Here is a 60,948-nt window from a genome sequence, read left to right as displayed (position 1 = left end):
GACCCAGGACACAGAAGCAGCCCCTAGGAGGACCAGGACAGACCCAGGAGAGAACAGAGAAAAGGAAACAGATGAACCAGAAATAGACGAGCCAAGGACCCCAGGGGAAGTCTACAAACACATCAACACCGGGAAGAAGAACCAACGTTGGAGACTATTCCCAAAGAAAAGCATCCTCATCATAGGAGACTCAAACATGAGCCAACTTCCATCTCTGACACGACCAGATCTGCAAGTGGATTGCTACCCAGGAATGGGCTTCCAACATACGAAGGCCCTACTAGAGAGGATACCGAGCAACACCACTGTAGCCTATTGCATCCTGTCGGTTGGGATAAACGAGAGAGGCCACGCTCCAAAACAAGCGCAGAGGGCATTGAGAGAGGCCATCGCAGCAGCACAGAACGCATTCCCAACTGCAAGTATCCATGTCCCTTTAGTCAACTACTCAACTAATTTCTCAATAAAGGATAAGGATAACATGAGAGAGCTAAATCGCAATATTGTTACCTATAATTACCTCCCTAAATTGGATGACAGGGAGTTTAAAGTGGTTCCTGATAACGTACATTGGACAACAGAGACAGGCAAAGCAATGCTTGTAAATTGGCTTACTAGTTTAAACTTATAGACCCCATAAACCCAGAAAGGAGGGGGGGCAAGTCAAACATAATTAATCTGTCCCATTACTTCCAGCCAGATCAACACCAGACCGAACTGCTGGAAAAGGGACTTTCCTTTGTCCCGACACTGGATATCTATAAACAACAAACCAACAGGTTAAAGAAAGACCTTTCTCAGTATCACCGCAGATTGAAACTAGCTACACACTTTGGAATGGACCAAGGAACGGAGATACTGCCTTTTCGACCAAAATCAAGCTGGGAACCGCCTGAGAATTTAATCCCAAGCAGTCTTAAACGACTGATGCAGAAGGACATGAATACGGTAACACGCATACCAGGACACATTAAGGAAAAAGATAATCTCACAATAGAACAAACCAGGGCACTTAGGGAACTAATCAACAACAAACAAATCATTATCAAACCAGCAGACAAAGGCTCCTGCATAGTAATTATGGATAGACATCAATACCTTTTAGAAGGTGAGAGACAGCTCAACAATCAGGACCATTATAGGCAATTAGACCAACCCATTTACATGCAGACAGCTACGAAGGCCATAGCCATCATAAACAGTCTTAAGGACAAAAGGCACATAAACGCCAAACAACACCAATACTTAATAGGACAGGATAGCCCACGGGCTAGGATATTTTATCTTTTACCAAAAATACACAAAAGCCCGGATTCATGGACAATACCATATGAAATTCCACCCGGGAGACCAATTGTGTCGGACTGTGGCAGCGAGACGTATCAGACAGCAGAGTTTATTGAATATTTCCTGAACCCACTGTCGATAAAACACCCCAGTTTTATAAAAGACACTTACGATTTTGTGGACAAAATTAAAGCTATTAAAGTAGGAAAGGAGGCCCTTCTATTTTCAATAGATATAGACAGCCTCTACACAAACATTGAAACAGAATCAGGACTCCAAGCAGTCAGGGAAGTCTTTAGTAAATACCCAGACACAAGTCGACCAGAGGAGGAAATACTCCAATTACTAGACTTAAATCTAACCCAGAATGATTTTTCCTTTAACAACAAATTCTATTTACAAATCAAAGGCACGGCCATGGGAAAGAGATTTGCACCATCTTATGCAAACATTTACATGAGCATATGGGAACAGACCGCACTAGAAAAATGCAGACTTAAACCGACACATTACTATAGATTTCTAGATGATATATTTGGAATATGGGAACATAGCCAAGAAGAATTCCAGGAATTTATTGATGTTTTAAATAGCCATCATAGATCCATAACGATAAAATATGTGACACACACAGAAAGGATTGACTTTCTTGATGTAACAATCTTCAAGGGCCCAAACTTTAACACAAATGGGAAACTAGACTTAAAAGTATTCTTTAAAGAAACAGACACTCACGCCCTATTACACAAAACGTCATTCCACCCGACACACTCCTACACAGGAATAGTCAAATCACAACTACTAAGATTCCATAGGATTTGCACGCAAAGAAGTGATTTCAAAATAGCTTGTAAAACTCTATTTAATGCCCTCAGACTAAGAGGATACACTAGGACCTTCCTCCGGAAAGCCCAAAAAACCTTCTTAGAAATAAAAGTGCGAGATACAGGCCCCAAATTGGCCCTGATAACCAGTTATTCAACACAGAGCACACTAGCCAACAACAGAATAAAAAGGAATTTTGAGAACCGAACAGACGATCTTCTAAAAGATTATAAAATTATATCGGCCTACAGAAAAAATAAAAACCTTAAAGATTATCTAGTACACAGCAAGCTAAAAGAAATCAACACACCAGCACGCCAGGGACCAGAATACTTCAAACCCAAACAATTAGTAAAAAATAGAACCACAAAACGCGTCTTGGAGATTAAACAACAAATAACAGCCAGAACCAGCAACTGCATTTATTTAATCACATGTGAAAAATGTGGTTTACAATATGTCGGAGAGACAGGTAAAACAATAGGTACTAGGCTGGGACGACACAGATACAATATTAACAATGCCAAAAAGACAACCACAAGATTGGTGCAACATTTTATGGCGCACGGCATTGGAGCTCTAAAATGCGCTGGACTTCAACACAATCCTAACTGGACAGTAGGACAAAGACGTTTTAATGAAAAACAGTGGATTAAGAACCTCAACACGGATTTTCCTCGAGGCTTAAACATGCCTAAAATTAGATCTTGAACACTAAAAAACTTAAACTCAGGATTAAACTGGAGAAATCTAAAAGTGATTGGATCAGACTTCCTTCGGATACATGGCGAATGCATTTATTCCTTGCATTGTGCCTACACATGTCGCGACCTGCGGTCGCGACATGTGTAGGCACAGTGCACTGAAATCTTTTAATTCCCCCCCCCCCATCTCTCTCTCTCTCTCATTAGAGACACAGCACTACCCCTCTCTCTGTTTCTGGCGCCCCCTACTGGTATAAAGAAGTCACATACTCGTGCTCATTTACACAGGTAGGTACACAGGTACACAGGTACACGGACATTGCTGGTTGTAGGAGTGGTTGCACCACTCAAAAAAGATCTTACCATCTTCCATTCTGGAGTTATCTGCTTTTGTCTAAAAGTGGTGTTTTTGAACAGAAAGCTGAGATATTCACAGTTTTGTGTCACAGACATTGACAGGCAGATATAAATTTGAACACAAAGAATATCCTATACATACTATACACCGAATGAAAGCCCTGAATGTCTACTTTCATGAGGAAAAACAACACATTGATCCCATCTACCGTAATCAGTTTGCAACGCGTTGTCTAACACCCCTGTAACTCTGCCGTATATAAACCGTGTAGGAAAGTTCATTAGAACCGGGTCGATGTCCCCGAATCTGACCGCCTTCTGTCCATGAGTCAGGATTTGAACCGCGTAAAATCACATGTCCCGCATTCACGTGTGTTAAGTTATGTTTGAGTTGCCTAATTATGAATATCCAGACCTGGGCTGGAACACATTAAAAACCTAAACATTTCACCTGCAAACCCGCCTCCTGGTCCAGTCATTTAAGGATTTTTCTCACTGACAAACAGACCAACACACAATCCCCCTTGGTAAAGGTCAAGGTTAAATATGGTAGTTATATTTTCAACTGCATGTCAATCTCACATGTTGGTAGGGGTCAAGGTCTATTTTACACTTTCTCATCCAAGCAGGCAGCAGATATGGTCAGATATGAAAATAACATGGATTCACTTCGCCATTGATATTGTATCAGCAGCACTCAAAGTGGTTTCTGTGTATTTATAATTGGACTGAAAACAGTGGGAACCAGGGGATTTGCAGGAACATACCAGTACATGGACACTGCTCATCTCCATCCTATTGGCTGACCGTGGGTATAGATTGACTCCTTCATTCTTCTTACACTTCTCATACACACTTCTGAAATTATTCCTGCTTTATGTAAAAAAAAAGAAAAAATATATATAGGTTGTTGTTGTAATAATCAATTTAAATCGATTAGTTCAATTATTGCAGTCCTATGTCTGGCCACCAAACCCCCTGGACACAGAAACTGAACAAATGCCACCCACCCCCATTTACAATTAAGCTTGTATGCTTGTCTTGTACATAGGAGGTAATTGTCCCCATGAATAGACACATTTCATACCTGTTAGTTAAACAACCACATAAGTGCCTTTTGTTGTCATCATTTTGCGTGGTGTGGGTGATGAATGTTTGTCTGTGTGTGCACTGTGCATGCAGTGTGTGCATGTGGCTGTGTCTGTCCAAGCATACATGTGTACACGTGTGTGTGTGTGTGTCTGTGTGTGTGTGTGTGTGTGTGTGTGTGTGTGTGTGTGTGTGTGTGTGTGTGTGTGTGTGTGTGTGTGTGCGTTTACTGGTGTTGTCCTCATATAGGGTCTTGCTGTGAATGGGATTATCAGGCTAGTCATGGGATTAGCGCTTGATTCTTCTCCTGTAACCAGTGTCAGATTAACAGATCCCCATGCTTTAACAGACAGTCTGTAATGTAGACACAGAGCTGTTAGTGCTGCTATTACCTCACCCCCTGCCCAGCCTGACCCCCCAGATTGATGAAGCTGCTTATGGCCGATGTTGCCCAGGGCTGTGTTTAATTATGCTTTTATAATAGGTTAAATCTGGTCAATTACGTGCTTAAACTGTAAATCCAGTGATGAGGGACATCAGTGAAGACCAAATGGGGTTAGAAAAAGAATGATCAGGTTCAGTGTGAATGTTATTTGGATATAGTACTGTATGTACAGATGTTTGAGTTGCCCAAATAAAAACTGCAATATCCAGTTAGGTGGCGGCTGTAGCACTATTAGTATTAATATTATACACTGCAATTCTTTCACTGGGAATCTGGGATTGATTGATTGATTGATTGTATTTATCAGTATTGATTAACAGTATACACTGTATACTGTATTGAGTTGTGCACAACTCAATACAAAAACTGTTAACTGTGGTTTACACCATAAAGAATTACACTTGTTTACAATAGGGTCCACCAGTTTCAATTCATCAGAACATTTAGAGACGTACAAATATACACTTCTATATAACAAAAAACAGGAAATCATCATAAAAGCAGGTAAAAAGGGGGAAAAAGGGGAGGGCACTCATACTTTTACAGGGGCTAGTTTCGAATTGCAGCCATCCATACGTGCCCTTTGAGAGCGGTTTTGAAGGAGTCAAGGTATTCACATGTCTCAATGACTGTTGGTAGGGTGTTCCACATTTTGCGAAATTAATTTATCATAATTAGAGGCTTAGGCTAACTGCTGTAGATGTTTTACCATTCATAGATTGTATATTCCATCCTCATTATGTTCGCTGTAGATAGACTTTATATACAGTCCCACTGTGTAGATGGCTGGCAGACACACACGCACACGCAAGCGCACGCATGCACGCACGCACGTAGAGTTTGTGCTTGAAATGTACTGTAATTCTGCAAACTGTTAATAAAGATTTCAATCAATCAATCAAAAGACAGAGTATAGGATATATGTGCATATGATGAGACATTGATGTACAGTATATATTATATACATCAACCTTGCATCATAATCCCATATGCCCGTGTTACTGGTCGTGAGACTCGTGATACATTGTACATTGATACTATTCATATGCAAATTCCAGTCAGTCCAAGTGCAGGCCAGGCCAGACTTTAAGCCTCATATTTGGTACGCTGTATCTTATGTTCTACTTTTTACATTTCAATTTTTTGTTCTGTACATTTTGCTGCATCTTTGTCCTACTTCAGTGCTGTATGACAACTCAGAACTGAATTACCCTTGCGGGATCATTAAAGGTCTATCTATCGTTTTTATAAATACCATTATTGATATTCTCATTTCCTCTCAGTTTAGAGGGGATTTCTTTAAGGACATGCTTTCCCCAAGAATCAATTAATAATGTTTTACAGATAATTCGTAAGACTGTAAGTTTCAGGAGAACTTTTGGGGTCAAGGGAGCTGAAAAGAGCTCCCGTGAGACAGACAGTGGTTCCCAAACCTTTTTATGTCAAGGACCCCCAAATTGACACTAATTGACCCCCATTTGAAAATATATATGCCAGGGACCCCCATAAGAGAAGTTTTTACGGCTGTAGCAGTGATTCTCAACCCGTTTAATTTCAAGGACCCCCAGTTTGACATGCATTAGTCTACGGACCCCCATTTAATGGCAATTCTATCTCTGGGACCCCCAATTAATATTGTAAAATCAATGTTAATTCAACTCTGAGAGTGTGCAAATGTAACCACATTTTTTTTCCAAACTATCATTTAGCTGGGGACCCCCTGGAACTACCTCAAGGACTTTGGGAACCACTGGTATAGAGTTCTCAACATTGGGTCTGGGGCCCACCAGGGGTCCAAATCACGGGTTCATTCGTCCCTTTTGTACATAGTCAGTTAAAATAACTCTGAGGATCTTCAGTGTAGATTGCGGTCCCAAAGATAAACATCAAAAGGGGGTCACATGGTCTATTGCATATCAAACTGGGGAGTCTTTGAATTAAAAAAAGATTGAGAATCGGCCACACAAACACAAAAGTATACTGTATTATAGCTGGGACTTTAATCTGAATGGACAAATAAGACACAGACATGCAGAGCAATGAGAGACCCCCCAGGAGGGGGACAGACAGAGAGAGGTCATTTAGGGTTGAAGGAAGAGGGGAGGGTGGGGATGAAGAAGGGATTACGGTGGTCGATACCCCGGTCCCCTGTCCCAGACTGAGAGATGACACTAAATGACTCTTTAAATCACTTAATTCGCTCCCACCCCTTGTACTCCCAGTGTCCCCACTGGGGCCCCCCCCCCCCCCCCCCCCCAGTGTCCCCACCCCATGTTTTCCCAAACAATGGGTCTCCCCCCCTTTTTTTTCTTTTTACATTTCCTACAGAGAAAAAAAAAATCTCTTTTTTATCAGATTTGTCAGAAATGTAAAACTTTTTTTTTAAATAATTGAAGATATTTTTTTAAGAGGTTCGGGCACCCTTGGCTGCAATGCCAGACCGACAGCATGCACAGATTCAAATTCCCCAATCCCGACGACCTTTGCTGCGTGTCAATCCCCATCTCTCTCTCTATTTACTGTCCTATCAAGTATCAATAAAGGCATAAAAGCCCAAAAATAAAAAGAAAGAAATAGTGAAAATAGAAGATGTACGTATAGGCTATGAGCTGGTACATCTGCTAAATTCCCTATATGTTTGTGGATAATTCATAAAGTATTTTTGTTAGTTTGGGTCCCGGGTAGACACCTCATTTATCTTTTTGGTCTTTTGTGAGAGATGACACTAAATGACTCTCTCACACATACAGTATAATGTTTCTTTGTTACCCCCTCCTCCTCTCACACATACAGTATAATGTTTCTTTGTTACCCCCGCCTTCCCGAGTTGATGTCCAGGATTACATGGGATTATATTATATTATTCTACCTATGCAAATACATTCCCAGTATCTGTCTCTCTCTCACCCATGCTCGCTCGCTCACTCACACGCACGCACGCACGCACGCACGCACGCACGCACGCACGCACGCACGCACGCACACACACACACACACACACACACACACACACACACACACACACACACACACACACACACACACACTTTTTGATTATATGTGGCTTGCGGCAGCCCAAGCCATTTGCGGATGAAGGAGTTGGCTTTTGCCTCCATCCGGCTAACGGCTGATGAGGTGACTTCACACAGTTTGAGAGGCCACATCACCCTCGGGTACAAGGTGAAGTGATAGCACCACACCTTGTGCTTTCCGGGCAACTGGGTTGAGTCGATCTTCGACAGGCCTTCTGACAGCTGCTGAAGGAGGGTTTCCCCCACATCCTTGTCTTCCCAGGCTTCGGATACGAAGAGGATGGGGGAGATGGAGCATCCCATTGCAATCCCAACTTTCCAAACAAGAAGTGACCTTCTAGTATAGGGACGTACCCGGTGGAGGTGGGAGCTAGAGGCTTTGTTGGTAGCTCCACGTCACGCCTGCTCAAGGACATGGGGAAAGACTGAGCAAGGCCACTAAAGAACTCTCAGAGGAAGCAGAGAAAGCAAGTCACTGGCTCTGGCTGAGACGACGAGACAGGTCTTGGGGGGAACATCAAAATAAGTTGCACTGCAGGGGGTGTCAGGGAGGCCCTGTTCACTGCCCCGCCACCAGGAGATGTTCTGGATAAGGGGCCAAACATCCATGAATGAACTGAATGAACTGAGGCTCACAGTCATTCATCAAAGGACCTCTGACCTTTAGATCTCCCAATTATATGATTGTAGGAATTATATGATCCCCTCTATCCACTCCCAGGATTTTTGTAGCCTGGTTAACCACTTCCTCTTGAAATCGCATTTCCATTAATTTCCAGTAATTCCATTACATTGCATTAAGTCGTGTAAAGAACTCTCAATGGCCTCATTATTGAAGGTTTTGAGGATTCAGCCATACAGTATACAACGACTAAATTGAGAAAACTATTAAAAGCCTCTACTTATGATCTTTAGCTTTATTAACCATATTATAGTCTAGACTTGAATTACAACAGTAGTCGGACCAATTTTCTCCATCAAAAAATCGTAAACAATTATGCATGCTGGGTGGTTAAATTTCACTGAAAACAAAAAATATGTTTTTTTTGGGGAAGCACAGCTAGTGTGTGCGGAACAGCACTGCTTGGGATCTCAAGGTAGGCTCTGTATACATACAGAGAGACACAAACACAATTGTAATTGCATGGAGAGGGGGTTAGAATGAGCATATTTAAAGTCAGATAATGACTGTAATCACCCTGTGTACGGCTAAAGAGGCGTTCAAATGTACTGTGCTGTGAGCTAGCCCGTCACACTGTGAGCGTGCTGCATGCGGGGGAGGAGGTGGCCATTGTAACACGACGATGAGCACACATGCCACCTCTGCACACTGTACAACAACATGGCATGGAAAGGGGGCTACAGGGCCCTCATTTGGGGTTCTAGCACTAGAATTTTTTTCAGATGTCAAGATTTTCTGAGATGATAGAATGGTGATGGATGATGATGCTCATGGAAGGGGAACCTTCTGAAAGCTTCATGGGCAAAGATAATTAACTTCAAAATAATATACAAAAACAGTCAAAATGACCTCTCAGACCTTCTAGTGCTAGGGGATGGCAATTGTCCCTCGAGCTTTCACATTTAAGGGCTGTATTTTGTGTGTCTTACTCTTAAGTACCAGGTCTTATTACCTAACTTGAGTAAACTAAAGACCTGGAGGCGTGATCAATGCTCTTTGGCCACTCAGAATAGCCAAATGGCATTGATCACGCCTCCAGGTCTTTAGTTTACTCAAGTTAGGTAATAAGACCTGGTACTTAAGACACGCAAAATATTTAAGAGCCATCATCTTTCTGTGTACATATCCCACTGAGCATTTTTGTAGTCTAATAGACTAAATGGCAAAAAAAGGTCTAAAAACGGGGGTCAAAATAGTCTAAAACAACGTTTAATCTAATTAAACAACGTCGTTTCAACGTCTATAGACGGTCTACATTTATACCTTGATTAGCCTGGCTAATAGACTGCTAAAAAACTAGACTATTTTGACCCCATTTTTTTTAAAGCCGAAAATTGCTCAGTGGGATACGTTGCATTGGACTTCTCGCATCCATATATTTTCGTGCCTGCGTTTGCTCTCTACCCCCACACTCAGTCTCTCTCTCTCTCTCTCTCTCTCTCTCTCTCTCTCTCTTATGTGATCATGTTGCTTGGTAACAGCGTAAGAATGATCAAAAGGGCTGAAGCGATGTGTCTTCACAGCAGTAAAGAAAGAGGATGCTCATACACAGTACGCGCCACGGTATACACAGTCAATTATGGAAAGTACCTAAGTACGCTTACTCAATTATTGTATTTAAGTAGCTTACAATTTGAGGCACTTTTACTTTACTTCCATATTGTACTTTTTTACTCTACTACAATAATTTGACATGCTTTAGTTACTATAGTGACTTTGCAGATTCAGATTGTTAATACCAAATATGTAAAAAATAACCACATGCCTTATTTGATTACTGATTACTGCCAATATCTTTCTACTTTTGATGTTTGTTTGTTTTAGTAGCTCAAGAAAAGTCTACCAAAGCAAACAGTGAGAGAGGGCAGTGTGTTTCTGCAGGTGGACAAACCACCACACTATATGCCAGTGGCTGATAACTGCTGGTATAGAGGGAAATGATTGGTGTGTATACTATGTATATGTACTGTACGACTCCCATTGGCCAATTGTTGGAGACTGTCTGTAGCCTACATTACTTAACCTGAACAGCTCCCATTGGCTGTCAGGTATCTCCCAATGGCTAGCAACAGAACTGTTGTTGAACTGGGTAGCTCCTTAGAGTATATATTAATATATACTCTAAGGGTAGCTCCCAGTGGGTCAACAGGTTGAACTGGGAATCTCTTACTATACTATACTATAATATAATATAATATAATATAATATAATATAATATAATATAATATAATATAATATAATATAATATAATATAATAGTATATATTAGACCAAAAAAATGCTCAGTGGGCTCCCTATTTGAATGTTTGGCATGTTGGTGGCAGCAGAGAAAAGGTCAAGGTTTGACCTAAATTAATGGTAGCATAAGTAACATGAGTAAATGCTGTGTCTGTATGACGGTTCAGGAGAAGATACTAAATTAACACTGATGCTGATACACATTGTTTTTATGCTGATTTAAAAAATGGCCTGATGGTGGTGCTAGCGTGTCATGGGTTCACCAAAACCTAACATGTTTCTTGCTCTTTGGGGCAATCTGACAATTTGTTTTGATGTTATTGGTCACCAGGACTGACTCCAGGTAACTCATGACCTTTAAAGGTCACGTGAGGGTCACGGTATGGCTCAACGCAACACAAGTGCAGACATTTTATTGCGATACCTAATCAGATCGGTCCAACGCGATACAATATGGGCATTACTGATATATGATACGTATAAAAATATACATACCTACACATATGTTCACAGAGAGACAGAGAATAATAGCCTCCTAATTACAACTGCAGTATTTGATAAATATGTCCTTTTCTTGACTGGCAGTATTCCAACCCAGGTCTACATCATACTGTACATAAGTATGTAGGCTACGTATAAGTTTGTTGTTGGCTTTTTTACCTTGCAAAAATACTATATTCCACATGTGGCATGTGGGTTTTGAAATGTACTGTTACTTACAGGTGAGCTCAAGGAGTAATCTATAATGAGCCTTAATGATGATAATCAATATCAATAAACATATCAATCAATCAATCAATCAATCAAGTGTCTTGCTCAAGGACACTTCGACACTAACTCTGGGGGAGCCCGGGTTCAAACTAGCAACCTTGCGGTTACCATCCAGCCACTCTAACCCTGGGCCAGTCGCCATGTACAGTACAGTACAGTAGTTAGTTAGTTACTTTATCGACACAAATGTATAAAACATTGGGTCCAAACAATAATAAAAAACCCATGAATCAAAAACTTTAAAAAGGTACAATACATTAAAATATACAATACACAATACAGAAACCCTTTACAACAGGAGCTTTCTATTGCTCCACAAGTGACAGGCAGGCATGTAGCATATGCAAAGTCTCTCTGTTAGTGCCCACAAAGAGTGAGCTCAAATCAATACCCTCATGTCCATATTTCTCTCTGATATCTTGTGTGAGGGGACAAACCAGTATGTGCTGTTCGTTTTGTATACCAGTCTCACATTGGCAAAACCGCTGTTCAGGTGGTATGCGGCTCCATCTTCCCATTTCCACACGCAGTCTATGAGCGGACAACCGAAACCGTGTAAAGGTTATCCTCAAATAGTCCTCAATGTAAGGTGTACTGCTGGTGCTGGTATAGAGTGGGTGAACAGATAGATCTGGGTTGATGGCTTGGTATGTCTTATATCTTGTTCCCTCTTTGGATTGTAATTTATGAATCATGTCCCTTCGGTCACTCTCAATATGATCTCGTTTTTCCATTATCTCAGATAAATGAGAATACATGACTTGGTTCTCATTTTTCAGCAATTGAAGAACATACCACAAGGGGTCATCAAGCATGCCATTCCGCTGCTGTATGTTGGTGAAGAACCTGGCTTGCTTTTCTCTCACCAAAGCTTGCATTGAAGGCAGTCCTGCTTCTAACAGGCAGGTTAAATTAGGGGTAGTAACCCTCACCCCAAGTAGGGATTTCACTCCAGCCATGTAGAGAGTTTCAACAGACTTTAAGGGGATTTTCAACCAAGCCTCACACCCATACAATATAGCTGATGAGAAAGCAGCCTCAAAAACCTTACGTTTTACACAAAATGGAGCATCATAGTTGGTGGTCAGGAAGATAATTAGTTTGTTTAGGTGCTTTGTCTTCTCCTTTGCATGTAGGGCAAATGAGTTTCGGGCATTTCCATCAGCAGTGAAGATGGCTCCAAGATATGTATAACTGTCACAATGCTTCACTGTAAGGGAAGCAAGCTGAATAGGTTGCCTGTCTTCATCAGATCCCGATATAGCCATAAATTTGGTTTTACTTTCATTAACAAGCATGCCATATTCATCACAACATTCCTCCAGATATTTCAGTTTTTCAGTCAGCCTTTCCTTTGACGTTGCCAGGATGACAGTGTCATCCATTAGCATTAAAACATGGAGCCATTTTAGGAAACCATCGTCCCCACATTGTTTTAACTTTCTGAGCATGTCAACAAACATTACAAACAGGAAGCAGGATGTAGGGGATCCTTGCCTCACTCCAGTGGATGCTGTTATTGTGGTGGATCCCAGGCTCTTCAATACCTTGAACAGTTTTCCTCTCGGCACCCTGTCATAGGCTTTGGAAAAGTCTATAAAGGCAACATACAGTTTCAGCTTCTTTCTGACACAATGTTCAATTATAAGTCGAAGTGCCACAATGTGCTCTATGCAGCTTCTTCTAGGTTGAGCTCCAGCCTGCTCTCGGAATGGCTTATACCAGCACATCAGTCTGTTATTAAGCACATAGTCATATACTTTTGCATGTACAGTACATGTGTACTTTGACGTTAGAAGTTACTGTAGCTATTTTAACCCATACCTTGTGGGGCATTTGTGCTTTCTCAGGTCAACATGAGAAAGACATGGTAAATGAGTGAGTAGGCCTACTCTGTCTACATGTGATGCTGTGAAGGCATGGTTGCTAATGACAACCTGCTAGAAGATTATTCTCTGCAGACTGCTGTGATGATTGGTGGGTTAGTGTCTCCATCATTTGCAGGCAGTGGTTGCCCCCTACTGTTTGCAACTGCCAGCATCTCAATATGCAGATAAAGTGGCAGTTTAACCGGCTAAGCTAAGAAACAAATCCTTGTAATTTTGCATGACAGAGCACACAAACCCTATAGCGTATCTGTTCTGGGCATGTAATGTTAGGCTCCCGCAAAATAGCAGATCTATAAGCTCACAAAGCGTTGTGCCGTGACGCGTTGTGAGCTTGTATTGTAGATTGATGATTTTCGGCAAAGAGATTTGGTGTAGATGAAAAAGGAGGGGAACAAGTACAGACTCCTGGGCGATGTATTGTAATTATTACAAAGTACAGTATTCAATCAAGTCCAGTCTCGCTGAGATAGGCTGTTCTCATAACTTTTAACCCCCATGACTCTAGTGTACAAATGGACATTTGGTTCCATTTGTAGCCAACACTCTCAGAATTACAGACCTGTAAAGGTCCATTTGGAACTCTCACAACGAACCCAGAGGGTCCCTGGATCCCACTTTGAAAACCACTGAGCTAAATTATTCACTTGTCACACAAACAAATATATTCTTCTCGGACCCCTGGGGGGCTCCAAACAAACCAACCAACAGTGAATTCACAATTCATCATTGTTTTATTTGTACAGTGAGGGCTGTCATACATAATTTCTTATTAGAATTTTCTATAAAATATATCACCTTTCAGTCCATGAAAGCAAAACTAGATAGAAATGATCAAGTTTCATTCAAGCAAACTTGTTTTCAAGTGTCGCCCAAGGCAATCAAACTGTATCATCAGTCAAAAAATGCATTGGCAGATTTAGAAACATTCTAATAAAGACTGTTTACACATATTTGTGCCCCTCCCTTGGCTAGTGCAGCCACAATGCTCAAGCACAGGGAATCCATCTGCGTCATAGAGCACGGTGGTGACAATCACACAACAATTATTATGTTTTTTTTAACCATTCAGACAGCTGCAAAATAGTTCCGGGTTTCATTTAACGTTACAAGTGAGAGAAAAGCAAAGACGGGAAACAGTGATGGCCGTAAGAGTGAGTGAGAGACATAGAAGCAGCACATCAAAGATGTTATGATTGATCTTGTGCTGCTGGTTCCTTCCTTGTCTTCGGTCTGTCTCCATGGTCAACTGGTTGCTCCGGTTCTTACACAGCTTTCTCCCTTTTTGCCCTTTTGATGAAGTGCACCACAGTTGTCATGACAACCCCCCAGCTGGACCAAGGCAGATAAACCCCTCGCTATCAAACCAGCTCGCCGTTTCCGGGCGCTGAGTGGATGCTGTCTGGAGAATGCACACACATTCACTCATTACTTGTATCAAATAGTACAAAAGAATGGGCTCTATGCACGGAAGCCATATTTGGCATGAAATAATGTTGCTTTCTTCACAGGTATTGCCATTTATACTAATTCAGATCGTGTTTGATTCTGGTCAAATAGTCAGAGCTGCTATACACACTAAATGGAACACAGCCTCAATTAGTATCATTGCTAACACTTGTGAAATAAGTAACATTAACCTACCGGTATTTTATGCCAATATGGCTGCCATGCATAGTTGTAGGTCAGCAGACCCAGCTATAGCTACCTGCAATACTTAAAATGTATTATTATGGTTCCTTTGTGCAAGTTTGTGGTAACTTGCTGAAACGTCAAAGTACCTATAAAGCAGTAATAAATAATCATGTATTTTGAGTTTGTCACACCACAGATTCATGTGTCGTTAACCACTTAACTAAAATTTGGTTTCAAAACTGGGAACTTGTGATCCCTGTAAAGATATAGGAATACCTCATCACAAACAACACAAACAACACAAACAGTATATACAAAGAGACAAGTACCAGACAAATCCAGTGATTTGTTTCTGTTCTGGGGCAGTCTAGGTTTTTTCACGGGGGGTTTGCGATTTGGGGGCCTCTCAAGGTTATTAGGGCTGTCCCTGTCTGTGCCTGAGACAAATAAGGACAGGAAACGACATACATTGTCATTAACAATCGGATACAGATGCTTAACGCACAGATTAATGAGCATTCACACAAACACAAACACAAGTACAACCAAGATGAATACATTCTAACAGCACTGGTAACTACAGTACCCATAGATATATATATATATATATATATACCTAATTGGAGCAATATTATGTGTCATCGTGGCTGCCATATGATTCCTAATACATGTGTGCCCCATTTATATCTATTGAAACAGGAGCTCTCTTCCCAATTCAAATCATAACTCGCTGAATTCTCACCGTCATTTCCCCACGGTTTAATTTGTTAGAAATGTTATAAATGTAATGAATGATATACTGTCTGCACACTGGAAATACTGAAAAAGCTCTGCTGTATTTTACACAATAAAATACAACAGAGCCTTTTCAGTATTTCCAGTGTGCAGTTTCAACTTCCTTTAGTAACAGGAGTCAGGAGACATGACACAATTTGTACCTGAATCACAAGACATCGTCTTTCTGTTCCTCTGTGGTTTAGCTGGAGCCTGTGGCCTCATTCCTTCATCTCCTGCACATCATATGTCACATGTCAGCTCCTACAGTATGTCACGTGTGTCACATATCATACCGTATGTCACATGTGTACATTGTTAAGCTCAAGTCTATTGTCTCACACAAAGAGTTAGAAATTATTATTCATGCCTTTTTATCCTCTCTATTGCAATTCACTTTTCACCTGCCTCAGTAAAGCATCCATAGACCGCCTCCAATTAATCCAAGATGCTGCTGCCAGACTGTTAACCAGGTCCAGCCGTAGGTGTCACATTACTCCAGTCCTTGCCTCCTTGCATTGGCTGAATTCCTGTTGTTTTTAGGGTTCGTATAGAGCTCTGCATGGTCAATAAATTATAACTGACCTGCTAGAGTGGCATGTGTCGAGCAGGACCCTAAGGTCAGCCCACACACTATGGAATGCCCTTTCACTGTTCCTGAGCTGCAGTGTCTGTGGGCGTTTTTAAGATCCACTTAAAAATGATTCTGTTTAGAAATGCATTCTTCTTTGTAATATGTCCGCAGATTTTGTTTCTATTCTACAGTTTTTGCTAATTTGCTATTTGTTATTTTTTTACTTGTCGTATTTTTATTGTATGTAAAGCAATTTCCGTGTGCTATATAAATACAAATGTACTTACTTACTTATGTCATATGTGTGTCATCATGTCATATAAAATACAGTTGATATTCAATTAAAGTAATAGAGTGCACTTCTCAGAGATTCTACATATCCAGACAAACTTTAACCACGTAAACCTGGTTGACTGGAGTCACCGGAGTCCCTCTGGGCTCTATACTAGTAAACCTGGTTGATAAAGTAGTTATGAAAATCTCATTAATTAATATGATAATGAGACTTCAAATGTTCCTTTTTAAAGCTATGCAGTGTTTGTATTAATTATTCACATTAAGCTTGTGCATAACTAATTTGATATCGCTGAGCGTTAGACCTTCCAAGTGATCTGAAATTGCCTCCTCTGTTAACCACTTGACCCCTATATACTTTGGGGTCATTGAGGGGTTACAGGGGGTTCCCAGAAAAATTGCAACAAGAGCTGATCTACAAGCTCACAAGATATTGCAATGTGACGGATACGGTATATCTTGTAGATCTGCTATTTCCGGTATTTTTTTAATAAAAATAAAACAAAAACATTTTATTTTCTATTTTTACTTTGGGGAAATTGTGGAAAGTTTTTTCTTTTTTTTAATGTTACATCACAGGAGATGAGTTTGTTTTTCTGGTTGTGCATGTGTTTATGTCTGTGAGAGCGGTGTACCTTGGCTGGGTGTGTGTTGTTTGTGTGAGTGTGCTTGTGTGTGTGTGTGTGTGTGTGTGCGCGTGTGTGTGTGTGAGCGCGGTGTACCATGGCTGTGCGTGTGCATGCGTCTGCGTGTGCATGTGTGTGCGTGTGTGTGAGCGCGGTGTACCTTGGCTGGGTGTGTGTGTGCGTGTGTGTGTGTGTGTGTGTGTGTGTGTGTGTGTGTGTGTGTGTGTGTGTGTGTGTGTGTGTGTGCGTGTGTGTGTGTGTGTGTGTGTGAGCGCGGTGTACCTTGGCTGTGCGTGCGTGTGCAAACTGTGCATGCATGTACGTGTGTGTGTGTGTGTGAGAGCGGTGTACCTTGGCTGGGTGTGTGTGTGCGTGTGTGTGTGTGTGTGTGTGTGTGCGTGCGCGTGCGTGTGTGTGTGTGTGTGTGTGTGTGTGTGTGCGTGTGTGTGTGTGTGTGTGTGTGTGTGTGTGTGAGCGCGGTGTACCTTGGCTGGCAGCTCGCTCAGACAGTCCCAGCACAGGCCTGCTGACAGGAGGTGGCACAGGAGGGGGCGGCAGGTTCCTCTCATTGGCTGAGTCCTTTGGAAAAGTCACGTATGACGATGTCTTTGGCTGCTCGTCCCGTCAGAGCAGGATGCAGGCACGCAGCACCGCATGCAGGCACGCAGCACCGCATGCATGGGGACAACATTAAACCACCGGTGAACAGGCTGCACCTCACAGCAACAATCTGAACTAGAAAGATGTGTGGTTGCCTATATAGGAATATGGTCCAATCAGAAGAGGGCAGCCAGGACATATACACATACATTTGTGATGTCACTGTATATTGTCCAATCATATGAGGGCAATTATAGGCAGGGGTGTGTAACTGTGGTCCAATCCGAGGAGAGAACAAAAAGACCAATAACAATAGTCTGTTTGCCTATCGGCAACCACAGTGATTACGGCTGAGTCATGGTGACATGAGCGTGACATCAGAGGTCCACTCGCCTGTTAGTCCTTCCTTAAGCCAATTTTCATATAGGATTAGAATAAGAGAGGGCATGTTATCGTAAATCAGTGCTTATTTAACTCGTCTAATTTGGTTCCACTAGAGGTTCGGGCCGCCATTCGGGCCGTCCGTTGCTCTCCCCTTGTCCCCCATATGTGGGGACTAGGTTGGTGGAGGGTGTGTAGAGCCCAGGATCACATTAGATGATTGACACAGGGGTGAAAAATGGGTTACAAAATCGTGGGATAAAAAATATATATAAAAAAGAAAATGCACCTTCTCTGGAATAGGAGGTGGGTGACCCTCTGGCTCTCTCCCCTTCTCCTTCCACTCACTCTTTCCAATCACTCTTTCTGCATCTCCTTCCTCCTCTGCACATACAGACAAGAGAGAAGACAGAGATAGTGTGAAGAGAGACATGACTACAATCAGAAAATAAGGCAAATCTTTTCTCTTATAAAAACATATGATTTAGTTTACGCCTCCTTTAATGCTGAGGATTTTATAATGTCCTGTCCTACCTGAACTCTCTAGTCGATGCCTCTGTCTCAGCTTGGACAGGCTGGGTTTACTGCTCTGGGGCGGAGGATCAGGTTTAGTTGGACAGAGAACGGCTCTGCCAGAGTACATCCCTCCTCCTCCTCCTCCACCTACCCTCCACCCCTCTGCCTGCACTCCCGCCGTGTCCGAACAAGTCTGCCTGTCCGCCGGGCCGTCCTGCTGTGGGCACGGATGCCGCGGCTCTGAGGCTGTGGCCTCCGCGTGTCTCAGTGGATCCGTTTCCTGTTTGGGCGAAGGGGTCCTGTCTGCGGGGTACGGCGGCAGCGGCCTCTGGGCCAGGTGCTGCATCGGTCTGTCCGGCTTCCGGGCCGGGTGTCTGCTCTCCATCCACTGTCTGTCTGTGGCTATTTCTGTCTGCCTGGTCTCCGACCACGCCCTGTCCACCGGTCTGCCCATGGTCCACTGTCTCTCCATTTTCCTGTCGATCTGCCTCTGCGTGTGCCTGTCCACTGTCCACTGCTTCTCCGCGGGCCGGTCCGGGTGCCTGCTCTCCGACCAGAACCTCTCCGCCGCCTTCGTCTCTGAACGGGTTCTGTCCGGCGGCCTGTCGTCCAGCCACAGTTGACTGGGCTGTCTGTCGCCATGTTTCTCCAGCTGTCTCCCCTCCGCCCGCTGCCTGTCTGAGTGTTGGCTGTCTACCCACTGTCTGTCCGGCTGCTTGTCCTCAGCCCACTGCCTGTCCGATTCTATGGGTTCGAGCCCTGTGTCTTCACTTATCTGTTGAAAGCAAATAGGCAGAAAAGAGACCAAATGAAATAATCACACCCAATACAAGTAAATGGTGCATTTATATGGCGAGTTGGCGACTTTATCCAAAAGCGCATATGTGCATTACACTCACCGGCCACTGCTGCCCTCCCCAAGTCCACAGCAGTTTTCATCAAAAAAGTTCATGTCAACGACCCCCTAATTACAGAATATGTATTTGTGCGCTTTGTGCGCTGACCCCATTTGAAAATATTTCGTACCAGGGACTCATAAGAGAAGATTTGTCCAGATTTGTCAACCCGTCGAAGTACAGTATAGACAAATCCGTGGAGCGGTGCCCTGTATGCCAGCTGTAGGCAATCAATGCTGCGGTGTCAAGCTGCGCTTAATGTGGCACCGCAGCTATTATTGCGCCCAGGGCAGCCTGCGTGAATTTATCTATAGAATAGGGTTCAACTAAAGTGTTCATCATTTTGCTGGGGACCCCCTGGAACTCCCTCAAGGACCCCACTTTGAGGACCAAAGGTTTACTCTACAGTACAGAGAGGTTGTGTTTTATAAGTACCTCGTTGGGAGTGTAGAAGGGGTGGTTGCTTCCAGCTCCCATGCCTGGATGTGGGATGCCAGGTGGTGGCGGAGGCGAACTCAAAACCAGCAGATTTCCCCCCTGTTGATCGTCCGTCTTCCAATCAGCCCCGGCGACCCCAGGGGACCCAGCTCGTACGGAGGCAGGCCTCGGGGGCTGCAGCAGCGTGTAAACATTCTCTGTGGCTGTCCTGCGAGAGGAAGATGATTAAAGTTAGGTTGATCCTTAAAGCAGTCGTTCCTAACCTTTTCTGGATCAGGGCCCACTAGAACACCTTGGTTAATTCCATTGGCTCCACCACTACATTTTTTCAACAGAATAAAAAATCTTTTTACAGATTTTATTTGGAATAATAGAAAGCCCAGGCTTAGACTCTCTCTTTTATATTTGCCATATGATAGAGGGGGTTTACAGTTCCCAAATTTGCAGTGGTACTATTGGGAGGCTCAACTACGCGCTTCAATGTTTTGGTTCACTGAAAATGTTAAGCCATCCTGGGTCCAAATTGAACTCCTACTATCCGCAAGAGATCTATCTCTGGATTCCTTGCTATACTCAAAAGTGTGTCTAACCCTTTTGTCATCAATACTATAAATATATGGTTTGAAATCCATAAATTCATGGGAAACACCCCAGAGCTGTCCTGCTTTGCACCGATTTGGGGAAATGAACATTTTATTCCAGCTAGAAGGGATCTGGGATTTAAATTATGGTTCAATAAAGGCTTAAAGAAAGTGGTGGATCTATACGAGAATGGCAATCTAATGTCTTTTGAGGGGCTGAGGAGGAGATATGAGGTACCGCAAAACCACTTCTTTAAATACTTGCAAATCAGAAACTTTATTATTACATGTGTCAAAAATACAAAACAACCTCCTTTAACCGTGCTTGAGAGGTTTTCCAAACAGGATTGTTTAGGAAAGGGGTTGGTCTCACAAATGTATGGTATACTAGAAGGGTTTCATAAAGATGACTCGGAGAAAATAAGACAAAAATGGACAGAAATTGATTGGGGTTTAATATGTTCCAAGGCACAAACGCAAACTATCAATACTAGATTAAGACTATGTAACGAAGTGGTCCTCCGTTACTGATATTGGGCACATTTAAGTATGTATATTTGCACACAAAGGAAGAGTCATGAGTTGAACTGGTTTATTGAAAGTATGATGAACATGAAAATACAATTATGTAATATGAGACTGTGTTATGGGTACTTGAATACTGACTGCTTCTGTTCTGTCTGTTCCAGTGTGTTCAGGGAAAAGAGTCCCAGGCTACCAGAGCACCATGTATTGGTCTGGACTGGACCACGGTGGAATAGCCATGGGGGTGTTTGAGTGATGCATTGGAGCTGCTAATGATAATGTGACATGTGGGTTATCTTGCAATAGTGGGCATCATTGATATGTACTTACCGGTGTAGGGATATAGATTTATAGGTTCATGTGATGTGGGTTATGTGGGGGTCAGGAAAGTGTTGCATGTTTAACCAGGTGAAATGGTACAGTCTGCACTGATTGGTTCAGCTGACTATAAAAGGCTGCCAGGAAGCACACACCAACTCAGTGTTGGATTCAGTGAGAGGGCATGGTGGAGCTGCACACCAACATGCCCTATTTGTTTGCTGCCTGCGTGCTGCCATTTTCCATGCTGTTCACCTTCTTTTTGGAATAAACCACGGTGTGGCTGCTTTTACATCCTGACCCTGTGCTCATTTCCATCCGCGTATCGGGCCGACACTACAGACTAATTCAGTATAATTGGATAATGAGAACTTACATAACCCCGGAGAAAGTAAATAAATTTGATCCAAACATTCCTGATTTATGTTATAAATGTGGGGAACATAAAGGTACACTGTTCCACTGCTTATGGGAATGTGAGGAGATTAAAACATTTTGGAGGTCTGTGGTCCATTATGTCTCTCAGATTACGTCAGGTCCAGTTCCTCTTTGTCCTAAACTATGTATACTCAGTATTTATCCATTAAATTGTACACTAAATAGTAATGAAAAAAGAATGACCGACCTTTGCCTGTTACAGGCCAGACGCTCAATTGCGCTTGGAAGAATGTCAATGCCCCTACGATCGGCTTTTGGCTGAGGAACTTAACAACCAGTTTGGCACATGAGAAACTAACTTATGTAATTAGGAAGAAACCTGCGGTATTCTCTAAGATATGGGAGAAGTTCTTGGACTTCATTAAGCGAGGTGATATTGAAGAGGCTTTGGATGTATAGTGGTTAACTGAGTAGTCAGCTGGGGGGTGGGGGTAGGGAACTGTGATGGACATTGTGAATCTGTTTGTTTAACTGTATATGTAATGTGTTTTATTTTCGTTTTTCGTTTTATTTTTCGTTTTGTCATTTATTTATTTTTGTTTTGTATTTATTATTGTCAAATTTTGTTTGTATTTGTGCTGCCAGGGGGATGTGGGGGGGGAAAATATGTCAATTGTTGAAAATACTGTACTACTACTGTAATGTGTACTGTAAAGAAAATGAATAAACATATGTTAAAAAAAGAAAAAGAACACCTTGGTTGGCTGAGCAATGAGCACGGATCGACGTGATGATAAGAGCACCCTTCACTTCACACGAGTGTGATTTTCTTTTTACAATACTGGGTTTTTTCTTATCCTCTTTTTAATACTGACTGAAAACTCATTATTTTAATCAATTCTCTTACGAAAACATTTTTTGGCTATTTTTTGCATCGTAATACTACGATTTACGATATATCGTTACATGCCATGTTGTCTTTGTTGTTTTTGTTGTCTTGTACATTGAAATTGTGGGAATGTATTTATTATTCTGTAATAATTCTCACTGCCCACCTCGCCCACCCACCCCACCCCACTTGGGCAATAAAGACGTCAAAAGAATCTAGTCCACGAACGCGTCTGCTATATCCATGAAGAAATACAAATCCCACCGAATTAAACCATGGCTTACTATTGTCTTGAAATGTAACACAGGTTGTCACGCGGCGTAACGGAAGTGCAACTCAGCTGTCACTTTATTCATCCCCGCCAGTGCCAACACAAATAACCATTTCACCTTACTATTTTAGTCAGAGCTTTAATAGAGTGAGAAGCAGTGTTTGAACACAATAAATCGCTGTGATCTAATGGCAGAGAGATGACAAACGTGTCACGTGGTATCACGTCCTCAGTGGTAAAACATCAAAGCATGACATGAGCTACCGTGCTGAAGTGTATTATCTGTTTATGACTCATGGAAGTCATTGTTCATTTCCAACCATGGGGCTGATCGAGTTGTCACCATTTGGTTGGGTAACAATGTTTTTTGCCACCCGGCTGTCATCTACATCTGTGCACAGACTGTACACACACGCTCTGTGCTTTGGCAGCCATAAGCCTGGTCTCATTTAAGTCCTTATGGAGTGGACTGCTGTAGCTTGTTTTGTCCAACAGGAGAGAACAAAGAAAAGCCCAGAGATAAAAATGCAAGGAACATTTTTGATGGCACTTCTAAGTTGAATAAAAATGTGGAGAATTCGTGATAATGTCTGATCTATCACACAGCCATGATGTGCTCAATAACTGAAAAGTGGGTCTCAAAAACAGGGACATATTGAAAAGGGGGGCTTTGAAGTGATGCTAAATTTCATCCGTAGTCACAACACTACACATAAAAACAAAACAAGCAGTGAAGCACATTACCGGTACATTACGAGACAAAGCATAAAAAACATACAAGAAACAAAGTACAACTTAATATACCTATTATTTAAATGACAAAAATAGCTGATCTAAAACGCAATGCAGAGCTTGTAGATCAGCCATGTTTATGTCATTTCTCAAGACAGATTCAGAGCTCTGCAGCTGAATTTGTTGGCAACTAACTCGATTATTCATTTAATTGAAAAACTAATCAAGGGAATAATGGCTGAAAAGATGATTGTTACAGTAATTGTCGTAGTCAGATGGGAACCTGAAACCTCCAAAACCAATTGTTTTTCATTTTCTATTATTAAATAGTGAAAACCATATTTATAGTATTATATTACTATTAAATACTATTTAATAATGTGCATTTGTGCATTATGACGAAGTAAGGGAATCATTGACAAAAGAAAAGTTGGAGAAATGGAGATACAAGGTTTCTGCCCGACAGCGACGATAGAAAGCGTGTTTTCACCAACCCTGTGGGCGCCGTGGCGACAGTGCGACACTCCTCGCCATAAAGCTCTCCTCCAGACTCTGGGCCCTGATTGGCCAGCGCATGGTTGCGGTTCTTACGGAAACCGAATATGGCCAACATGTTGCGCCTCTTCTTCCTCCTAAGAGAGTGTGCTTTGTGCAGAGAGGAGAGCTGGCTGTAAACACCAGAGAGAGAGAGAGAGAGAGAGAGAGAGAGAGAGAGAGAGAGAGAGAGAGATATATACAGAGAGACCTTTAGTGATCCCATGGGGGGAATTTAGTTGCCAGAGGCAGCACAGCAGTTAATGTACAGACACAGAGTAAAGGTCAATACATGCTCCTTCCGTGGTCTCCTTACGACAAAAAAGAAAAACGGACAGGCTTTCCGACATCTAGGGGTGCAGGAGGAGCAAAATAGAATAAAGTAAAAGATACAGTGAAACAAGCTCACTATGAGTTTCTACATCGGCTATGTTCACCATTAGTGCTTAAGTGGCTTAAATTGCAACGGAGAGAGAGAGAGAGAGAGAGAGAGAGATGTTACAAAATATATATATTCTCAATACATGTAATCACACATGAGTCATTTCCATTGTTGCTCCGATGTGTCATTTGAATTGTGTCAGACCTATTCAAGATCAACGTCCCTCTCGCTCTCCTGGCACTGGGACTCATACATGGTCGGAGCGTTGCTAAGCAACACCTCTTGGCACGCAATTCTTAGCGAGAGAGTGCTTTTACTTGAAATATGTTCAATGCTAAATGTAATGTGATTAAAAAAAGCACTGTGTAATCAGATGATGTATGCTGTAGTGTGGGCTGATGTGTGTGCATGCGTGTGCGTGTGCGTGTGTGTGTGTGTGTGTGTGTGTGTGTGCGTGTGTGTGTGTGTGTGTGTGTGCGCGTGTGTGCATGCATGCGCGTACGTGTGTACGTGCATGCGTGTTAAAGGGAAGAGAACAGTGGAACTCTAGCAGGAAAACGGTAAAATCCTCAGTGTAAATTTGACTCTGAAGACAAATGGAACCAAATGGACCCTGAGGATTTTACTGTGTAAATTAAAAGTGACTCTCACCTATCTGGGAGGACTCTTTTGGTATAGAAGTCTGGTAGTCCATCATCCAGAGGACTTATTGCTCCGTTTTCACTGCAATGCTGTAGACACACAAACACGCACGGATCACACAAACACCTGTGCATGGAGCGCACAGCGCCTCACCCTCAGTCCACTTTCGAAAGGGTCCATTTACTCTGGACTGGGTTTCCTTTTCCAAAATGTTCTCTGTTCAATAATACAAATGGACTGCTCTACAGCTAAGGTGAGACGACATAACCTGATTGCAATGATCCAATTTGTATCGATGTACTGTACTTCCTTGATACAGGCCAGAATATTTCTGATAAAATAAGAGCCTTGCATTACGGCAGGCTCTGGGCATTTGGAAACAGGAGATGGGAATTATGCATGAGTCATAAATTAAGTTAAATAGCTTCTGTAGCGTCATTAGTTCAACAATGGAAACATCTTTTGGATGGAACACACTCACACACACGCACCCACGCACCCACGCACGCACGCACGCACGCACGCACGCACGCACGCACGCACGCACGCACGCACGCACACACACACACACACACACACACACACACACACACACACACACACACACACACACACACACAACCCCCACACAAAGGTCACGACTCATATTATGTTTGATGTATCTTTAAATAAGAATCTCATCGACCGAGACTCGGTGTAAAAATACATATCCGATATACGTTAGCAATATTAAACATTCTATAGGTAATTCTTCACATGTATAATTCATGCAACTCCGCCCTTGAGCTTTTCCATCTCGGGGGGAGATAAACCACTGGGTTTCCCCATGTTGAATATTCATGAATTAATTCATGTTTCCCAATACTTTCCCTAAATGAATCTCCTACTAATAAATATCCACCCACACACACACACACACACACACACAAAACTACAGTATGTTGCGGGGTATAAAAGGGCTTGATAGGATCGTTGCCCCCACCCTCACCATGTCGGCTGGGGGGACGTGCCCCCCCTTGTGCCTCCGTGGGGGCCGGGGGCGAACCCGGGTCACGTGGCTGAGCGGGACCCCCTGTGTAGGCAGCTCCGACAGCCCCTCCCACGATGCCGATCGGGAGAGCGGCGAGGAGAAGGATGGGGGCGGCGACGAGCTGGAGTCATCACACAGGCCTGGTAAAGGGGGGGGGGGGGGGGGGGGGGAGAAAGAAAGAGAGAGAGAGAGAAAAAGAGAGAGAGGGGGGAGGAGTGATGGGGACGAAAGTACAGGTGAGTTATGAATTTCTTTTGAGACTCCAGGGGAGCTGTCATCTCTGCTTCAAAGGCACTTAGCTTTACATTTAAAACAACTGGCAGCTGCTCCATTTCAAAGAGACACAGCAGACTGAGTCAACCATTAATAGAGCTCTCTGTCTCTGATGGCAGGAGGGAGGGAGGGAGATGAGGAGAGAGAGAGAGAGAGAGAGAGAGAGAGAGAGATGGCAGAGGAGAAACGGGCCCAGCAGCAACCACGCTAATGGAGTGCTTAGTGAGTCAGGGCGTGGCGCGGCAGCAGAGGATGTGGTTCAGTACTCACTCAGTCTGGTGGAGACGGGTCGGATGCGTCGAGTTCTGGAGCTGTGCTTCTTAATGGCTATCGTATCCTCGGAGAGAAGACGGACATGGAGAGATGCTCAGGAGTTGTTATTGACTCACATACTGCTGCTGTGCAGTATACCTCTCTACATCAGTGCATCTCAAGGCCCCTTTTCCCTTTTTGCTTCCTTTATGATGAATTCCTATTCTGTTCTTTGACTATATAGAAGTGTCTATTTGTACGTCTCTAATTGTTTTGATGAATTGAACATGGTGGACCCTCTTGTAAACAAATGTAATGCTTAATTGGGTCGTCCACTCACAGTTAACAGTCTTTGTATTGAGTTTGTGCTTGAAATGTACTGTAATTCTGCAAACTGTTAATAAATATTTCAATCAATCAATCAATCAATCAATCCCTTTTCCACCGGACTTAACCGGTTCAGTTCTTTTTTTCCCGCCTAATATTGAACCAATCCAATCCAATCCAATCCACTTTATTTATATAGCACGTTTCAAAACTCAAGAGTTTACAAAGTGCTGTACAGGAGAAAAATAAAAACAAATGCACTACAGCTACCACACAGAAAAACAACAGCGAGAAAACAAAGTACAAACAGTGAAAACAAATGAGACAATATACATTATATACAACATATAAGGACCGAAGGAACTCAAGCGGGGTTAAAAGCCAAGGTAAAGAGGTGGGTCTTTAGGCGAGATTTAAAAGTCTCGATGGAGGGGGCCGATTTGACGTGGGAGGGGAGTGCGTTCCAAAGTTTAGGGGCTACAACGGAAAAGGCTCGGTCGCCTCTGGACTTCAAGCGGGTCTTCTTTGTGACCCTGAGGTTTAGCTGGCCCTCAGACCGCAGTGACCTAGTAGGCGTATAAACCTCAATAAGTTCAGACAGATAAAGAGGAGCCAGACCATTTATAGATTTAAAGACAAATAGAATAATTTTAAAATCCACTCTGAAGCGGACAGGGAGCCAATGAAGGGAGGCCAAGACAGGTGTGATATGCTCACGTCTGCGAGTCCCTGTGAGCAGACGAGCGGCTGAGTTTTGGACTAGCTGGAGTCGAGCAAGGGAGGCTTGGTTTAAACCAGCGTACAAGGCATTACAGTAATCCAACCGCGTAGATATAAAGGCATGTATAACCCGCTCAAAATCACTAAAAGATAGCACAGACTTGATTTTGGCCAGCAGCCTCAGATGATAAAAACTAGAGCTAACTACCGCATTGACTTGTTTGTCAAGTTTAAGGGCATTGTCTAGTTTGACGCCAAGGTTTGAAACCACAGGTTTCACATATGGCTGCAGGGAACCTAGGTCAGTGGGAACCAGTTCATTTCAGAGTGTTTCCATTGAAAATGAATTGGTTCAGAACCCTAAAAGTTGGTTCAGAAACTGGTTCCGTGAAAGCACCAAGGTTCCAAGAATGTAGACCGGAACCAGATCTATAGAACCAAAGTTATTTCGGTGGAAAAGGGGCCTTTGGGATCCATGAAGAACCCTCAGGGTTCCTTGAGGGGTTCCAAAAGGTCTCTTACTGGTCTGTAACTCTGAGAGTTACAAATCGATAAAGTAAATTAACGCTATATGTTAATATTACAAGCAGTCTATCTTTTTTAATTTACTGAGGAGCCCTTTGCTCTTTTATATTCCTGTGTCATGACATGTTCCATTGGGGTCCTTTGAAACAAGCCATAGGCTTTCTTGGGTTTAAATCCTCTTAGAATAAATACCTTGTATTGTATTTTCTGCAAACTATAAAAAATAATAAAAAATAACTGAAGATATTGCTTTTCTTTGTATTTTCATGCTTGTTTTAGAAAGAGTTGGGAAAGATGAATCTAAACCAATATAAGTATGTCCTCATTATGTATAATTATGTCCAAATTGGCATTTGCAACACTCTCAGAGTTATGGGGGGTCTTTGAAATGTAAACGGTTTGGGAACCACTGCACGCACACACACACGCACGCACGCACGCACGCACGCACGCACGCACGCACGCACGCACGCACGCACGCACGCACGCACGCACACACACACACACACACACACACACACACACACACACACACACGCGCACACACACACACACACACACACACACACACATACACAAAGTACTAATTAGCACTCACTATGCTGGTACTCAGCTCTTCATCTGTGATTTCCAGAGAGTCTCTGTGTCTGTGCGACCTTCGACCTGTCCCACCTTCACATGTCCCCTCCCAGCGCTTCAACTGGGACACTTGCCGTGTCTGACACACACGCGCACACACACACACACACACACACACACACACACACACACACACACACACACACACACACACACACACACACATTTGAAATGTTTATTTATGTCCACATAATGAGAAGTACAGGAATACCTCTCTATGGTTTTCATTTACAACAATGACATCAGGGGTGTTAGCTGAAATGTTAGAGAACACAGAATCATCATTACACAGGTTAAACATCCTTGGCTTCACAGTAGAATGCTGAAGGACCTGAAAATGGAAGAGATGTATTTCGATATCAAATCCACTATTCTGTCATGCCTACATATGTAAAGGCCCCTGTAAACATGGCAACCATTTAAGATGTGGGACATGGTTTCATCTATTTGTTCATGGCCATGATGGATACAGTGAGGAGCATGATTGCCTGGAAACCAGATGGAGAGATTAAGTTTAGAAGGTAGAACCTGTAATCTCGCTTTCAAAGTAAAAACAACAATGCACTCATCAATGGCAACATTTTTTAACACAGAGTGAGAGACAGAATGGTCCGCAGCAGGAAGACATGCAGTCTTTTCTTGTAATCTCAACTCAGTCCAATGTTGTCGCTGTCTTTTGTTGTGCCCATAGGAGGCGACCTCGGCCATTAGTCAGTGGAAGTTGATGCTCCGTTCCACACACAGTCATAATCGCTCTGACAGAGATACTGGGGTCAGATATAACATTCTCTGAGGCAGCCACCGCCTCAGAGTTAGACCCTACCCACTCCAGGGTAACGTCAGCCCAGCAGCACAGCACACACACACACACACACACACACACACACACACACACACACACACACACACACACACACACACACACACACACACACACACACACACACTATATGAAGATCTGAATAGGATAAATATTAGCCTTACGCTTACGCTCACTCTAAATCTCATTTTCTCACTCACTGTATTAACTCTAATTCAGTCAGTCAGTCAGTCAGTCAGTCAGTCAGTCAGTCAGTCATTCACTCACTCACTCACTCAGGGACAAATTAATGTCACACTAGAGTAACAGTGTGACAGCACTAAGTGCTGTGTACTGTACTTACCAGTGTCTTGTGGGTGGCATAGAGTTCTTGCAGAATTTGGTCCACGATAGAGTTGGTGAGATAGGAAACCACCGACAGCTTCACTTCTCTGTGGAGGACGAGTGCGAGGAACAAAGAGCTGTTGTCTCTTTTTTTACCCATTGATACCGATACTACAAATGCCTTCTAATTCAGTAGTTCTCACACTTTTAAGATCTTTAAAAAATCTGCAATTATAGCAGAAGTACAAGAGCCCCAGGAACGCGCCCAGGGGGCCGGGCCGGTTCCGGCATGCCGCCCCGCATCCAAAACGGTTGAGAAATGAATGATCTGCCGGTCCCTCCCTCTACTGTACTGTACTGTACTGTACTGTACTGTACTGTACTGGCACACCCGAAATCATCATATATACAGTTAATATGTGTGTGCGTGTGTGTTTGTGTGTGTGTTAGGTTGTGCACAGGTGGTGAAAAACAACCATGCTGTTTTCGTGCTCATACCCAGCCAGGCACACTGCACCCACCCACCCACCCAGCCAGCCAGCCAGACACCCACCCACACACATAGCTCTGTAAGGGAGTGGTTGCACCACTAATAAATAACTCATAATTAATAACTAATAATAATTATTATTATAAAATAACAAATAATTTCATTGTGATACTGATAATATGAATTTATTTTCTTTCATACCTCCAGTTCTAGAAAACACAGAATGGGGGGGACTTTTTAATTATTTCCACACAACAGCTCTAAGGTACGGTATATTAATGCCATAGTAAAATGTTGAAAATGAGTGGTATTCCCCTTTAAGTGGTCTGATGGGTGAGGTTTTCAAGTGGGCCACTTGGTCCAGAAAAGCTTGGCAACCACTGTCCTAGTAAAAAGCAGCCTCTTACTCCAATGCTCGGTGGATGTCCTGCGCCGCTCTCTCCATCAGGGCCGTGCGAATGGCCGAACGAGGGACGGACACGCGCTCCGAGACGGACGACAGCGGGGGACTCAGCCTCTCGGCCGCAGAGGAGGACCGAGGACACAGCTCGCGGCACAGGGACACCATGGAATCCACGATGACCTGTAGGCCAAATGGCCAATTCACTGCTTAAAAATCACACTCCTTTAAATATCGTACTCTAAACAAACATTAAAAGTGCATAGACTTGGCTGCCATGTGACGTAATTTCTGAAAGCCAGGAGATAGGATTGTGTTCGGTGTTCTCCCCCAGAATATGGACGCCAGTGTTCATGCGGATAATGTCATGGACCCAACACACCACATGTCACCACAGTCTCTCTCTCTCTCTCTCTCTCTCTCTCTCTCTGAGGACATGGAGCGTACCTGTAGTTCCTTATCGGCTGCTTTGGCCAGCTCACCGGCCAGGGAGTCCAGCCTCTGTCTGACCGGCCCGTCCACAGACAGCACATGAGCCAGCTCACACAACGATGGGTACAGCTGGCATGATGAGGACACACAGAGGAACAAGTCAACGTCAACTTCACACACACACACACACACACACACTCACACACACACACACACACACACACACACACACACACACACACACACACACACACACACACGGAGACTCACAGCGCGGGAGTTCCTGGCCTCCTTTAGGACTTGCTTGGCAGAGTGGATCTCCTCCATGTCTCCGGCACCTCGCAGCACACACACCTGCTGCTGTACACGCTCGCTCAGACGCTCCATCACCTGTGGGGAAACACACACTGGGCAGCGTTAGAAACACACCGCCACTCACATGCACTCACACACACATGCAGAAACCTCTCATCTCCATATCCTCATGCAAAAGTAAGAGTTGCAACTCTGCAACTTCTGAATTTGAGTCCTGAAAACTAACCTCAAATTATTAGGTTTCCACACGACAGAGACGATATGCATGCACGGCATTGCACACACACACACACACACACACACACACACACACACGCTCACATCCACATGCACGGCATTGCACACACACACACACACACACACACACACACACACACACACACACACACACACACACACACACACACACACACACACACACACACACACACACACACACACACACACACACACACACACACACACACACACACACACACACACACACACACACACACTGTGGGCACTGTACCTGTTCAGCAGTGCTGGTGACCAGGCCCTGGTGTAAGCGTAGAGCCTGCCTCTGAGAGAAGCGCTGAGTCTGGTTGTTTCTAAGCAGAGCCCTCTGGATCTGGACACCACACAGGGACATTCAATGAGTCACTGCTGTCACCATGTCACCACCCAAATACACTGCTGTCACCATGTCACCACCCAAATACACTGCTGTCACCATGTCACCACCCAAATACACTGCTGTCACCATGTCACCACCCACATACACTGCTGTCACCCATTAAAACCGGAAATGCATCTGTGTAATTTTTGATTTTTGTGTTGGCTATTCAAAAATAGCAGATATATACAATACAAGCTCACATCGCATCATTTCATGCCGCACTGCGATCTGGTACATCTGCTATTTTTGTAGTGTGTGAACTACTGATTTGGAAGGCATTTGTAGACCCGGCCTCAGGTCTTAATGGATTAGCTCTAAGGATTCTGCTGTAGGAGATGAGAGGAGACTTGGAAGGGAAAGTGAACCCAAAATCAATTAAGAGTTTCAGACTTTTGGGCATTTTTTTATTAGCTGAATCAATCACTGTCGCCTGAGTGCACAGAAAGTCTCTTACATGATTTTTTGCTGGATAATAGAGCCATGAAGGGAAATTATCTATTTTCTTTTGCTGGCCACCACCCACATACTGTACTTCTCTGGGTGCATCTCTGGATGCAGATATTATGATAAAGTGCTTTGCTCAAGGACACTTCATCAAGCGCAGGACTTGAACCTAGGTCCTCTCACTGGAGGGGAGTTCCTCTAAATACTGTGACTTAACTTAACGTCACAGTATTAACCTATTTACCTTTTGTGTGTGTGTGTGTGTGTGTGTGTGTGTGTGTGTGTGTGTGTGTGTGTGTGTGTGTGTGTGCGCGTGCAGTCTGTGTGTGTATACCGGTATATGCACACATATTATCTGCTTGAGTGCTTCTGTGACATGGTTACGAATGGCTCTGTGCACATCCTGGGGGATAGGTGAATTTAATTTTAGGTGATATTGAGTGCATTTTTATGTCTGTTTTTACGACCTGGTTTGCAGTACCTTTGTCTGCGTTTCATCTTCATTGTCTTAAAGCACATTGATACTCAACGGCTGTGTATCGGCTGTGCTCTACAAATAGTTGGACTTGAATTGAGTTGTGACAAGAAATCATTACATACATTTTCTATTCTTGAATCTATAGATCGCTCTGCAAAACTGTATTTCTTCATTTTCATGTCAAGAACCCCCAAATGAATATGGCCACAGACCTCCATCTAAAAATATTTTGTACCAGGGAAAATATTTGTCTATTTTCAAATTGCTGATGCATAGTTGTTAAACTGATATTGATGCTATATGAACTAATTTAGCAGGGGACCCCCTTGAACCCCCTCAAGGTCCCTTGGGTGTCCCCGGACCCACTTAGGAGAACCACTTATCAGACTTATTTTTATGAGCTTTCATGATTTAAATTCTGTGTTGACTTTTCCTGGGAAAGCAGAGGGTTGGTCTTAAAGCTGCTAACCTTGGTCAGTGCTTGTTCTGTCCTCTCGGGGGCGCTGCGGTACGCCTGGCTGATGTCGCTGAGAGGTAAGGGCATGTACTGCAAGGTGAAATTACTGATGGAGAGAAGGCAAGGACAGGAAGAAAGGAAGGTGGAGGCTTAGGAAGGAAGAGAGCAGAGGAGGCAGGACACACACTACCAAGAGGGAATGAAGCAGGTTAACACATTCCAAAGGTTAGAGAGCGCTTCACCCTTTTTCTACCTTATCTTCATATAACTGGTACATATATTGGTCCTCACAAATGCTTGTTATAAATTGGCACCATGATCTCTGTCTACTCACTCTGCGTCTCATTGGTGAGACCTGCCTACCAAAGACATCATTGATGGGGATTACTACTAGAACAGCTACAGCTACAGCTGAGAGTGAGTAGGCAGAAAAGGTACCATCTTATAATGAGCATTATTGAGGACCAAATGGAGATTGAACATTTCAGAAAGAGCTTGTCCCAAAATACATTTCAGAATGCAGAGGGATTCATGTAATCTTTGCAGCCAAGCCATGTCATTCTTAGCTTAAAGCGACAGTTGCCCTGGACCATAAAGATACTAGATAGCCCATTAGAAAGCAACAATTTGCCATATTTTGAAGATGGCATGTTTGAAAATAGCTTAAAAAGAGCTAATAAAACTCCACTGTACAAATGTACAGTAACCGGGGTCTCCCCATATGTCCAGCTCTTAGGTAAACAGAAAATACGATTTCAAGACGAGATATCAATTTTCTCCAATCAGGAGAGAGAGCATACATAAACAGATGAAACTTTTAGTTTAAACAAAAACACTTACAGCATCTTTACAAAGCCACTACATTACTATAGCCTCATTGGTTGGCTACAATACAGTACATCCTGGTGAGTACTGTACATGCAAAAGTGTGAAAATGTCCTTACTGTTCGAGTGCACGGGCCACGTCTAGAAAGCCAGCTGCAGAGGTGTTGTTGCGATCCCATGTCACACTCCTGCAGGGGAGAGGAGAGAGTTGTTCCCCAGCCAAACTACACCACACCATGGGACATTGTGCATTTGTTTGTTTAACTGTATGTAATGTGTTTTTTTGTTATTATTATTATATATGTTTTTGTATTTATGGACATTTCCTGTTGTTTCTTCGAAGATTTTGTTTAGTATTTGTGCTGCCATGGGGTTGTGGGCGGGAAATATATGTGAATAATTGCTTTGAAAATACTATGTTGTAAAGAAAGATCAACAAACATATGTTTTAAAAAGAATAAACCCCACACCACACGTCACATCCCAACTTCAACTCACACAACGTACAACGTTGCTGTCGGGCAGAAACCTCTCATGTCCATATGCTAACTTTTTGAGTTTTTTCCTAACTTAATGCCCTATACTGGCCTACTTGATCAAACTACAGTGTCACACAAAAGTATCAAAAGAAGCAGATCCACAAGCTCGAAACAACTGAGCTTGTACTACTTGTGCCACTTCTGTTATTTAGAAATTCGAATCCTTAAAAGTAACAGTTTTGGATATATGAGGTTTCCACGTGACTGAGACAATGACGTGACTGATGCTTTCCCTCTTCCTTGTGTAACATGCACTTACTATTTACCACTTTACATTATTCAATACTTCTAGTCCATCTTGACAGCTTTAGTTAATAGTTATTTACAGATTTATATGATTAGTACAAAACATACATTAACCTCTTAGCCCAATGTTATACTTCGGCTATTTCCAAAAAGGTATTTTGAAAAATACAAATACGGCAAATACAGTATTTTCTGGCAGTATGCCAGAACATCTAAGCCACTGGTTCCCAAACTGGCGGGGGCACTACCTATTGTGTGTTTGGAGGTAGTACATTTTTTATGTTGCATAAAACTACATTTCTCAAGAATTCAAGAATAGTTCCGAAATTAGCCAATGTACACTACAGTACAAATTCACAACTATTTTCGCTATTCGAAACGAGAAGTATACAGAGCTTAAGTGGTTAACACTCCAATTGCCCAGGGTTATTTAATCCAGGGGTTCTCAACATTTTTGGCCGGGGACCCCCGGAAATGCTTTGGCAATGTCTCTATGATTGACAGCCTACACCTAAACCTAACCCTAACCTTAACCTCAGTAAAACTATACCTAAACCTAACCCTAACCCTAACCTTAACTTCAGTAAAACTATACCTAAACCTAACCCTAACCTTAACCTCAGTAAAACTATACCTAAACCTAACCTCAGTAAACTATACCTAAACCTAACCTCAGTAAAACTAACGCAGTGGCTGGGGGGCGTTTCCAAGAACCCGAATCCGAGGATAAAACCCTTTTAGCAGCCAAAACACACTACCGCGACTAGCGACTGGACCGCGGTGGGCCGTCTAACACATGATCTTTTCTTAGAATTGAACGGGATGATTTAGATCGCAAGTTATTAACGTTTTAAGATTTTCGTTCTCGTCGGCTAAACAGGGGGGGGACATTTTCGATGACGTCCCACTGTTACGCAACATCGAGTACTGCGCAACAGGCGCTCCGGGGTGCTGGGTGTTACTAATAGAAAGGACAGTGAACTTCGTCCTGGGCGATTGGGGTGTTAACATATTTGCAAAACACAAGCGTGTGTGTGGGTGTGCATTGGGCGCCTAACTTTGTCAGTGCTACGTACCCGCATTCCATTATTCCATAGGCCTACATTGTCTTCCATGTTGTTTTTAGTTACATGCATAACAAAGGCATGTATACAAGAGTGATCATTCAACACACTTTTTAAAATTTTGAAACCATACTGAAAATTGAAGTCACTATTACCAGGAAGAATTGAAAGTGAAACTACAGAATATTATGGCTGGAGGATTTTCTAATTGCGAACGCAGTGAGCACTTACTATGAGACCTAGCAGATCATGTCTGTGTGTCCGTGTGTCCGTGTGTCTGTCTGTCCCGCTATCCAAATATGGAGTGTGTTGCATCAGCAATCACTCAGCTCCATATATGGGCACAAAAGGGGCCAGGTCCACTCAGCTCCATATATGGGCACAAAAGGGGCCAGTGATTTGTTTGTTGTGGACCTGGCCCCTTTTGTGCCCATATATGGAGCTGAGTGCGTTCGCTTCCCGCGTTCGCGCGTCTTACTCGTTTATTTACTAATTTGTGCTATTGGCGTGGGGGGGGGGGATCCACTGGGAATCCACTGGCCTAGTCTGTACCTGAGTGTGGTGTTGATCTGCAGAGCTTTGCTCAGCATCTTGGCCCCGATGTCGTCCATGTTGTTGCCACTCAGGTCCACCTTGCGCAGACATGTGTTGCTGCCCAGCGCGTTGACCAGCACCGTGCACCTGGAGCGCAGCCTGGACTCCGCCAGCGACAGAGACTGCAGGGCCTGAGTTACATACGGGGTAAACAATATTAAAACCGCCGTATGGCAATGTCGCACAGAGGAAATAACTAGACAAAAATGTCCTCTAAAATGATGCAAAATAGGGATGCCAGGTTGAAAGGTTAAGTATTAACATATCAGCACAAATCTCACCATCTATCTTAACTATAAATGCACCAAATCTCTCTGTGTGTGTGTGTGTGTGTGTGTGTGTGTGTGTGTGTGTGTGTGTGTGTGTGTGTGTGTGTGTGTGTGTGTGTGTGTGTGTGTGTGAAATCCACATAACTCGAGAACTGTTCGCCCCACCGACAGGGAGCCCGGTGTTGAGTTGGTCGGACCCACGGTTGTCCAGAACAAAAGGCCTCTGCCCGGGCTCTGGATAGGGCCCAAATTAGCCAATTGATCACACCTGATCACCCCTATATCTCCATATACTGTATGGAGCTGGCCTGTTCTGACATCACAATGATGTTCTAACATCTGCATAGACTCCATATTTGGGCATAAAAGGGACACAGACATGGGTGGGTCATGCATTTCCAACTTGCATCGTTCCAAGTAGGCCAGTGCCCAATGGGCACCGCTCTAGTACCTAAAATAGGTACATAGAAAAGAGTATTAAACTATTAAACTTGTGAAACTCGTGATTATCACTTACTTTACAGGTCAAATAAAAACATTATAGTTTATGTTGACTCAATGCCCTCCCCCCATTTCTTTACCGCTGTCTCCTTCTTGGCTCCTCTTGTGTCCTAACTTTGACAACTTTCTTTGTCAGTGACAAGTTGACAACCCTGTCTTTTTTCTTTTTATTTCATCTTTTTCATTGTTTGTTCTTGTTCTTTTCTGCGCTTGGCAGGTTTTTGAGGCCCGAGCTGGGAGAGGGTGGGGGCGGAGGAGAATTGGGAAATGTTTCTTGTGAAACTATAAAAACACACAAAAAAAGAGTAAAAACATAAAAAGAATCATACCGAAATAGTATTCTTGTCATGGACCTGATCACAGGCCTTTAATTTTCAAACCAATAATAATTAGAAATCACATTCTACCGTCTCCCTGACAAGTTTTCGGAAGGTTTTGTTGTTGTATTTTTATCACTAGAGAACAGAGAGCAGGGTGACTGACGAATGGTCTCTGTGGCATGAAAAATGCATGATCATAGTGCAACATGTCATCACTTGGTGTAAAAAAAAAAAAAGTAAATAATTCAGAAAGCGCAATATGTCACATCCCTCAAGAAGAGAGCCGGAGAGGACACACTACTGCAGTGGGGGAGGGGAGTGTGCAATGCTGTGACTCTTTGACATTGTACGTACGGTACATTGAGAACATACGCTCACATGGTGTAAGTGTGAATTATTCACAGTAGAGAGTGTTGCTGTATATTACTGTAGCTGCCCTGTATCCACATGCAGCCGCTTAACAAACACTGACTCAATGAGTCTGGCATTTTGTTTTAAACGAAAACCGTTGATTGGTATGGCCGACTTTGAAGGATTAAGCACTTTCAACCTGGCGTCCCACAAGTATTTTTGGCATGGCATAAATATTATGTAAAAATATTATTTATATAAATTTTTAAGTGAAAATAGCAGATACACAAACGTATGACTTTGAAAATGTTTAACAATCACTGCTTTAAACTCTGCTTGACGTTTGACGCTGTGTTATCATCACTCACACAGTCCTCCTCCTGTATAAGCTGCACCATCTTCTGCAAGACCTCATCCAAGAGCCTGTGTAGACATCAAGAGAGGGAGAGAGAGAGAGAGAGAGAGAGAGAGAGAGAGAGAGAGAGAGAGAGAGAGAGAGAGAGAGAGGGTGTCACGGTCTGTTTTCTTGTGTACCCTGTCCTGTTCTTGGTTTTTGTTATTGTTTTACCTTTCTGTTGTGTTTTCAAGTATTGTGTTTTCCCTGTGTCTTAGTTCCAGTTTGAGTTTCACCTTTAACTTGTGTACCTTTTATTTTGTAGTATTGTTTTGTGCCTTCCTGTCTGCCCCTTTAGTTCTGTACCTGCCTTGTCTAACCTGTATTGTGATTAGTCTTTGTTTTCCACCTGTATCCTCTTAGTCCCCCAGCCAATCCCTGTCTTGATTTTGAGTTTTGTTTCACCTGTGCTTAGTTAGTCTGTGTCTATTTATACTCCCCTGTTTGTTCAGTTCCCTTGCTAGTTCATCACTTTATGTCAGTAGTGTTCTCCTCGTGTATCCATGATTTAAACTCCTAGTGTACTGTATGTACTTCAAGTTCCTTGTATTCCTTATTGCAAGTATTTTTTTTTAAATAAAAACCTTGCATTGAAGCTCATCTGCCTGCGCCTATATGTCTACTATAGAGCGTCGCAGTCCTGCCCCCTTTCATGACAACGCCAGGCCCAGGAAATTAATCCCAATGCATTTTTCCCATAGGCATTTCAAAACGTATTTATTTATAGACCTTTTAAGCGTCGTACGAAGCCAACTCTTGTCGTGACAAATCATGACAACACACACAATATTTTGGACCAAACAAATAATTACAAAGAAGAAAAACAACAAAAAATGTGTTGTAACCTGCCGTTCTTTTCAACTTTCTAATTCTTTGTTTGGCCCGAAAAATTGTGTTTGTTGTCATGATTTGTCACGACAAGAGTTGGTTTTGTCCACGGTGTAAACGTCTTTAAATAAATACTTTCTGAAAAGTCTATGAGGAAAATTAACAGGGATTTATTTTCCGGGTCTCTCGAGGGGGCTGGACTGCAACGCTCTATTGGGTCCTAGCCTGGGCACCATTTCATTTCCGTATATGATCCGAGAGGGAGCGGATGATATGGTTACGTCATGTTGTAGTATTGTTTTGTAGTCGCCAGACAGGAACAACAGGCAGCGGCAACTTCCTTTTCCCTCTTAATAAAAGCTCTCGTAGCCTGTAGCTTTTATTTATACTACAACATGACGTAACCATATCATCCGCTCAAGCCCGGATCATACGGACTTTTGAAACAGAGACCAGGCTTTTCTCCGAGGTGGTGGAAAGCCTGGTGAGGCGAGGTTAATTGGGTCCTAAAGCTCCTGCCTTTGCACTGTGACAGAGGGAGGGTGAGGGAGAGAGAGAGATGTAACTCAAGCTAGACTGATTTATACTTTGTTGTACAACAGTGTCGCATGGAGAAAAAAAAGATCTCACATTGTGAGCTTGTAGATCTGCCATCGCTGTCTGACAGAGGAACGACAGCAGTGTCTTTGATAAATTACACGTCATGCACAATGAAACATTGGCTGGCTTATATGGGGCGTTGTGTTGATCCAAGGGGAAATTATTTTGATTGAATTACCATAGGTCAAACAACAGTTCAAGAGTTATAGTCCAAAACTTGAATCTGCCTATTATAATGCCAGGGTTGATTTGAAAAATGTAGGGTGGCATTTCTTCCTTGGCCTTCATTGGCCATGTGGGAATGTTTCACAGCAATCTGACTTGCGAGTTTGCGTTCATGATTTTAGGCATTTTGTTCAAAACGGGACACTCACACACCACAAGCCAATCTTAGCCAATCAGGATGGAATATACTGTATGAAGAATCGGACTGGCGGAGCCAATAATGACCATATGTATTATGCGTGCACATACACACATGCATGTGCAGAGGGAGCTGTAGAACCACTGTACCTGTTCTTGATGTTGAAGTTCTTGCCCAGATGCAGGTGTTTTAGGGAGGGGTGTCTGGAGAGAGCAGGTAGGACTTGCAGTAAGTCTGCATCAAGACCTGTAAAACACACACATCCACGTGAACACAAACACGGACACGTGCACACACGCACGCACGCACACACATGCAAGCACACGCGCACACATACAGAAGCACATATACTGTAAGCATGCACTCGAACCGACTCAAATAGCAGCTGAACGTTGTGTGGTTGACTATCAGCCCACAAAGACAATGCTTGCTTGCTCAAAGGCACAAATATGACAGTCGGTCACAGAGGGGTGGAGACGAGACGCTATACCGTTGTCTGAGATGTCCAGAGTCCCGATGGACGAAACCCTGGGAAACAACTCCTGCAGTATCGCAGCTCCCGCAGCCCTCAGCTGCATGTAGGGATGGAGGGAGAGAGAGAGAGAGAGAGAGAGAGAGAGAGAGAGAGAGAGATAGATGGGGAAAGAGAGAGAGAGAGAGAGAGAGATGGGGAAAGAGAGAGAGAAAGATAGAGAGAGAGAGAGAGAGAGAGAGAGAGAGAGAGAGAGAGAGAGAGAGATGGGGAGAGAGCAAGAAGGAGAAACAAGAATATGCGTGAAAGCGAGGGAAAGACAGGAAGACAGCAGAAAGGAAAAGTAATGGAGACAGGCATTGAGAAAGCAAGTGAGAGAGACAGATGCAGACCTGAATATAGAAATCACACAGATAAATGTTAAAAGCAACACGTACAGTTACTTATAGTTTCATAATTAAGTTTTATTTATTTCGTTTTTTTGTCATCTACCTCACAGCCACTGATGTCCAGGTGAAGGTCATTAATGTGAGGGTTAGAGGTCAACCCCCTGTCAACAGAGCTCTAGAAGAGAGACAAGGTAAAGTGGAATGTTGATTTGTGCAACACATTTCATACACAAAGACAAGTCACATGCTTTACCTAAAGGCATACAAAGGCATTTCAGATAGATTAAAGTTGCTGTAAGTTATATTTATTTATTTTGGTTAAAATAAATAGTCTTCTTGTTAACAGTGGAATATCTATATAATGAAACTATACATATATACTATACTATCTATTTTAACAATTGTAAGTTGGTCACGTGGCCAAAAGATGTACGGCCCAGCCAATGAATACATGTGCACCCCAGCCGATGAAAACATGTGCACCCCAGCCAATGAAAACATGTGCGTTGGTCACGTGGCCAAAAGATGTGCGCCCCAGCCAATGAAAACATGTGGCCACTAGCCTTAGCCAATCAGAGCCAACATGTGCTCACTGTCATGTTCCGTTCAGAACTGTGCTTTTATTTTCTGTAATTTTGCGCCCTCTGGTGGACGTTGGTTAAGTGTGAGTTTCCATGCAAACTAGCTCATTCTGAATCTAAACGTCAGACCCTGCGGTCATTGCAACTGCTGCTCAACAATATTCCAAACGTAACTTTGTGTTCATGTCTTGAAAGAATCGTCTGTGAGTAACATGATTGCAACCCTTTCTGAATGATAACACGTGTCATTTTGCTATAATAATAACTAATAACCCATCCGTTACTACATGTGGAGTCAACTCCCGCAATTTCCTTCTTCCCATAGTGCGTGGCGAAGTAACTCTGGGATTGAGTGTCCGCAAAGCGGGTACGAAATTCTAGTGCTATACATATGTACTATGACGTGCTATGACTACATACAATGCAATTATAGTGCTGTCTACATAACATGCTATAAGTCTGTATCAAATGCTATCTAAGTCTACAGAAATGCTATCTAAGGGGGTAGGGTAAGTGCTATGGGCCATGATGGAGTCTGGCCCATAGCACTTACCCTACCCCCTTAGATAGCATCTAGCGGTCAATTTGTACTTGTGGCGGGTGGGGGTCGCGAGACATGGCCAAAGCATTTTCGGGTCCCCAGCCCAAAACATTGAGAACACCTGGGCTACAGTAGCCTACAGTACTGTTACTGTCGCTTCGCTTCCTGCAAGAATGTGATGTTTTAAAATTGAAGTTCACCTAGCCTGCTTCATGCCCTTAAATAGTGCTTGTACTTGGAACTGTTTGGCCGCCGTGCCATGCGTTGAGCTTGTACATTGGCTATTTTTGCTGCGCGACAGGGTTGAGCTTAAAGGGGTATTTCACTTTAAACACTTTTGGGGTCATTTTAAAGTCTACTCAGGACAGACAGTTTTAAGTTGCTTGATTCAACATTTCATATTTTTTCAAAAAACTCACACATACTATAGGAGGACAATATTAGTCACAACAAAACAGGGACTTGTTTTCAATGAGCCTAACATGGTTAAAATGGAGCTTGAAGTTCAATGGGTTTACATATACAGTATATCAACTATCTAGATATCAACTATCTAGAATCTAGATTGTGAATCAAGCAATTTAAAAGCCGTAGCAGACGTTAAAATGACCCCAGAAGTGACCCCAGAGTGATATACCCCGTTAAGTGGTTAATGCAGTCTGTGGCAGCGAGACAGCAAGGATGTCGAGATAAAAGAGAGAGACAGATCTGTCCAGATCACCTCAGCACATCGGGGGGCAGCTTCATGGATGCCAGGCTGACGTGGCTGAGGCTGAAGGCAGAGCTGAAGAACTGACGGAACGATGGCAGCGTGTCCTTCACCTTCCTGCGTGGGATTAGAGAGAGAGAAGAAGGAAGACTAAAGTAAAGAGTTAGATATCAAACACAACCGCAGAGATGAGTCGCACTGATGGAGAGAGCAGAGACGACTAGACGAGGGCCAACATCATTGACCAAACGCCAGGGAGTGCTCCGATTTAAGTAGAAGTAAAAATAGCAATACCGTCCATAATATAAAAATACTCATCTTAGAAGTAAAAGTATGTATTCCAAATGTACTATTGGCATAAAATATACTGTCAAAAATCTTAGGAAAATTAAAGGTGACACAGTGTGATCTTGTAGATCTGTAATTTTCGATTTGCCAACGTATAAAACGGTAATACTGTATTGTATATGCTTTGTAATAATAATCTAAATCTACAAAGTAAAAATTTCAAATGAATTGTCTTGGAGTAAAAAGTACAATATTTGCCTTTGAGTTGTAGTGGAGTGCAGCAGTGGTTAACTTCTCAATCTTTTCAGGGCACGACATAATCATATTTTAAGTATTCTTTTGAACACACACGCCCTGACAAGCACTTGTAATTGTAGTAGTTGAGTCATTACATTTAGTTTGACTTGGTTCCACAGATACAAATACTGTATTTATATAGTGGTATTTTTCTTGTTTTTTTGTTGAGGCATTCACTTCACTGTCATAATGGGACCCCAACAAAATCATGTGGGGACCCCCCTGGGGTCCTGACCCACATGTTGAGAACCCCTGGAATAGAGTACAGTAATGTATTCAGTTACATTCCACCACTGGTGAGGAGCGGAGCGTCTGTCGAAGACATGAGTGAGAGACGGAGAGTGGAATGGCTTCTTTGGAAAACCGGGGGTCAGCTAAGGTCAAAAGATTAATTGTGCCTCTTAGATATTCATGAGCCTTATCTGTACAGCAGAGCAGATAGCTCGGCGGGTTTCTCATCTTAGGACACACCCACGGCGCGGAAGTGCTATGTTCCAGTAAGTCCCAGAAAGATCATTTGTGGTTTGATGGTGAAATGAAGATAAAGGCAGATAAAAGAAAGAGGGCCAGAGAGAGAGAGAGAGAGAGAGAGAGAGAGAGAGAGGAATGAAGAAAAGAGGAAAGGGAGTAAAGGAGGGATTATGAGGGTGAGGTGAATGATGAATCCTAGGGAGGTGAAATCAGAAAGGAAATCCATCCCTAGATTAGCTTTGATTTAGTTTTAATCCAAAAACTGTCTGCAGTCTTTCTAATTTCAATTGAAAGTATGTCTCTTTTGTGTGTGTGTGTGTGTGTGTGTGTGTGTGTGTGTGTGTGTGTGTGTGTGTGTGTGTGTGTGTGTGTGTGTGCGTGCGTGCGTGCGTGTGTGTGTGTGTGTGTGTGTGGGGGGGGGGGGGGTCGATAATTGAGCCCTTAGATGATTACAAACCTGTGAGAAAAGGAGTTCTTGGCAAGATTCAGAAAGGAGAGGTCAGCACAGCAGCCCCTCAGTAGAGACCCAAAGAGCTGGAAAGAGGAAGTTATGCATAGAAGAGGATTTAGACACACAGAGAGAGATGCATACACGTAAAAAAAGAGAACAAGATACATATGAAAGGAAAAGAGAGAGAGAGAATTCTCTCTCTCTCTATTCAATAGAGAGAAATGTAAACGAAAGAGAAATGGACAAGAGAGACAGAGAGAGAAAGCATTACAAAAGCATCATCTGAAAGCCTTCCCGTGTACGTACTGAGTCAACAGAACAGTCTGTACCAGACAGATCCAAATGGACCAGACAGTTGGGCTGGGACAAGAACAGATACAAGTTCTGTGGATGGAGGGAGAGGGAGAGAGAGAGAGAGAGAGAGAGAGAGAGAGAGAGAGAGAGAGAGAGAGAGAGAGAGAGAGAGAGAGAGAGAAGAGAGAGAGAGAGAGACAGAGACAGAGACAGATGAGAGAGAGAGTTGTCAAACCAATATGGTATGATGATGTAAGTGTAGTTTACAGTACAGTACAATATGTGTGAGCGTGCGGTGCGTGTGTCTGACCGAGGCGTCTTCCCCAGAGAGGACTCCAGGGTTCTTGCTCAGGTCCAGGTGCAGGAGAGAGTTGGAGTACTCATCACTGGAACACAGAGCCTGAGAGAGAGACACCACGCCTGACACCATGGAGACAGAGAGAGAGAGAGAGAGAGAGAGAGAGAGAGAGAGAGAGAGAGAGAGAGAGAGAGAGACACACACACACAGAGAGAGAGAGAGAGAGAGAGAGAGACAGAGAGGTAGTTGGGGAGAGAATACGTACCCATAAGATGCGAGTGATAGAAAAACATGTCAGGGAGAGAGGGAGAGAGAGAGAGAGGGAGAGAGAGAGAGAGAGAGAGAGAGAGAGAGAGAGAGAGGAGAAGGGCTGTTGAACCATTAACCACTTAAACCCTCTAGACTTGGACCTAGACTTGTGTTGCGATGCGATGCGTTGTGAGCCCAATGACATGACAATGACATGCCCAAAATAGGGAGCCAGGTTGAAGAGTGGTTAAAAGTGGGAGAACATCCTCAAAAATAAGTGTGTGCCTGTATTATTCATACATATATCTGTGTCAGGCAGCAGGAGAGGTAATATGAACCAGTGCGTAGCATCGGACTACTTCTACATCATGTAATATTTACAGTGTCCACCGGGGGATGAGATGAGAGAAGGCAAGGGTAGGCTGAGAGGCGGTGTGCAGGAAAGGCTGGTCCGAGAGCACGGCTTTCAGTCGGGGGGGGGTAAAAGCCTCAATGGACATGCCGCCTCAGAAGCAAATTTTAAATACAGTATTTTTCTATTATGGTATTCCTACTTTTACTAAAGACCTGTCAGCAGTGGTGTGTTCTACCGTTATACGTAGTAGTATGCCGTGACGAGATGAAAAAATCTAATAATAACGTATACCGTCTGCTAACCATTTCATCCATTGACCACACGCAAGTTTACATCCTATACGTGCGCATGACGCGCAGGGAATGATTATCGTATCGTATATATTATGAAAAAACCTAGAACACACCACTGCCATACTAGGCTGTATACAGGGTCTGGTCTGGGACTGGGAGTGTGCCAGGCTGGCTGCTCTGGAGGGACATGTACTATATAAGCTAGTATATCCTTCTAACAAGTGCTACTACATCCTGGTGTCCTAGTACCCTAGTCACTTTATAGTACTTAGTTTTTCTTTCTTCCATCCATCCATCGGGGGGATGTCCAGCGGGGGACAAAGTGTTCCAGACTTCCCTCTCCAGAGCAACATTAGTGACTTCCTCCTGGGGGATCCCGAGACGTTCCAAGGCCAGTGAGTCGATGTGTTTCCTCCAACTGCGCCTTGGTCTGCCCCGGGGTCTCCTCCCAGTGGGACGTACCTCAAGGACCTCCCTAGAGAGTTTTTCTTTCTTTCCTTTATTTATTTTTATTTTTACACCTCTATAGGTCTTCACTAATGGGACAGTACCATTTCTGTCTGCACACTCTGTGTCTCAATGGTGGACTGTGGATGGTTCGAATACAGCAATGCTGTCATAAGTCATTGGTACTGTATAGGCATACAGTACCAATGACTTATGACAGCATTGCTGGTCATTTCAAGCAAGATTTAAAACTTTTGTGTTTTTAATTGCTTCTAGCATTCTAACTTTAAAGGAAGAGAATAGAAAGGCTTACAAAACCGAAGATGTCATTCACTGATAGGCAGCTTTCTGAACTGTCCACACAGCCTACCTCTGAGACAGAGGAGTGAGTAAGAAATGGTGCCATCATTATAATGAGCATTAATGAGGACCAATTATATGAAGTTAATGTTGATTTGCTTTCTAAACTGGGCTATTAAGAGCTACTAAATGCATGGTGTTAACGAAGATATTTTTGGCACCTTGTTGGCTCATGGTCTGGTAAGTTCAAGTGATAGAGGAGATGTCTCGCAAACATCAGAGCGTGCGTGTGTGTGTGTGTGTGTGTGTGTGTGTGTGTGTGTGTGTGTGTGCGCGTGCGTGCATGCATGCATGCGTGCATTGAGGCAGAGATGGTACACAGCATAATCTTTATTTCTGGCCTAAATCCGGCTTAATACTACCATATGTCAAGAAGTAAGGACAGATAAGAAGGCGGATTCCAACCTTTGGAGGCGAGAGATGTCTTGGAGAGGTTTAGGAGGCGCAGTCCCTTGCTGAGCCGACACACCTGCTGGATTAGGTTGGACACACCTACGCCGTACATACAACACATGAGGAAATAACGCTTCATCAGTCATTGGATATGGATGTTTCACTTTGCACCGTGTTGCTTCTGGGTGCACACATCATCACGCAGCGGGCACACCGACTGCTTATTGTAACCGACGGACAGAAACCTTGTAGGCCTACCTTCGTTTTTAGGTTTTTCCGTAAAGTAATGCCTTACTTTGTCGTACAACAAGCCGATCTACAGTTTGAAAGTGAAAGTGCTCAAGCGTGTCTGTGGGTATGTAACCATTGGAACACAGGTTATTTTTTCCATTATTCTCGTAAGTAGATGTACATGTTAAACCTACCTATCTGAGAAATCAGAGATTTGGCTTTTGACTTATCTTCTGCTGCAAAATAAAAAGTGACGCTATCTTAACTAATTTCACCCATCAAAACCATGACCAAACTTTGGTTTTCCCCCAGTTTGAACCATGAGTAGGCTATTACAGTAGATGGTTCTTGATACCTTGGTTGTCCAGTGAGTTGTGGGCCAGGTTCAGAGAGTGAATGACAGCGGCAGGATTCTCAGAAAGAGCGACAGACATCTTCTGAGGGAAGTCCCTGTAACAAGGGTCCACAATGGCAGACACATAATACGCGTTAACATTTACAATCCCACTGAGTTTATTGTAGTCTATTAAATCAGTGGTATCCCAACCTTTTCTGGATCAATGCCCAATTGAAAATCTCAAAAGTGTTTGTGGCCCACCCATCTAACCACTTACTGTAACATGGCAGCCATGAAAACTTCTTCCATAAATATTCTATATTATCAATAAAATCTTTTGTTTTGACAATTATTTGGGGGCCCACTTGCAATATCCTCATGGCCCACAGGTTGGAAATCACTGCATTATAACAGTTGGGAGTGTGTCTAGCGAGCAAAACTCACGACTTGAGCCCAGCGTTCTCCAGGGTGATTTCCTCCAGGCTGGAGGATTTACTGAGCGTGTGCAGCACCTGTTCTACAACCTCTGACCCCTGAGGGGAAAATAAACAACAACAACAAAATAAAGTCTTGATCAAATCATATGTGACAAGTTTGTTTGGCCAACCACTTATGCTGTATATACTTCTCAACGCTGCTGCACCATGTGTGCACACACCAGTGCACACATAAACAATGACGACTGAAACAATTACTTTTTTTTCCTAAGACGACTGAAAACTAAATAAATACTATAAGCTATGATGACTAAAACTATGGCTAAATACTGTATATTGACAATTTTGTCAACAAATAAAAGCTAGTCTGAAATGTTAGGGAGGGACTAGTGGAGAAGAGATCCAGTAGAACTAAAAGATAACGTTATGTTTGGTTGCACTCGCCGCTCGGGTGGTGAAAATAGCCGATCTACTGTACAAGCTCACAGCGCGTCACAGTTATGAACTTGTTATTTTCAGTATGGAACCAAGTCTAAAATGAGGCATTGAGACGCCATCAAGGCAACACTGGCACGCACACACACGCCCACGCATGCGCGTGTGCACGCACACACACACACACACACACACACACACACACACACACACACACACACACACACACACACACACACACACACACACACACACACACACACACACACACACTACACTCACTATTCGCAGATCTTTGCAGTAGAGCTTGGTGAACCAGGTGTTGTACGCCATGGACGCAACGATCACTGCCAGGTCTCTGCACAAAGAGACACACGTGACACCGGTCAGTAGAGTGATGTCCTCGCCCACGCCAGGCGGCCATCATGCATTGTATCAGCACAAACATGTCATGTGTTTTAGGTCAGTGGTTCTCAACCCTTTTCACATCAAGGCCCATTATTTTTTGTGGCAATTGAGCCACGGACCACCAATTGATGAGATTTAGCCTCTCAGACCCAAAACTTATCGTTGGATCAAAACAACAATTATTCTACATCCTCTAATTGTGTAGCCGTCTTGTAAATTAAGTAATGCAGATGTTTAACAATAATGTTAAAGATCAATTTGGTCAATTTGGTAACCAACTCTCCATCATTCAGCTGGGGATCACCTGGAATCCCCTCAAGGACCACTGGTTGAGAACCACTGTTTTAGATCAGTGGTTCTCAAAGTGGGGTCTGGGGACCCCCTGAGGGTCCTTGAAGAGTTTCCACAGGGCAATAATCGGGTCTTTCTTTTTTCTTTTTTCCAAATTTGCAATAATTAAAACCTTTTAACACATGTACATATCAATTAGCTTGACATGGAAATATTTGAGAACCACTGTATTTGACCCCAGCACTCTCCCCTCCGTCCCTCACCTACTCTCCAGGTGGCTGAAGTCCAGTAAATTAAACTCGCGGTTGTCCTGGGAGTGATAGATAGTGTCCACATCCTGGAGAGTGAGATTACCCATGAGTCTCTCTGGTCACACTACGTGACCCCTAATTCAGCAGCGCAAAGCGCCGTATCATATTATATTATATACACACTCCAAAAAGCACTCAGAAGTCTATACTGCCATGCACAGTCTACACAGGCAGCGGTCCCACACTGCTTACCCACTGCACTTCCTCCTTGCAGCTGATGCCATTATAGTCGCACAGGGCGGCATAGGTCTCCGAGAAGCCTCCTGAGAGAAAATAAAACAGGAGAGATAAAAAAAAGACAGGGAAATCAAAAGGAAATCATTTCAGAGGATGTGTGCAGCTGCTTCTTTTGGCTTGACGGAGAGACAAAGAGACGTTGCAGAAAATAAGACAACATGAAAGGATAATTTAGTTTTATTTGTATCGCAGGGCGATTTATAGTAAGGCCATCTTGGGAGCTATTTGCAAAGTGTGCTGGCCTACTTCCTTTCCCGAGTGCACCGAGGAAGAGTGCACATGTGAGCGTGCATGCACTGTGTGTGCAATGCGAAAACGAAAGTATTGTATGAACTCCTGTCAGGGGAGTCACAGACAAAAGCTTCTATTTACAGAACTGCATTACTCAAGTATATTTAGTTTCCTCAAAGAAGCAGTGTTTTTCTGTTATTGTGAGATAATTGTCAGATAATTACACCTAATTGTTATGGATCAGGGCCCACATGAAAATCTCAAAAGTGTTCGCGACTCACCCATCTGACCACTCATGAAAGGAGAAATTAGGTCATATGTAGACGAGCAAATCTGCTAACCAATCACATAAATGCAGTTGTTCATGAGATGATGTATAATGTTAAGAGCTCACTTCACACGGGTGTGTTTTTGTATTTATAAGCGATTAGATAAATTACTTTGATTAATTGTTGCACTGCCTGGTAGAACAGCTAACAATACGTCACGTGTGCCTGTGTGGCGTTGTAACTGTGCATGTGTCCATGGCTCTTACCACAGGCCCTCTGGGTCTCCACTGAGCCCTCTGAGCTGGGAGAATACTTCCTGCTGCCATCTGAAAGGTCGCTGTCGGAATGACAAATGGAAGGCCTGCCAGGGAAAAAAGACAAGTAAATAAGTTGTTGTGATTTATAAGACACTTCTTGGAATGGATGTGCCCACACAGAGTAAGAGCACTGTACAGTATGTAACAGTTACCCGCACAACAAGACTCATTTTTATTTCCCACTGGAGGGACGGATGAAGATAAATATAGATAATAAAACAGAGAGTGAGAACAAGGGACTCATATATCTATTGGAATCAGTAAAGGTCAATCTATAGATGTGCTAAGAGAGACAGACAGCCAGATTTATACTATGTTGCTCTATGAGCTACATAGTATGAGCTCACAACACGTTGCAGAGCAATGTCTTGTGAACTTGTAGATCTGCTATTTTTGGTGTGCGTCTGTGTGACGACTGCGTGCAACTAATTCCTACTTCCTATAGGCTTCACTCTCTTGTGAGATGTCACTTACGCAAAAACAGAGTTGTTGAATATGCGGGACAGAGCAAAGTTAACGTGGCTGATCACATGGTTGAGGTGCTCACGTGTCTGAAACCTCAGCGAGTAGGTGGTCTTGTCAGTGTCAATGACAACCTAAACACAGACTTTGGTTTAATATTTGTAAAATAATACATTTGAAAAAGAACATACAAGTACGTATACACCATATATACAGTACAATTATTGACAAACAGGTCAGGCAGAAACCTTGTATCTCCATTATTCAACATTTCTTTCCATAAATGAATGCCCTACTTTGTCATACAAGGGTGTCACACAGAAGTAGCGAAAATAACCAAGCTTGTAGATTTGCTATTTTAGTAAAGTGAAAAGTGAAAGTAGTTAAGTGTGTCTGTGGGGTTTATAAATATTGAACCAATAACCAGTGTTAACAAAAGCCTGTAAGTGATCAGATCCATTGGAACAGTTCCTTTTGTCCATTTTCGTAAAAGTAACAGTTTTGGACATACATGGTTTCCAGGCAAACGCAACAAAATAAATAGACAGAACAAAAGCCTCATGTAAACAATGGTGTGTGTGTGTGTGTGTGTGTGTGTGTGTGTGTGTGTGTGTGTGTGTGTGTGTGTGTGTGTGTGTGTGTGTGTGTGTGTGTGTGTGTGTGTGTGTGCGTGTGTGTGTGTGTGTGTGTGTGTGTGTGTGTGTGTGTGTGTGTGTGTGTGTGTGTGCATTTAGTGTTGTGTGTAATGTGTAAAGTGATGCAGGTGCGCTGTAGCAGCTAGTGTATTTGTAGACACAAGACAACCATACATACTCATATACCATATGTGATCACTGGTCACCATGGCAACCATGCTGGAGAACTGTTTTGTCTAATGAGTAGTTAGTCCAGTTACTAAATCTATCCATGAAGAAAAACAAGATTCTAGTGAATATCTTGGTTGAAGCCAGATAGAGGGAGCTAGCACAACTCTGTTTACAATATACAATGAGTTTGGATGCTGCAACAGCATCCAGACAGCCCTTATAGAGGGTACTGTATGTGCATACATAAAGTGAGTGGCAAAGTGAGTTCAATGTCGTTTAACATTGTTTAATGCAATCAAATAGGACCTTTCTGTTTGGATGTATGGGCATGTCAAACATCTACAAGCACAAACACTTTGCGACGGGTTGTGACCTTGTACATGTGATATTTTCAGCAAAGAGATTTGGTGTAAAGGGGAAAGAACAAACTCAGGTCCAAAGTACAGTGTAGACTGAGGGCCTAAAGTGGTTCTCTGGCAAATAGCCATGTTAGTGGGAAGTGTGAGAATCCTGTTCTGAAGTTGCGTACGGTTTGCCTCCCTACCGGCTCCACCAACTGGAGTTTGTAACCGTGTCTCTCTTTCTTTCTTTCTTTCAGGATCATTCAGATGAGTGATCACACAAGACCCGGTGGACCCAGACGCACAGGACCCGGTGTTACCCACCAGACACACAGACAATAAATCAAGTTAAATGTTGCAACTGTTCACTCACTATAACAACAACTACAATACAGAATGATTGAATTTTATAATTTTATAATTTTACAAAGCAGGCCTAATCTAATGGACGCAAAAACAACAATAAATATAAGGAAAGAGAATGATAAAATGAAAACATTTAGCCTATGATTTGCTGGCATTGAATAACTGGAAATAAACAATAGTGTTGCATTTGTCAAAGACTTGTTTATCATATTCAATATTTGCTTAAGCCCCTTTTCATAAATCAGTTTCTTGTCACAAACACACAGGCAGCCAAAACCTTTTTCAAATTATTTGAAGGCAATACGATAAACACTCCACTGGGCTGGGCAGTCCGGTATTCAATTACGGTTATTATTTTAGCAGAATAGAGCACATTGCGGTTATTGTATTGTTGTTAAAGTTCACCTGATGTTCTGGCTGGGAGTTCAAGGCCCGAATTTCCAAGAAATTAAACGTTGTTTCTACCTGTAATCAAAGTCATAAATTAAACCTCTTTACTTCACTTATCGTAAAATGTTGGCAAGGTATCATTAGCAGTAAAGAAAGACTGCATGGCTGAGAGATTGAACACGTGCAGCTACCTTCGTCGGAACCTTGGGCGCCAGGAAGTAAAGCCGCCACGTTGTGAGGACCTGCGACACAGAACGGAGCAGAATTTAGGCCTGATCCACGATGAGCAAGTTCACAGCAGGCAAAAGAAGCACTCCCCACGCTGCGCACATGTTTATTATCATCACAATTACATTAGATGAACCAGATGCATTGTTTACAATGTATTAGCCTTAGCACGAGTGCTAAAACCCAATCAAGTACAAAAATAAATAATCAGACCCGTCTGGACTGAGCGGTGCAGGCTGTGTGTGTGTGTGTGTGTGTGTGTGTGTGTGTGTGTGTGTGTGTGTGTGTGTGTGTGTGTGTTAGGCTGCTCGAAACTTCAGTGACACTTTAGGTCACCCAGCGATATTGCTGGGTGATACATACGTACGTACGTACATACTATACATACATACACACACACACACACACACACACACACACACACACACACACACACACACACACACACACACACACACACACATTTTAATCATTTATTTATGTCCACATAAGAGATACAAATACAAGGACACAAATATTTACAAGGTGCCGTACAGAATGCAATCAGCAAATCCCGAACAAATACCCACACACCCTTCAGGGGTACAAGTAACAGCGTCTTCGCCATATTTGGCGGCTACCGATAGTGGAAGATATTTCACAGAATTTCGGAAGCCTCTTACAACCAAACTGTGTACATGTCCTAGGCTGCCGAAGATAAACACATATAGATTGCACCTATAGCCTAGTTCAATGATGGTCTGGAGGAGCGGCTGGTACTTAATGACCCACACACACACACACACACACACACACACACACACACACACACACACACGTCTCTCACACACACACACACACACACACACACACACACACACACACACACACACACACACACACACACACACACGTCACACACACACACACACACACACACACACACACACACACACACACACACACACACACACACACACACATACATACATACATACATACTGTACATCTAGACATACATACAGATATGTACATACATACAAAGTTTGTCCGGGCCAGGGCATTCGAGGGAAAACTTACTGACTGGCAGCAATCACACCAGTGGCCAGCCCCGCTCACCACTACCCCCCGCGCTGAGGGAGAACCAGAGGTCCGTCCCTGTTGCTGCTTTTGCATCCGTTGGACTGTCGGTCTCTACAGAGACAATCGGGATTCTATATCAGCTATCAAGGAGCTACCAACACAGCTAACAAAATTCCTAGCAGCTACTGAAATCAATGGGAAATTACGCACATAACAGCAGCTGGTATCTTGGCTTCAATATAGCAAAAAATAAACGATGGTGCCTACGATGAGGGTGCCTACCTCATATTGGCTATGCCTTATACTCAAAGAATTCCTGGCTCCGCGGCTGAATCAAACCAATACGTTACAAAAGTAGGCCTCTGTTAAACACATTACCATCCGTCTCTACTTCCAAAGGTCCAATCAGTAAAGGGGGGGCCTTTACTGATGCCCAGTTACCATGGTAATGCAGAGCACATACATGTGTTCCCTAGTAGGCCTACTGGTATATGTGGCTATTGATCCAGCTAAAAGCCTGCCATGTTGGAGACACCACACAACACTGTGGACAGCAGATGGACTATATGGTCTCCTAAATGATGGCACGCCGCAGTGTTCTGATCTCACTGTCACAAAGCAGAGACAGGTATTTCAGTTATAAGCCCTTTATGAGCAAACCGTAACGACATTCTGTACTGTTTCTCTCGCTGATTCCTGCCCTCTGCTCTTTGTTTCTGCTCCGTCGCTCCGGATCATTTGCTCGGTCATCAGATGCCCCCTCTAAACAACTCCCTGTGGAAATACTCCCTCTCTCACGCGCGCGCACGCACGCTATCGCTCTCTCTGTCTGTCTGTGTGTCTCTCTCTCTACAATCAATGCTATCACAGCTTCCTAATGAAAAGCAGTAATTAAACACACGCACGCAAGCACGCACGCACACACACACACACACACACACACACACACACACACACACACACACACACACACACACACACACACACAGCCTTCCTCCCCTGGTGTATTTGCACACGGAGGAGCTCCACTGAAATGTGTCACCTCCTCACAAGTGTAGTGTACCCTAGAGGTGGAGATAGCAGGAGAAAGACATGGAAAGAGGTGGAGTAAGACAGAGGTTCTCAGAATGGGTCTGATCCCAGCAGAATGAGGAACACTGAGCATTACTTTATAATTTGGCTATTCCAAAAATAACTGATCTACAAGTTTAGAGCTTCATATACTTCATACTGTATTTATAGTATAGGATATTTTCTAATCTGGACAAATCTTCTTTTATGGGGGTCCCTGACTGAAGATGGGGGTCCATGGCCAATAGAAAAAGAGAGACAATGAAGACTAAGAGTGATGGTGAGAGACTGTGCTGAGAGAGAGAGAGAGAGAGAGAGAGAGAGAGACACAGACAGACAGACAGACAGACAGACAGACAGACAGACAGACAGACAGACAGACAGACAGACAGACAGACAGACAGACAGACAGACAGACAGACAGACAGACAGACAGACAGAGCACAGTACTTCAAAGAGACTGTGAAGGAGTTGATTAAAAAGCTCAGATTGGCATTATGTTACAGTGATGAGTTGGAGCTATGGGTGGCAGCCCAGAGACGAGGAGAGTGTATGAGTAAATACAAGTAAATCATGCTGATGGAGCAGGAGAATGGGAGAGCAAGAGAGAGAGAGAGAGAGACCCCCAAGAGGGAAGTCATTATCAAAGTCTTTCACATCAAAGGAAGAGACCACACACACACATCACGATTATTGTGGCATATAATTATGCATGAACACAGTCGTGCAGATACGCTGTGCTCCTCTTGTTGATTGATTGGAGGGGGGGCGGGGGGGTACTTTCACTCTCAGGTTAATGCAGGTATAGTACAAGTCAAAGCGTTGCTGACTGTGACTTTAGAAGGCTGTCAGATAGCTTTACGTCTAGCATGTTCTTGACCTTTCTGTGAAGTGTGAACGCTGCCGCAAACGCAATTCCAACCATGTTGGTTGCTTGTTTTCTGCCATGAAAACCTTATAAACTCAACTAGGCCTACTTCATAATGAAATAATGTATTCAGATACAGTAGACATGCACATTGTTGGACCCTGATGAAGACATAAGAGTCGATATGTGTTGATAGTTTCTGTTTGAATTGGTAGACTGAAGACATAATGCATTCGTTTAGGTTTTTTTCCATGATATTCTGCAACACAGTTGGATTTTAAATATATCGAGATAGGTTTCTCCTCTTGCAGGAATAGGAGAAGTAACGTCCTGGTCCAAGCCCTCATTAACGAGGAAACGGTAAACGAGGCAGAGCGGTATTGGGCAGAAGATGCTCCTGGTGGCGGGCGGGTACGACGTATCAAAGTCTCCGGAAATCAAAGGCTGCGCATGCGGAAGGAAAACTCTCCCAATTTGCCCACATAATGAATCATTAAGCAGCAGCCATCGACCGGATGGCTCAGCTCTGCCAAGGTAAAGTCTGCCCGGCTGGGGGTGAGAGCCCACTGGCTTATTGTGAGGGAAATGGGGTGGTGGAGGGGGGCCTGCTACTGTACATGAAAACAGTACACTGACTGCACTGCAGATGTATGTAGAGTTGTCAGAGAGCCTCAATGAATGTATGTTGTTCGCTGCTGTACCTAAAATAGAACCCAATCAATAAAACGTGTTCAGTGTCTGTCCGTGTGTATGTGTATGTGTGTGTGTGTGTGTGTGTGTGTGTGTGTGTATGTGTGTGTGTGTGTGTGTGTGTGTGTGTGTGTGTGTGTGTGTGTATGTGTGTGTGTGTGTGTGTGTGTGTGTGTGTGTGTGTGTGTGTGTGTGTGTGTGTGTGCGCGCGCGTGCATGGTTGTGTGTGTGTGTGTGTGTGTGTGTAAGATGAGTTATGTGTATGTAGCCTACTGCTCAGAGCATGAAATGAGCATGCACGGCTTGCATGCGCAACATTGCGTTTCAAATCATTTCAAACATGGGGCACACAAAACATTCCGTACGCCTGGTATAAATTGTTATTACATAGTTAAAGCGCACAGTGGCCCAGATTCGGCCCCAGATAGCTGGCAGGACTTCAGTTGCTCAAATGCAGATTTCACATCTCTGCTGCCCCATATATTCTGTGATGAAAGTTCCCCAGAATCAAAGGCGGTGAGCTGCTCGGCCCCCTACAGTGTCTCCAACAGAGGGGGCTCAGGGAGGGCACTCACTTCCACAGACACACACTCTCCTAGTGCCAGCATAGCATTGCTGTCGGAAAGAATCCTTGTATCTCCATATTTCAACTTTTTATGTTTTTTGGGGGGAATTTAAAGCCCTACTTTAAAAGTAGTGAAAATAGTTCATCTATCGTGTTATAAATATTGAACCGTTGAAAAGTATTAACAAGACATTGGATCCATTGGATCTAATGTTTCTGAAAAATAAACAGTTTTGGAGATACAAGGTTTCCACCCGACGACAATGGAACTGTCCTAGTGCCAGCGTAGTAGCAGAGCAGTAGTGTTGCAGGGGGACGGGGGACGAGGACAGGGTGGCGGAGACAGGGGGGGACGGGGACAGGGGGGGACGGGGACAGGGGACAGGGGGGACGAGGACAGGGGGGACGGGGACAGGGTGGGCAGGGACGGGGACAGGGGGGACGAGGACAAGGGGGGCGGGGACAGGGGGCATAGGATTAACAGCATTGACTGTTGTGCTGATGCTCTGCTTCTGCCTGTCCAGGTCATTATGGAACATCTCAGCGCTGTGGCAGAGAACCACTGAGCCCATCAACAGCGTCTAATGACTTCTTCCCAGCGCCGGCGCTTAGGAAATTGCCACCCTAGGCCGCATCGCACGGATGTGCCCTTCCTCCCGACACAAAACAAACCAGCAATGATGATCCGTGCAGCGGAGGCGGGGCGCGCATGGGAACTGCTATGGGAATAATTGAGTCGCGTTTGGCGAGTTTGTGCCGCCTCTACTAACTGCACTCACTTGTGAGATTTTCAAGTGGGCCCTGTTCCAGAAAAGGTTTGGAACCGGTCATCTAAACTGTGCCCCGCCCCCACCTCAGTAAATGTACCTGCAGGATGAACTTACCAATATTCTGTCCTCTGATTTGCCATTTTTGGTGTCGAGCTTAATCCCACGCATAAACTTGATCGTCGATTTGTCGATGATCTTTCTGATGCTTTCTGTGGATGACAAATATAATTAATGTTTATAAAAACATAGATTATTTTTTAATTGACCTTTTCATTGACCAGAATTTGCACATACATGAACACAGTGACGTAGAGTCTGTGGGGGCCAGGGAGCCTCGGCCCCCATGAGGAATTGGACCAGGGGTCTCGGCCCCCATGAGGAATTGGACCTGAATATATATATTGGCCTCGGTTCGTCCCGTTTCTACCGCGCCCGTTCACGCAATTCTCGTCTTGCATTGACTTTGTATGTAATCGCGCCACTCTAACCATCTAAGTCTGGCACCTCTTAACACCTCTTTTTTCCTCACTGTCTGGGGCAGGGGGTTGTGGGGGTGGACCACGTTGCCTGTCCTCTTGTACACATGCAGGCATTGAAATGCTAATCTGGGTGCTTGTTTTCACCTGCCAGGTAGGTAGGGTATGCATGCATAGTTTGCATACAGTACTGTACTCTGCTTAGGCTACTTGTTCACAATGAAACCACCAGCAGCCAGAACACCCTGGCTGGCAACATTGATGCCAGCCTGCTGTTGAAACCTTCCGCCGACCCAGCGACAGAACACAGAACCTGCCGAGGAGGACAGGATTAGCCTGCAATCATGGCATTTAAAAACATGCTCTTCTGTTTATAATCTAAACACTGTGACACGTTTAAAAAGTGTTACAAATAAGTGTTCATAAACCTAAACGTTTGAGTTTAGTGTGTTTTTAAACACCTTTTTTTCCCCTGGGGGTGCCAGCGGGGGGAGGGGAGGCGAGCCTCCATGACGATCATAAAAACATTTCGTCTCTGCATGAACATATCCATCAAAAGGATAAAACACAAAGTTGCCGAGTTAAAGTGAGCAGTACTTGCACACTCAGCTTGCGCAAGTAAACATAAGACATGACAGACAACCAAAACCTTGTGTGCAGTTGAATGTGTGGGTGCGTGTGTCTGTGTGTGACTGTTTTGTATATGCAGAAGTAAGGCTACATTATATATGGTAGAAGCAAGTGGAGAGGCTTGATTTCATCAGGCTGGCCATCAATCTATGTTTAAAGTTACTGAGTGAAGATGAGGAGTTGGCAATAAGTATGTGGGTATGCCAGAGTAAAGAACCGCTGTCTTTAATGGAGAATTGGCTATGAGTGGTGCGGCTGAAAGGAGGATGGAGATCCTCCCACCCATAAACAAGGCTGACCTTTTAAAGATCAGCCCTGCATCCAGCAGCTCTGCATCAGCTAACTGAACATCAGTCCTGGCTCCAGGCAAAGACTGGTCAATGAGAGCAGACCTCGACAAACAGCCTCGCTTCCCCATTGACATCACCATCACCACGCTGAGACCCGGCATCGTCCTGTGGTCATCAGTTGAGAAGCTAGTCCTGTTAGTTGAGATGACGGTCCCATGGGAACAGAACATTCAGGAAGCGTTCTCGAGAGGAAAAAGGTACAGTATGCTGATTTAGTGGCAGAATGCCAAGAGAAAGGCTGGAGAGCAACAACCTATCCAGTGGAGGCCCGGATGGCTCCCAGCTGAAGACCCTACAGCTGGTGTATGGTACCCTCGGAGGTGTGTCAGGCAGAAATGCCCTGCAGGTACCAACATCTGCCTGTCACAAAATATAACTGAGGCTCCACACCAGGACACGTTACATGACCAGACTTTTCATTTCAAGTTAGGATTTGTTTGTGTTTGTAAATCCATCCATCCATTCATTTGTTTGTTTGTTTGTTTTACAATCCAAATGATAAAGATAAAGATGTAAATATTCGGAATCTTTGCTACAACAGTGGTTCTCAAAGACAGTTGACATAACACACGTTGCATGAAAACGTCAACAAAAAGAATCCAGACCTCCAGTAGTATTCACATAATTATGCCAATGGTCAGGAGGGAATGGAAGAGACAAACACACTATAATGCCTGTAGCTCTATTGATTAGGAGCTTGG

At 43.5% G+C, this 60,948-nt stretch overlaps 1 protein-coding gene across 1 annotated transcript; it reads right to left on the bottom strand.

The window, feature by feature from the left end:
• Positions 1–14,634: 14,634 nt before the first annotated feature.
• Positions 14,635–60,348, bottom strand: LOC308320138 (capping protein, Arp2/3 and myosin-I linker protein 3-like; the record flags this gene model as incomplete). Its single annotated transcript, XM_080770457.1, is given in 42 exon segments — positions 14,635–14,717; positions 15,280–15,387; positions 15,889–15,960; positions 17,704–17,830; positions 18,489–18,583; positions 18,734–19,490; positions 20,047–20,257; positions 24,238–24,411; positions 25,311–25,390; positions 26,290–26,471; positions 26,875–26,941; positions 29,027–29,146; positions 30,231–30,318; positions 31,109–31,284; positions 31,549–31,662; positions 31,804–31,923; positions 32,360–32,458; positions 33,898–33,991; positions 34,830–34,898; positions 37,112–37,284; positions 38,963–39,017; positions 40,930–41,026; positions 41,271–41,352; positions 41,745–41,801; positions 41,804–41,816; positions 43,485–43,589; positions 44,986–45,062; positions 45,286–45,363; positions 45,584–45,693; positions 47,681–47,767; positions 48,255–48,349; positions 48,681–48,769; positions 49,391–49,466; positions 50,071–50,144; positions 50,311–50,381; positions 51,122–51,216; positions 51,647–51,768; positions 53,553–53,612; positions 53,729–53,779; positions 58,906–59,000; positions 59,497–59,603; positions 60,197–60,348. Coding segments are annotated over 42 exon segments (4,815 nt in total). The 3' UTR covers positions 14,635–14,676.
• Between the last annotated feature and the right edge of the window lie 600 nt (positions 60,349–60,948).

Source organism: Protomyctophum bolini, assembly GCF_963924005.1.
Source record: "Protomyctophum bolini genome assembly, chromosome: 8".
Classification (NCBI taxonomy): Eukaryota; Metazoa; Chordata; class Actinopteri; order Myctophiformes; family Myctophidae; genus Protomyctophum; species Protomyctophum bolini.
Note: the sequence above shows the minus strand (reverse complement) of the source record. Positions and strands in the feature narration are given on the sequence as shown.